Raw genomic sequence first — 69,992 nt, 5'->3', positions numbered from 1 at the left:
GTAGCCTTAAAGAAGATAGGGCACAGGAGCTGAATATATATACTAATATAATATATTATACAGAAGGACCACGGAGGTCTCAGCATGTCAAGCACTAATTATTCACACAGATTTTCGTGATTACAATTGAAAATATTCAAAATGTGTATTTGACCTGTAACATGCACTTTGTAACCAGGCTTTGTAATGATGTCTATAACGGTCTGGAAATCCCCTTGAGTCTGTTGTTCCATTGACTTTCCTCCTGTATAAGATGATCAAAGTATTTGTTTTCATTTTTGCAGAGATCAAGCATCCAGCTGTAACGTTGAGATCATGGATAGTGTTGTTTATTATGGGTACGTATATTAGACTCTACTGTACTGAAATTTCACACTGTCACCTGTACTAAATTAAACTATGTCATATGTCACAGGGAGTTTGGTTACACAATTAATTTTATCATGATTATTTCTCATTTCTGTCAATTAAACCTATTGAATTGAACTAGAATTTTAAGTGAATCTGGCTAATTAACCTGTTTGGTGAATTTACCATTACACTCAAATTTTGCGGTAGCCTCTCCTCAGCTCTTTCTGTTATGTAACTAAGCTTTAACCCTTTCCTGTCTACATCACAGGTCTGGAGGGCAGCAAGTGGAGTTGAGGAGTCTGTCCGATAGTCTGATTGTACCACTGAAGAGTGGACTCTCTTCCTTCATCACTGTCTCAGGGATCCTCCTCAGTATCAATGCAGACATGATCCTTCCTGGATCCCAGACCTTTGATGATATCAGACGACAGATAATAAACATGAAGCAGCAGATGGAAGAGTCAGAGCGCTTGGCCAAAACAAAGCTTCAACAAGTGGATAGGGAAACTGCGACTCTCACTGTACAGCATAGTCAGTTAGAGAAGGAGAAAAGACAGAAAAATAATGAATTGAATAATTTGAATACGCAGCTGTCATCACTCCAGTCCACTCTAAACAATTACAACCAAGCTTTAGAGGCAGCCAGGAGGAACCTGTGGTCAGCAGAAGACACCGTGAGGAGAATGAGAGAAAAGATGTATGACGCACAGGACATACGAGATGCAGGGATTGGTATTACCTTTATTCCAATTATAGGTTGGATTGCTGGTGAGTAAATACACCATGTTATTAGTTATTCTAAACATAATAAAAATGATCACTATATGTATCCCACTGAAATGAAAAAAACTTGTTTTCTGTCACAATATTTGTCATCGATGTGTTTCATCATTAATCTACTTTAATTTCAGGACCAATTATGATTGGTGTTGGTCAATCTGACATGGACCAAGCCTCTGAAGCTGTGGACGCAGCTCGTCGAGAAGTAAATAACTGGGTATCTTCCGTGAACTATTATTCTAATCAAGTGCAGCGCTACAATTCCTTGATCAGTGAAGCTCGTCGTGACATCTCAGCTGTGGACAATAAGATTCGTGAGACAGAAGCCAACCTTCGTGACATGTCTGTGAAGCGTAGGGTTGTTGCTGATATTCAGGATAAAATTAGACGAACGGTCACTCAGCTGGGGCTGCTGAGTGGGGTGGGGAGTGTGGCGGAGCTGCAGACCCAACGCCTGATCCTGCTGGAGCCTGTGATGAGGCTGTTGGAGGACATGACATCAAAACTGCGTCAGATCAGTGGAAATGAGCTGCTGTACAGGGAAGGTATACCGAGCCTGGTGGAGAACATGAAGAGGAACCACAGGAAACTTAAAGAACTTGCTGACAGCAGAAACAGTGCAGATATTAATGGTTACATATGATTTGCAATTCCATTGTGGTATATTATCCTCAACTCAGTTCAGTTCAATTCAAATTTGAAGAACATCAGCAACTCTATTTGTGAAGAGCGATAGTTTTTATTCTTACAGAATAAATACAAATAAATACAGATGTTAACGGAGAGAAAGGCACGCACATATACATTTATGAGCAGCATAGTAGTATATAAGGATGTTAGATTAGTTGCTTAGTAGTCCAATAGAGGAAGGTGATGATTCTCTGTCTTGTGGGATGTGTCATGTATTTTGCCTGTTGTGTGGAATGAGAAATGTCTGTGTTCCTTGTTATTCTCCCTTTCTCTGTGGGGGTTTGGTTTTTGGGAGTTATTTGATGCTTTGTTTTTCCTTTGTCTGAAGGTTAGAGGTTATGGAATATCTGGATAGTGGTACCTCTTTGTTGGTGAAGGTGGAGTGTTGAGGATAAAGCCAACAGAGGGGGTTTGGGTTAAGACAGGGAGAAAGATCTCACATTGGCACCAGAGGCTCTCCATGATTCTTCATTTTTGTCACATTGTCCTTTTTGCAATGAACTCCTTTTTGTATGCAAGTAAAGACATGTCAGCGGTGATCACTTATTTTTATCAACACATACAGTAAATATACCTATCTATCTATCTATCTATCTATCTATCTATCTATCTATCTATCTATCTATCCATCCATCCATCCATCCATCCATCTAGATAAAGAGACATGGCTGGGCACCACAGTGACTTTTTGTAACTGCAAATGTCTCTCTGTCACTCGCTCAGTTTGGTTTACAGTAATCAAAATTGTTCTACAAAAGTGTATGCTTGTGTAACCATCTGAAAAACTTGGTTGTACCAGTGTCAAAAGTGGGAGGAGACTTCAGCAGGTTCTGTGCTCTGTTCTTCTATTCAATCCAAACTTTGTTTTACTGTAATAGATTTTATATCATACTGTATGTGGTCTTGACCTCAACACTACTGTGAAATGAAAGTAGTGCGAGAGTGAAAGGAAAGACACTGATGTAATGAGGTTTTGTCTGTTCTCAAAATGAACAAACATCAGTCATCCATTACTGTAAGATGCCGACCTGAATGTTGTGTAGTTCAAGATAAAACTGGACGTGGTGCTGATGTTTTGACATGTGACCTTCTTAAAGTCTAAAATCTAATATCTTCTTCTTCTTCTTTTTTAATCAAAATCAATCTATCTTTGTATATGTATATGTCATTTACTTGGGAATAAATCTGTTATGTTGCCTTGATGTTTTCTGTTCTCTTTATGGGACAAGGTCTTGTAGTACTGAAAACTGACCACTAGATGGAGACATGGTGTTGGTTTGCAGCTCAGGAAACTCCTTCAACAAAGGAGCAGATGTGATGCATCACACGGCCATCAAATTCTATAATATTGCATAATAAATAAATAATTCAGTGGGGAAAAGGCTGTGAAAAGCTGTGACCACTCCAGGCTTTGTGTTATCATGACCCAAAACTGTGGTTCAGAAGAGGCTGTAGCAACTTTCAAAGAAACCAACTTTCATCATGATCAACACAAAAACCTGACACTCACCTATAGAATGAGCCATACTTTAGCTTTACAAAGGTTTAAGTCGCTCCACTGTCACGGCTCATCTATGTGCAGCAGTGGCACGGAATAAGGCGTTATCGATAAGGCAGCATCTACCTCTAACCGTGGCATTTTTATACCACAGTTTTTTTTTTAATCCCTATACACAAGAGGAATTTATTTATTTATCCAAAAACACATTAAAAAAAGGTACTTTTTAATATGAGGCAAAAAGGGCTCAAGCACCCCTTGGGCCTTATGTGTGCATGTGCACGTGCCTGAGAAACACACATTTCAGGACAGGACAGACATGTCCTGTGATTTTCAGCCTCCTAGAGGAGGTACAATACCTGACGGTAGCTGTCAGGACAGGGAAAGGCTGGTCCCTCCTGAGACCCAGAGGAAAAAAGGTTTTACTTTTTTTTTTTTTTTTTTTTTATGGTCCAAAGAAACATGTTGCAACAATTTTTTTTTCAATAAACTTTTTTATAAATTTTTTATTGACTGTCCCTTGTAGAGGACATCGGGACTTGCTTCATACAGAATGTAATGATGTAATTGTATGATACAGTGAATACATTTTTGAGTGGATTTGTTGAAAAAAATCTTTCCATTTCTTGAACATTAAAGTAAATGAAGACAGTTACATGAAGAAAACACATCTTATCTGTTTAGGAGTTAGGGAATCAGCACATTTCGATTTGTCAATGTGAAAAGATGAAAGATTAGCAACGAGCGATAAAGTGAGGTGAGACAGCCATATGCTTTTTTAACAATGTATTCTATGTGAAGTCCAAGATATTTGAATATATCAACTGTCAACAGGGGATCCATCAGAAAAATAAATATGAAAATCAACTGACTGGGATCGGAGATGACGTGTACTGAAAATCATACTGCATGACTTCTTTTTGTTCAGTACAAGTTTGTTCTTACAGAACCAGTCTTGAACCATATCAAAATCAGACTGTAAAGAGTTCTGGATTTGTGTTATATCAGATTTAGAGGTGTATATAACAGTGTCATCAGCATATAAGTGGGTATGACAATTTGAAATACTAAGCATTAAACCAGAGAAGAGCATTTCGATCGAGACCAATTGCAAACAGTTTATCAAGAAGCAAATAGTGGTCAACCAGATCAAAGGCCTTAGACAGATCAATGAAAATTGCACTAGTTAATTGACCCTTATCAAAAGAGGTAGGGGTGTGACGATACACTCAGCTCACAAGACGAGACGAGACACGAGATTGGGATCACGAGATCGAGACGAGACGAGATTTTAAGAAAACTACAATGACGAAATATGACTGGACCAACAGACTTTTATTTAACCGAGTTGCACATGCATTTTGAAATGTTTTATTCTAACTATTTACATGCATGATGTAAGCATGAGCTTTAAATAAATTTCTTCTTTCACAAATTGAAACTAAGACTAACATTTATAAAAGTTAAAATAAATTAAATAAAATTAAATATTGATTTCTTTTTTTCAAGTGCAAACAATATTATGTGCAGTGTTTCCTCTAGGATTTTTTTAAGTAGTGGCAGCGACCCCCCCCCTCCCCCCCAGTGCTATTTCACTACTACACTACACTACTATCTATATAGATTGTCCCGTCACATCTGACGTCAGATCAAAGCAGAGATCAAAGGCTGTCGGCACGCGTAATGGAAACTCCACCTGAATTAACACAGCAGAGACGAACTGGCACTGAAAAGCAGCTGCGGATGTCCCAAACAGGACTGAGGGTGGATGACTGCATTTTGCTGCAGTGTTGAGATACGCACTGTGCCGTTGTGATGATCCGCTTTATTTATTTATTTACTTATTAATTCATTAGCGGCGAGCGACTGCGTCGTCACGCGGCCGTAATGAAAAACAAAACACAAATCATCATCTCTCTAGCCCACCACAACAGCCTCGGTGTCAGATAGTTAGTATATAGCCTACTACAGTATACTCAGCATCTCTATCACAGAAAAAAAAGAGAGGAGGACAAAGAGAGAGAGAGGAGGACAGAGAGAGAGAGAGAGCGTCCTTTACGCTGATTTCATCCCGCATGGTGTTTGTTCATGTTGTGATTAGTGTACACCTCTCATCTTTCTTACACAGGGTGTGAATAAATATGAGTTTCTTTATTAGTTTATGAGTTGTTGTTTTTTACACTGGGCAGTGGTTCTCAGTGTATCAGATCAAACCTGATTAAGGATATTAGTATTAGTATTATTATATATATTAGTAAACTCATTATTCGGCCACTCTGAGCTCGGACCTCCGGACCAAAACAGCTGTTATCTCCTGGGAGAGGTTCGGCCTCTGGCGTCGCTGTCTCCTCCGTCCATGTCCAAGTATAAAATGACAAACTTGCAGTGCGCATCGCCCGCGGCGCAGTTAAAGGTGAGGAGAGGAGCTCATTTGATTGGTGAAGATCCGAATCGGCTGTGTTAATCCCACTTCTCCTCCTCCTGTCTCCCTCCCGCCCTGTCTCCTCCCCCTTTGCCGTTTGCGCCGGTAGGAGGGACGAGGGGAGGGCTTGCGCTGGCGTAAGTCGGACTGCGCTGCCCACCAAACTTGCGAAATGGACCTGGACAGGCCTCATTGGCCTGGCGAAGCTGCGCTGCACTTAGACTTCGCTCGGTCTAGGAAACTAGGGCCCAGAGAGTCGCGGCCGCCACAGAGTCGTTAATTAGCACTGGATGCGCTGGTTGATAAGTTTCATTTTTACTGAGGAGGAATGAAGAACTCAGCTGTGACTGAAAAGCACCTAAACCAAGTCGAGTAGAGTTATAACTGTGTAGTGGAAAGGGTTGCAAAGTAATGGTAACTGGTAGTGGAAACCCTGCTTTACATTTTTTAACATAAAAAAAAAAAAATCTCACGAGACAGATTTTTAACGCAACGAGAATTATCGTTGAGTTTAATCTCGCGAGATCTCGTGGGACGAGATCTCGTCACACCCCTAAAAAGAGGTGAACACATCATTTGTGAATTTCAACAAGGCTGTGGTAGTGGACAAATTTTTGTCTGAATCCTGATTGAAAAAGCGATAGAATATTGTATGAATTGAAGTACTGAGATAGCTGGTTAAAAATAAGCTTTTCAAACGTTGCGATTGAGCAAACAATAGAAATGGGGCGATAGTTATTCACATCGGATGGATCACCTCCTATGAAAATGGGAGTAACTGTAGCACATTTCCAGATTGAGGGAATTGAACAGGTGGACAGAGACAAATTAAACAGGTCAGCAAAGGGATACATCAGGACATGAGCGGCAAGTTTGATAAATTTAACTTTGAGGCCATCAGGGCCAGCAATAGTGTTATCCCTCAGTTGACGCAAAGCAAGAAAAACATCATTGGGCAAGATTTATTAAAGGAAAATGAATGGTCGGAGAAGGTACTGAGGGGCTGGCAGTCGCATAGTCATTATTAAATTGAATCTTGGATAAAGCATTTTTGTTATTTCTGTTAAGAATGAGATTCAGTCGTTTCCAGAACTGTCTTGGATTGTGAAAATTTTGTTACAGGCTTTCTTTGTAGTAATTAGACTTTGCGTTCCTGGTTTTGACTGTACATTCATTCCTTAGTGATCTGTAAGTGTCCAAGTAGCATCCCTAGATGCAGGATATATAGCCCATGCTTTATCCCGCTGCTTAAAAAGACTAAGGTGTTCAGAACTAATCCAAGGCAGGTGACTTCCTTTAACTCTGACAGTCTTCATCGGAGCATGTTTTCCAATAACGTTACATATTTCAGAGTAAAATAAGTTCCATGCATCCTCAACATTAGGAATTTGTCCTCATTAATATGTTTACATTGTCTGAAAGTAATACATTTGGGAGGAGAACGAGGAACCTTTATTTTCCAAACACAAAATATAATAGAATGATCACTTTAACAATCAGGCATGACTCCAGACTTAACTATTCTGTCAGGGTTAGAGACAAGGATCCAGTCAAGCACAGAAGAGGATCTATAGTCAACTCTAGTGGGTTCATTAATGAGCTGAGTGAGGTGTACACTATCAAACAAGTTTCTGTCCTTATGAGAAGAATGATGAAGCCAGTTACTGTTGAAGTCACCTAGAATAATTAGTTCATTATGCCTCCCAAGGGAATTAATAGTAGATAAAATGCACATGGTAGAATCAGAAGGGGCTGAGGGAAAATTATATTGATGAAAAGACATTCAAAGTTAACTGGCTCAACAGTAGGACTGATGAGGCAAGAAACTAAATTTGATGCAACATATAGCCACACCACCACCTCTGGTGGACAGCTCTAAATAACACAAAAATTTCAATTTCAGTTTCATTATCTGATGTTGTCATGAAGCCATGTCTCAGAAATAGTAATGATGTGTGGTTTATGAAGAGTAACCCAGGCTCTTAATAAATCAATTTTTGAGACAAGACTCAAATGTTAAGGTGGATAATCTTTAGTCCCTTCACTAAATCAATTGTGTATTATACGAAAGATGACAGTACAGATAAAAAAGTTTGAGTGGGGGGAGATAAATTGATGAGAGCAGGGAGCAAGAACAATAATAGACAAAACACACACTTACAGACATAGACACACAAGGGCACATACACATACAAACGCGCACACACAATGTAGCAACATGTATAGATCTTAAATCAAAGACTCAGATTGCAATATTATGCCAGTAAAAATAAGGAAGGGCCCTATTTAATTCAAAATATGCAGACAAAAAAATAAATAAATAGCCTAAATAAAGTAAATAAGTAGGCCTAATATGGCTTACATTTTAATATCATATAGATTATAATCATACAGCCACGAAGGAACAATGTGGAGCACCATAAACAAAAGGTTATACGTAAGGCCATATGGGCATCAAGAGGCAATAATAATGAAAAAAAGACAGCAGTCATAGCCTAGTTAATAGTTTTAGGCAAAAGTCTGTTTGCGACAGCATCACAACAGTATCCGCTGGAACCCAGTAACATGACGTCACTGGTGGAGCAGGATACGACAAACACACAGTGGGAACTCACACACAAGTAATATACTGATTGATTTTACAAGTGACAAAACGAAAGAGTAAGAAACAACAGAGCACCAAGGAAGAGTAATGACTCAACAATGTTGCGGTTATGTGGGGAGTTCCAAGGAAAGAACCGGTGCATATTCTCATTTGTCCAGGTCATAGTATTTCAAAGGAGGTTAAATCGAAAGCAACTGGACTTAGTTATTTGTCTAGGAAGACATTTCACCTCTCATCCAAGAGGCTTCAAAGCCGGTGCATATTCTCATTTGCCCAGGTCAGTTGCGTACATGAACTGATGAAGCCTCTTGGATGAGAGGTGAAACGTCTTCCTAGACAAATAACTAAGTCCAGTTGCTTTCGATTTAACCTCCTTTGAAATCCAAGGAAGGAAGTTGCCAATATTAGCAGAATGACTCACAGAGCTGTCATGGAGATGGAGCAGTGGAATCCATGGATCTACAGTATCCATGATGGAATCGCTGAAGAAAGAAGAATATATTGTCTAAATAATCCACATTCGAACATGGTGGCCTATATAACAACAACATGTTAATATTGGTTTGAAATAAGGAATGTGAATTTGAAGCCATAAGGCCTCTACACCATTCCTACTTAAATCATTTCTGATTTTAGCTGGAATGTGCTCTTTCAGAAAAAAAGCTGTGCCACCTCCAAATCTATCCCTATCCAGTCTAAATAAGTTGTACCCTTGTATAGAAACTACTAAATCTGCTATTGTGTTATCCAAATGGGTTTCAGAAATGGCCATTATGTGGATATCATTGTCATGCAATGCTGAGCTTAACTCATTAAGCTTGTTTTTCAAACTGCAGATGTTTAAGTGAGCAAATTTTAAACGTTTTTTGGGGGGGAGGGATCAGCACTTGTGTTGCTGTTTAAACCACCCCCCCTCACCCTTGGTGGGTGGATGACTAAATGGTCAAATTTAAGGTACACAATGTCCCCTCTGTCCCAAGCTTCTCTCAGTTTGGGCAGCAGCTCCTTTCTTTTCTGTCGAACTGCCTCGGAGAAGTCTTCGTTCAGGTAGACCCCTGGGGCGGTTCTCTTCAGCTCCTTCCTCCTAGACCAGACCAGTTCTCTGTCTTTGAAATTTAAAAACCAAGCCACTATGGGCCTCTGACGCTCACCTGTGGGGTCCCGCTTCCCTGTGCGATGGGCTCACTCGAAGACCATGGCCCCAGTGTCCAGCTTTACTGTAACTTCTCAGAGATCAGGCTACGGACTTTTCTCTCTGCATCAGCTGGTTTCTCGCCGTCCAATTCCCTGATAGATTAGATTATTCCTTCTCGACTGATTTTCCAGGTAGTCAGCCTTTTTTTTCCAGTGCCAACAAAGTGTCACAGATGGTGTGCATTCCATTTAGGGTGTTATGGTCACTCAAAACCTTGGAGGTTTTGACTTTCATCTCATCCACTGTGTGTAGTGGATGCTGTCTTTTTGCTCTTGAATGTTTCTATTCATTGAGTCCAGCCGCTCATTAGTGGAGTCCATGAGCATGCAAACAAACGTATTACGTAAATGTGCCCGCTTGTCTGTCCAGCATCTCTTAATAGCATATACTTGTCACTAGTTTGGCCACATTTTGATGTCTGGCCAAAAAGTACTCCAAGATGTTGCTCAAAAATGTTTCATCCACTCCCGGTCACTTCCCAATTTTTGGGAAGTGAGGACATTTTGGCCGGTCGTCACTTTTTCCAAGGGCTGTTACAGGGTTAAGACTTTAGATTATAATTAGGTTTAAGTTAGGTTAAGAGTAATGCTTAAAGTTAGGCATTTGTTTTGGATGGTTAAGGTTAGGGTAAGGGGCTAGGGAATACATTATGCCAATGAGTGTCCTCACAAAGATAACATTACAAGGGTGTGTGTGTGTGTGTGTGTGCGTGCGTGCGTGCGTGTGTGCGTGCATGCGAGTGAGAGAGAGAGAGAGGGAGAGAGAGAGAGAGAGAGAGAGAAAGAGAGAGAGAGATTAGTAAAATCGAAAGTCAAATTCTTTAACTTTTACAATTTTCCCAGAAACCACGTGATCACAGCCCAACCTCCTTGACCCAACTCCCAACCCCTCCTTCCCACGACTCTAAGTATAAAAGATGGGTCTAAGCTTCTTTTTTTGAGCACTGACAGGACAGCAGAGGCTCCCTGAAGAGGTAAGTGTGCAGACATATCTCAGATATCTGTAATCATGTTGTGAGCATGAAATCAGTGTAGTCATCATGCATGTTTACACATGAACTTTCTAGCCACTTGTTGACAGATTCACAGCCTACTTGGCTTACACTATCTATCCCGTTTTCCATTCCTTTTCCAAACAGTGTATTCAGCTTAACTAAATTTCCTTTTCAATCTGGCATTATGTGTCACCCAAAAAAAACTAACAAAAAAAAAACCCTCAAAGCTCCAGTTTTGTGTTTAATGTCGATGTGTTATTGTTTTAAGGTGATTTTATTGTATTAGATTAGAATATTTAACGGTATTTAAAGGTATACTGTTTTTATGGCGTTTTTTCCATGGATATTTTTGTCCTCCTCAGGTAAACATGTATGAGGGTTGGGCAGCCCCCAGGCAGGATTAAAAGCCTGATTAAAAAGGTGTGTCTTTGACCTTCCTTTAAAAATATCAACAGTCTCTGCAGTCCTGAGGCTCTCCGGCAGGTTGTTCCATGAGTGGGGACCATAGTGGCTAAATGCCGCCTCACCGTGGGTTTTAGTTCTGGGTTTTGGTATGGATAAAAGGCCGGTGCTGGAGGACCTCAGAGTCCGCAAGGGTTGATATGGTAAAAGCAGGTCAGATAAGTAAGAGAGCGCAAGGCCGTTAAGACATTTAAGAAACAGTAAAAGAAGCTTAAAATCGATTCTGAAGCAGACGGGGAGCCAATGCAGCGACTCTAAAACCGGTGTAATGTGCTCCCGCCCTCTTGTCCTCGTCAGCACGCATGCGGCTGAGTTATAGGCTATAGAAGGGAGGCCCCAAGAAAAAGAAGATATGGGCACAGGAGCTGAATATCAAATTACACAGAGGGACCACGGTGGTCTCAGCATGTCAAGCACTAATTATTCTCACTGATTTTTGTCATTACAATTGAAAATATTCAAATTGTGTATTTGACCTGTAACATGCACTTTGTAACCAGGCTTTGGAAATCCCCTTGAGTCTGTTGTTCCATTGACTTTCCTCCTGTATAAGATGATCAAAGTATTTGTTTTCATTTTGCAGAGACCAAGCATCCAGCTGTAACTTTGAGATCATGGATAGTGTTGTTTATTATGGGTACGTATATTAGACTCTACTGTACTGAAATTTCACCCTGTCACCTGTACTAAATTAAACCATGCCATTGCCTGCTGTATGTCACAGAGAGTTTTGTTGCACACAATTCATTTAAACATGATTATTTCTCATTTCTGTTAATTACACCTGGAATTTTAAGTGAATGTGGCAAATTAATCTGTTTACCATTACAATAAAATTTAGCGGTGGACTCTCCTCAGCTCTTTCTATTATGTAACTAAGCTTTAACCCTTTCCTGTCTACATCACAGGTCTGGAGGGCAGTATGTGGAGTATAGTCTGTCCAATAGTCTGATTGTACCACTGAAGAGTGGACTCTCTTCCTTCATCACTGTCTCAGGGATCCTCCTCAGTATCAATGCAGACATGATCCTTCCTGGATCCCAGACCTTTGATGATATCAGACGACAGATAATAAACATGAAGCAGCAGATGGAAATGTCAGAGCGCTTGGCCAAAACAAAGCTTGAACAAGTGGATAGGGAAACTGCGACTCTCACTGTACAGCATAGTCAGTTAGAGAAGGAGAAAAAACAGAAAAATAATAAGTTGAATAATTTGAATATACAGCTGTCATCACTCCAGTCCACTCTAAAGAATTACAACAAAGCTTTAGCTACAGCCAGGTGGAACCTGCGGTCAGCAGAAGACACCGTGAGGAGAATGAGAGCAAAGATGGATGAAGCACAGGAATTACGAGATGCAGGGATTGGTATTACCTTTATTCCAATTGTGGGTTGGATTGCTGGTGAGTAAATACACCATGTTATGAGTTATTTTTTAACACAATAAAATGATCACTATGTATCCCACTGAAATGAAAAAGGGGACTTGGCTGTATAGTTTTCTGTTACAATATTTGTCATTGATGTGTTTCATCATTAATCTACTTTAATTTCAGGGCCAATTATGATTGGTGTTGGTCAATCTGACATGGACCAGGCCTCTGAAGCTGTGGACGCAGCTCGTCGAGAAGTAAATAACTGGGTATATGACGTGAACCATTATTCTAACCAAATACAGCGCCACTATTCCTTGATCAGTCGAGCTCGTCGTGACATCTCAGCAATGGACAATAAGATTCGTGAGACAGAAGCCAACCTTCGTGACATGTCTGTGAAGCGTAGGGTTGTTGCTGATATTCAGGATAAAATTAGACAAACGGTCACTCAGCTGGGGCTGCTGAGTGGGGTGGGGAGTGTGGCGGAGCTGCAGACCCGACGCCTGATCCTGCTGGAGCCTGTGATGAGGCTGTTGGAGGACATGACATCAAAACTGCGTCAGATCAGTGGAAATGAGCTGCTGTACAGGGAAGGTATACCGAGCCTGGTGGAGAACATGAAGAGGAACCACAGGAAACTTAAAGAACTTGCTGACAGCAGAAACAGTGCAGATATTAATGGTTACATATGATTTGCAATTCCATTGTGGTATATTATCCTCAACTCAGCTCAGTTCAATTCAAATTTGAAGAACATCAGCAACTCTATTTGTGAAGAGCGATAGTTTTTATTCTTACAGAATAAATACAAATAAATACAGATGTTAACGGAGAGAAAGGCACGCACATATACATTTATGAGCAGCATAGTATATAAGGATGTTAGATTAGTTGCTTAGTAGTCCAATAGAGGAAGGTGATGATTCTCTGTCTTGTGGGATGTGTCATGTATTTTGCCTGTTGTGTGGAATGAGAAATGTCTGTGTTCCTTGTTATTCTCCCTTTCTCTGTGGGGGTTTGGTTTTTGGGAGTTATTTGATGCTTTGTTTTTCCTTTGTCTGAAGGTTAGAGGTTATGGAATATCTGGATAGTGGTACCTCTTTGTTGGTGAAGGTGGAGTGTTGAGGATAAAGCCAACAGAGGGGGTTTGGGTTAAGACAGGGAGAAAGATCTCACATTGGCACCAGAGGCTCTCCATGATTCTTCATTTTTGTCACATTGTCCTTTTTGCAATGAACTCCTTTTTGTGTGCAAGTAAAGACATGTCAGCGGTGATCACTTCTTTTCATCAACACATATACCACACTATCTATCTATCCATCCATCCATCCATCCATCTAGATAAAGAGACATGGCTGGGCACCACAGTGACTTTTTGTAACTGCAAATGTCTCTCTGTCACTCACTCAGTTTGGTTTACAGTAATCAAAATTGTTCTACAAAAGTGTATGCTTGTGTAACCATCTGAAAAACTTGGTTGTACCAGTGTCAAAAGTGGGAGGAGACTTCAGCAGGTTCTGTGCTCTGTTCTTCTATTCAATCCAAACTTTTGTTTTGTCTGTTCTCAAAATGAACAAACATCAGTCATCCATTACTGTAAGATGCCGACCTGAATGTTGTGTAGTTCAAGATAAAACTGGACGTGGTGCTGATGTTTTGACATGTGACCTTCTTAAAGTCTAAAATCTAATATCTTCTTCTTCTTCTTTTTTAATCAAAATCAATCTATCTTTGTATATGTATATGTCATTTACTTGGGAATAAATCTGTTATGTTGCCTTGATGTTTTCTGTTCTCTTTATGGGACAAGGTCTTGTAGTACTGAAATCTGACCACTAGATGGGGACATGGTGTTGGTTTGCAGCTCAGGAAACTCCTTCAACAAAGGAGCAGATGTGATGCATCACACGGCCATCAAATTCTATAATATTGCATAATAAATAAATAATTCAGTGGGGAAAAGGCTGTGAAAAGCTGTGACCACTCCAGGCTTTGTGTTATCATGACCCAAAACTGTGGTTCAGAAGAGGCTGTAGCAACTTTCAAAGAAACCAACTTTCATCATGATCAACACAAAAACCTGACACACTCACCTATAGAATGAGCCATACTTTAGCTTTACAAAGGTTTAAGTCGCTCCACTGTCACGGCTCATCTATGTGCAGCAGTGGCACGCAATAAGGCGTTATCGATAAGGCAGCACCTCACTCTACCTCTAACTGTGGCATTTACGGTGTGTTACAACTAACCCAGACTATATGGGGTGAATTGTGACATTTCACTCCTTGTGTTTGAGACTAATGCATTTTCTGTTCTGTGTCGCAGAGATAAAAGCTACACCATTTACTGTAATAGCATATACTTGTCACTAGTTTGGCCACATTTTGATGTCTGGCCAAAAAGTACTCCAAGATGTTACTCAAAAATGTTTCATCCACTCCCGGTCACTTCCCAATTTTTGGGAAGTGAGGACATTTTGGCCGGTCGTCACTTTTTCCAAGGGCTGTTACAGGGTTAAGACTTTAGGTTATAATTAGGTTAAGAGTAATGCTTAAAGTTAGGCATTTGTTTTGGATGGTTAAGGTTAGGGTAAGGGGCTAGGGAATACATTATGTCAATGAGTGTCCTCACAAAGATAACATTACAAGGGTGTGTGTGTGTGTGTGTGCGTGCGTGTGTGTGTGCGTGCGTGCGTGCGTGCGTGCGTGCGTGTGTGTGTGAGAGAGAGAGAGAGAGAGAGAGAGAGAGAGAGAGAGAGAGAGAAAGAGAGAGAGATTAGTAAAATCGAAAGTCAAACTCTTTAACTTTTACAATTTTCCCAGAAACCACGTGATCACAGCCCAACCTCCTTGACCCAACTCCCAACCCCTCCTTCCCACGACTCTAAGTATAAAAGATGGGTCTAAGCTTGTTTATATGAGCACTGACGGGACAGCAGAGGCTCCCTGAAGAGGTAAGTGTGCAGACATATCTCAGATATCTGTAATCATGTTGTGAGCATGAAATCAGTGTAGTCATCATGCATGTTTACACATGAACTTTCTAGCCACTTGTTGACAGATTCACAGCCTACTTGGCTTACACTATCTATCCCGTTTTCCATTCCTTTTCCAAACAGTGTATTCAGCTTAACTAAATTTCCTTTTCAATCTGGCATTATGTGTCACCCAAAAAAAACTAACAAAAAAAAAAACCTCAAAGCTCCGGTTTTGTGTTTAATGTCGATGTGTTATTGTTTGGTATTGTATTAGATTAGAATATTTAACGCTATTTAAAGGTATACTGTTTTTATGGCGTTATTTCCATGTAAATTTTTGTCCTCCTCGGGTAAACATGTATGAGGGTTGGGCAGCCCCCAGGCAGGATTAAAAGCCTGATTAAAAAGGTGTGTCTTTGACCTTCCTTTAAAAATATCAACAGTCTCTGCAGTCCTGAGACTCTCCGGCAGGCTGTTCCACGAGTGGGGACCATAGTGGCTAAATGCCGCCTCACCGTGGGTTTTAGTTCTGGGTTTTGGTATGGATAAAAGGCCGGTGCTGGAGGACCTCAGAGTCCGCAAGGGTTGATATGGTAAAAGCAGGTCAGATAAGTAAGAGAGCGCAAGGCCGTTAAGACATTTAAGAAACAGTAAAAGAAGCTTAAAATCGATCCTGAAGCAGACGGGGAGCCAATGCAGCGACTCTAAAACCGGTGTAATGTGCTCCCGCCCTCTTGTCCTCGTCAGCACGCATGCGGCTGAGTTATAGGCTATAGAAGGGAGGCCCCAAGAAAAAGAAGATATGGGCACAGGAGCTGAATATCAAATTACACAGAGGGACCACGGCGGTCTCAGCATGTCAAGCACTAATTATTATCACTGATTTTTGTCATTACAATTGAAAATATTCAAATTGTGTATTTGACCTGTAACATGCACTTTGTAACCAGGCTTTGGAAATCCCCTTGAGTCTGTTGTTCCATTGACTTTCCTCCTGTATAAGATGATCAAAGTATTTGTTTTCATTTTGCAGAGATCAAGCATCCAGCTGTAACGTTGAGATCATGGATAGTGTTGTTTATTATGGGTACGTATATTAGACTCTACTGTACTGAAATTTCACCCTGTCACCTGTACTAAATTAAACCATGCCATTGCCTGCTGTATGTCACAGAGTTCATTTAAACATGATTATTTCTCATTTCTGTTAATTAGACCTGGAATTTTAAGTGAATCTGGCAAATTAATCTGTTTACCATTACAATAAAATTTAGCAGTGGACTCTCCTCAGCTCTTTCTATTATGTAACTAAGCTTTAACCCTTTCCTGTCTGCATCACAGGCCTGGAGGGCAGCAAGTGGAGTTGAGTCTGTCCAATAGTCTGATGGTACCACTGAAGAGTGGACTCACTTCCTTCATCACTGTCTCGGGGATCCTCCTCAGTATCAATGCAGACATGGTCCTTCCTGGATCCCAGACCTTTGATGATATCAGACAACAGATTGAGAACATGAAGCAGCAGATGGAAGAGTCAGAGCAGATAGCCAAAAAAGAGCTTCAACAAGTGGATAGGGCAACTGCGACTCTCACTGTAGAGCATAGTCAGTTAGCACAGCAGAAAAGCCAGAAGACTGAAGAGTTGAATAAATTGAATATACAGCTGTCATCACTCCAGTCCACTCTAAACAGTCACAACCGAGCTTTAGCAACAGCCACGAGAAGCCTGCGGTCAGCAGAAAACACCCTGAGTGACATGAGAGCAAAGTGGGATGAAGCAGAGAGAACACGAAACACAGGGATTGGTATTACTTTTATTCCAATTGTGGGTTGGATTCTTGGTGAGTAAATGCACCATGTTATTAGTTATTTTATAACAATAAAATGATCACTGTATGTATCCCACTGAAATGAAAAAGGGCACTTGGCTCTATAGTTTTCTGTTACAATATTTGTCATCGATGTGTTTCATCATTAATCTACTTGAATTTCAGGACCAATTATGATTGTTAATGCTCAATCTGACATGGACCGGGCCTCTGAAGCTGCGGACGAAGCTCGTCGACAAGTAGATAACTGGACATCTGACGTGAACCATTATTCTAACCAAATACAGCGCCACAATTCCTGGATCAGTGAAGCTTGTCGTGACATCTCAGCAGCTGACAATAAGATTCGTGAGACAGAAGCCAAACTTCGTGACATGTCTGTGAAGCGTAGGGTTGTTGCTGATATTCAGGATAAAATTAGACGAACGGTCACTCAGCTGGGGCTGCTGAGTGGGGTGGGGAGTGTGGCGGAGCTGCAGACCCGACATCTGATCCTGCTGGATCCTGTGATGAGGCTGTTGGAGGACATGATATCAAAACTGCGTCAGATCAGTGGAAATGAGCTGCTGTACAGGGAAGGTATACCGCACCTGGTGGAGAACATGAAGAGGAACCACAGGAAACTTAAAGTACTTGCTGACAGCAGAAACAGTGCAGATATTGATGGTTGGAGATGATTTGCAATTCCATTGTGGTATATTATCCTCAATAGTGGGGCGGATTAGCTAAACAATCGTTCACTTTGTGATAAAAGCATGAAATTTGGTGGATGTGTTGGTGAATATGTTTCAAACAAATCTGGATATTGGGCCACCTCAAAAGCGCCCCCTAGTGGCCGTGGCAGCCATTTGTTATGCGAATAAATGAATGATGAATATAAACTGCCCTTTTAATAATACCAACTGGTGATGTATTGTATATTGTTGGAAAGCCTGATTAGTCACCTTTACAACGGGGTACAGCTTGTAAGGATTGTGCATTCATGGAATGAGCAACGGGGCTAAACGTGTGGGTAGCGCCCCCCAAAAATGTGCATCCCCTGTGGGGCGGATTAGCTCAATAAATCACAAGAATTGTTTATTTTGTGACAGAAGCACAACATTTGGTAGATGTGTTGCTGGATATGTTTAAAACATTTTTGGTTTTTAAGGACCCTTAAGATGTCTACTTAAGATTTTTGCTTGTTGCCCGGGTCATCTGATGTTCCATGGGGGTTTTTTGCCGGCCATTTTGAATTTATGTCTGCACGAATGGCGAAAATGCCAATTTTCATAACTCCTAAACCAGACATCATACAAAGACAAATGAACACACTTTTTCCAATAATTATGACACCATGAATCAAATGGAAAGGTCGCTGAGATGGTAAAACCATTCTTTATCAGAGAAAAATGAACTCTCCAGTAGTGTTTTTGTATAAATCAATTGGTCGATTATTGAGCTAATCCGCCCCACAGGGGATGCACATTTTTGGGGTGCGCTACCCACACGTTTAGCCCCGTTGCTCATTCCATGAATGCACGATCCTTACAAGCTGTACCTCGTTGTAAAGGTGACTAATCAGGCTTTCCAACAATATACAATACATCACCAGTTGGTATTATTAAAATGGCAGTTTATATTAATCATTCATTTATTCGCATAACAAATGGCTGCCACGGCCACTAGGGGGCGCTTTTGAGGTGGCCCAATATCCAGATTTGTCTGAGACATATTCACCAACACATCCACCAAATCTCATGCTTTTATCACAAAGTGAACGATTGGTGTAAAATATTGAGCTAATCTGCCCCACTACAACTCAGTTCAGTTCAATTCAAATTTGAAGAACATCAGCAACTCTATTTGTGAAGAGCGATAGTTTATATTCTTACAGAATAAATACAAATAAATACAGATTTTAAAGGCGCATATATACATTTATGAGCAGCATAGTATATAAGGATGTTAGATTACTTGCTTAGTAGTGCAATAGAGGAAGGTGATGATTCTCTGTCTTGTGGGATGTGTCATGTATTTTGCCTGTTGTGTGGAATGAGAAATGTCTGTGTTCCTTGTTATCCTCCCTTTCTCTGTGGGGGTTTGGTTTTTGGGGTAATTTGATGCTTTGTTTTTCCTTTGTCTGAAGGCAAGGCAAGGCAAGGCAAGGCAAGGCAATTTTATTTGTATAGCCCGTTTTTACAAACAGTTTGTCTCAAAGGGCTTTACATGGCATCGTAACAACATCCTCTGTCCTTAGACCCTCACATCGACTGAGGAAAAACTCCATGGAAACCCTTTTAACAGGGAAAAGGGCGGACAGACGTGCAATAGATGTTGTTACAGACAAGAAAACAGTTTACAGTTTGTCACAGAATGTGCGAAATATGGAAATGTTAGCAGGAGTTGATGAAGGCAGTCTCTGGTGAGGGGAGGGGGCGGGGGGGGCGGGGGGCAGGGAGAGCTGGCCAGCTCGATGGGAGGGCTGGGTGGCAGATTGGTCCATGGGAAGGAAGGGGAGGCCGGTCTAACAGCAGGGGAAGGGGAGGGAGGGGGGGGCGATGCAGGCGGCGGCTGGTGCAGAGAGATGGAGCTCCGGTGGATCTGAGGAAACACAGAGAGAGTGCGAGACACCAAGGCCAAACTACAAAGTACAGCAGAAAATGACAGTTCAAAAATATACTGAGGAGAGGAGAGGAGAGGAGAGGAGAGGAGAGGAGAGAAGAGAAGAGGAGGAGAGGGCTCTGTGTAACCAGATGTGTCCCCAGCAGTCTAAGCCTATAGCAGCGTAGCTATAAAATGGTTCAGAGCTACCTGAACCAGCCCTAACTAAAAGCTCTGTCATAAAGGAAGGTCTTAAGTCTAGACTTAAATGTAGTTAGAGTGTCTGCCTCTTTGACCCATGGAGAGAGCTGGTTCCACAGTAAAGGAGCCCGGTAACTGAAGGCTCTACCTCCCAGTCTGTTTTTAGAGATACTGGGAGTCACTAACAGACCTGCATTCTGGGAGCGGAGTGCTCTGGTAGGACAGTAAGGAATGATTAGTTCTTTCAGATAGGTTGGAGCTTTATCATTAAGAGCCTTATAAGTCAGCAGAAGGATTTTGAAGTCTATTCTAAATCCTACAGGAAGCCAGTGGAGAGAAGCTAAGGTGGGAGAGATGTGCTCTCTCTTCCTAACTCCTGTCAAAACCCTCGCTGCGGCATTCTGGACCAGCTGGAGACTCTTTAGAGAGTTTTTCGGACATCCTGACAGGAGAGAGTTGCAGTAGTCTAGCCTAGAAGTGATAAATGCATGTACTAGTTTCTCAGCATCACTCTGGGAGAGGATATTCCTAATCTTAGTGATACTGCGCAGATGGAAGAAGGCGGTCCTAGTCACGTGCTTTATGTGGGAGTTAAAGGAAAGGTCCTGGTCAAAAATGACTCCAAGGTTCCTCGCGGTTGTACTCGGGGTCAGGGTGATGCCATCTAGAGTAGCGATCTGATTGGAGAACGTGTCGGTGAAGGTGAAGGTTAGAGGTTATGGAATATCTGGATAGTGGTACCTCTTTGTTGGTGAAGGTGGAGTGTTGAGGATAAAGCCAACATAATAGAGAGGGGGTTTGGGTTAAGACAGGGAGAAAGATCTCACATTGGCACCAGAGGCTCTCCATGATTCTTCATTTTTGTCACATTGTCCTTTTTGTAATAAACTCCTTTTTGTATGCAAGCGGTGATCACTTCTTTTCATCAACACATATACCACTCTATCTATCTATCTATCTATCTATGAAAAGGTGGATACCACAGCTACTATTCTAAAACCTTATCACAGCACAGGCTATCACTCCGCGTCAGGCACGTACGGCTGGTATGAACATAGACTAAGGAGGCAGAGACAGTAAGTAAATTAAATATTTTATTGTGATAATAAATCAAGGATAAACCTTCGAAAGCTGGAGCCGTTAGAAAAAGGAGAAAGAACACAAGATGAGTAGGACAAAATAATTAATTAACAGAAATGTAAAAGTAATTTTATTAATGGAATAAATCTAAAAGGCCGGATAAACACACAATTAACTGTAACTGAAAACTAAAATCAGTGGGAGGCAGACTACTAGGTATGTGCCTATTCCCACTAGCCTGGGGTGTAATAACACAAAACACTACAAAAACATGCACTAAAGGTGCCCCAGTGTACGGTGGCCCTGAGGGGTCAGGACGCTGCAAACTCCACAACACAACACATTAAGGAAAAACACGCTTCAAATCCCACAACACAACACATTAAGAAAAACGCGCTGCAAACTCCACAACATAACGGAAGTGTTTCCAAGGGACACTTGAAAGTGATGCACAGCCGTCTCCACACCATGGATCTCCATGCTCCACACGTGCAGGCAGGGGGATCTCTCTACAGTAAACATGTTGTGGAGTTTGCAGCGCTTTTTCTTAATGTGTTGTGACTTTTGCAGTGCGTTTTTCTTAATGTGTTGTGTTGTGACTTTTTCCGTGTGTTTTTCTTAATGTGTTGTGTTGTGACTTTTGCAGCGCGTTTTTCTTAATGTGTTGTGTAGTTTGCAGTGTCATGACCCCTCAGGTACAACTATACCAGAAAAAGATTTTTACAGAATTTGCTACACTTGAAAAAAAAAAACAATGACAGATTTTATTGTGTTGGAATGAGCTGTTATAGTTCAGCTCAACCAACAACTCTATTCTCACTTACTGCTGTAATTTATTTGTAGCATTAATTTCATGAACAACCCATTTCATACAATTAAAATCATAAACAAAATGCATAACATGTGAAATTCATTTTCACTGTGTTTTGATGAGCTGTTACAGTTCAACAGCAGCCTCACCCCTTGGTCACACTGCACGCGGAAGCTGCGCGAGCGCAATGGGCGCGGTTTCTCGGGCGCTTGGGTGGTCGCACTGGGAGCGTACTTCTCCTCCTCTCTCCGCGCCGGTCAGAGATCGACTGCAGTCGTTCATACTCGTATTCACTCGGTTTTCCACACACACGTCATTTTAAACATGTGTGTGTGTGTCTCATGTGCAGACGCAACGGTCAAATATGTTTAGATGGACAAACAACAACTTTGTTAATCATCATTTAATTATTTTATTTTGAAAATTGACCGGATTCTCTCGCCTTTTCGGTGCCCGACTTCCTGTCTGGTACGATCTGGTCTATCCATCTTGACAGACGGCGCTCTCGGCGCGCGCAGCTCGCGTGAAAAATAGAAATTAACCGATCTGAAGCGCTCCAGGCGCGCGCACTGCGGTCCAGAGCGCGAGATGTGCGACCAGGCAGACCAGTTAACATGTGCGCCTATCTAAAACTGCCTCCGCTCCAGGGCGCTGCGCTTCGGTTCCGCGTCCAGTGCGACCAGGCTGTCACACCCAGTGCTGCTGCCTTCAGTAACAGTCCTGAGTTTACATAACACTCCTACGTCTCTTCTTGCCAGAAACATCAGAGAAGTGACGGCCACAAACACTTCAACTGTACGTTTACTCTCCTACATTGATTTTTGTGTACACATAAAGATCTTCCTGTTGACAAAATGTGTCATCACAAAACTGCAACTAAATGACTTAAGGTGTCTTAAGACTACCTACTGCCTTACATGTACTCCACACACACTACAAGAAAATGGTTTAACTTCTCTATGGACTTTCATGTGCTTCTCAAGACAGCAACTGAAAAGGTTTCCCTCCTTGATGGGATTTCATGTGTGCATCCATGTGCAGCCAAATTCTCCAGCTCCATAAATGTTTCCCCATAAACACCGCAACCAAATGGCTTCGCTTTTGAATGGACTCTTGAAAGGATTTACCCAGAAGAAAATCTTTTTCTTCTGGGTAAATCATTTCCCACATAGCACAACTAAATGGTTTCTTCCTGTGTGTGGAGTCTCAAGTGCATATTAAAACTCCCTCGATGTCTAAAATGTTTCCCACAGGTAGGACATTCAAATGGTTTCTCTCCTGTGTGGACTCTCATGTGCTCTGTAAGACTACATCTTTGCCTAAATGTTTTACCACACGTTGGACATTCAAATGGTTTCTCTCCTGTATGGACTTTCATGTGCTCTATAAGAATACACCTTTGCCTAAATGTGTTACCACAGGTTGGACATTCAAATGGTTTCTCTCCTGTATGGAGTCTCATGTGCTCTGTAAGACTACATCTATGACTAAATGTTTTACCACAGGTTGGACATTCAAATGGTTTCTCTCCTGTATGGACTCGTATGTGCTCTGTAAGACTACTTCTTTGCCTAAATGTTTTACCACAGATCGGACATTCAAATGGTTTCTCTCCTGTATGGACTTTCATGTGTTGTTTAAGATTCCCTCTTTGACTAAATTGTTTACCACAGGTAGCACAGTCAAATGGTTTCTCTCCTGTATGGATCCTCATGTGTATCTTCAAAGCCGTGGTTTTGCTAAATGTTTTCTCACACTCTGAGCAGCAGTGAGACTTCTTACTAGTGTTACATTCTTCATCACTTACATGAACAGCTTCACTGTTCAAACCTGACTCAGGTGCTCTGGTTTCACTCCAGAAATCATCACTGTCTTCAGTCTCTGAGACCTCATCATCTGTATCTGGTTGAAGATATTTATGTTGATCTGAGTTCCTGGCTGGTCCAGATCCTCCACGGTCGTGTCCATCGGCCTCCATCTGTTCAGCTGAGCTGCTGGATGGAGGCTCTGCCTCAGTTTGTCTGTGATGAGATTGTAGGGACTGAGGTTTCTCCTCCTCATCCTCACTCTTTATATAAACAGCAATGAGGGGGAACTCTTGAGTGGTCGATAGTTCCTCCTTTTCTTCTTTAACTTGTAGACTCCCTGGGTTCTCCTGATCCAGACTAGAGGTCAACTCAGGAGGATCCTCTGCTTCAATCTTCAACAGGTGCTGATCACCTGCAGAAACAATGAAACACATCATGAACAACAGTGTCTTCATACTGTCACTCATAACTGCAGTCTCTCTGAACCACAATGATCTTCTCAGTGGATGCTAGTCTGAGACGCTACTCTGAGCTCAAGGAATTTTGCTCCTGCTATGAGCCTCTGATTGGCTGGAAGTCTCTGAGCGATGGGTGCACCGAATGGCATTTTTTTTGGCCGAAGCCGAATACCGAATAAAATCAAAACGCTTGGCCGAATAACCGAATAATACCGAATACCAAAAGTGGTTTTAAAGTTTTTCTTTTTTTTTTTTAATAGGGCCTATTGGATAAATAAAATATTTTTAGACTTAATTTTCAAAGAAAGTAAATGTTTATTGACTATTCTGACAGTTTTTGAATATTCCAGTTGCCGTTGCTCATCAAAAAAGCACAAGTTAAATTAAGTTTTTCATTTATATCGGTCAATTGTGAGTGCTGAAAGATCTATGCAAGTACATTCCAAAAAAAACCCAAGTGTCTTTTAAAACAGTGGTTCCTAACATTTCTTGGTCAGATTTTTTTTTTTTAATTCATCAATTAGGCTACTTGACATTTCAGGCGACCTCATTTGAATTTCAGGTGACCCCACGTGGGGTCCCGACCCCAAGGTTGGGAAACACTGTTTTAAAAGACGGCGGCCACGGACGGAGTGGGCGACAGCTGGGATGAGGAACTTTAAACTGCTGCAGCCGTCTCTCCCTCTCGTACTCAGCATGCTGTTCAGGGTGTTTGGTTTGATTCATTAAAAGGTGCGTTCCTACAGGAACGATCCCCTCACTCAGCCTCTCAGTGGCCGTGTCTCCGCTAGGGATGGAGTGATTTTCGATCGGATCGTCTATCGGCGATCGAAGGGACGATCGTGATTTTTTTTTCAAATGGTGATCTTTAAGGCGATCTTTAATTAATTTACTGCCATAAGATGTTAAAGAAATAATCTCTAGAACCTGTGCTACTTGAAAAATATTTTGTGGAGCAACATGTCTGCATACAGAGCCCTTGGATCTGTGCAACAGAGGAGTGAATATTAAACTCTTAATTACACACCCTGTTGCATCTTTTTTTTTTCGGAGGTGCATGCCGCGGACGCAGGCTGTGCGGGGGGCGGGTCATTAAAAAAACTGATGATGAAGTCCAGAGTGTGTTATCAGGGGCGCGCTGATGTTGACGGGAAAGCCGGCGGAGGTGTGAGGGAACCGGGTGAGACGGCGGCTGGGAGCATCCGCAGAGCGGGGTTGGTTTCACTGAGAGCAGAGAGCAGACCGGGGAGGGGGAGAGGGAGAGGCGGCGGCCGCGGCGGCTGCACTCGCTGCGCTGTGACTCCCACTCCTCACGAGCTCCACACTGACAAGCTACCGGCAACACAGCGCCTCTGTCTGCCCTTTCAAAATAAAAAGCCGCTGTCTGACGTTTAATAGCGGCGGGGCGGGTTGTGAAAATAGATGCGGTGGTGCGGGGCGGGTCGAAATACTTCGGGACTCGCGGGTAGGAAAAAAATCCCGACCCGCGCGTCATGCATGCGCGCTTGTCTGTGTGTGTGGACGATATAGCAAGTTTTTTTTTTTTTTTTTTAAGATGACGTAATTGCCCCCCCCCCCCGCCCCCCCCGCGATTGGATCGCCTATCGGCGATCGACAGTGTCCACGATCGAATGATCTGAATATAGGGCCGATTTCCCATCCCTAGTCTCCGCTGCAGACAGGACGCACCGGGCTCTTGGAGCGACGTGCAACGGTGCGCGCGGTCGCTGTGCAGCTTACCCCCCACTGCTCAGCAGTAGGAGTCACTTACTAATAAAGCTGGGGTTTAAAGGGATAGTTCAACATTTTGGCAAATTGGCCCATTGCCATAATCGCTATAGTCATAGCAGTAGGTTTGTTACCTTTAATTGTCGGTGTAAGCTATTTTTAGAATGGCGGAACGGAGCAGCAGGCTGCTCAGGGCTATGCTATGGAGGCTAAGGGAATTTCTTGGTTTCCCTCATCAAATTCATCAAATACACAACCCAACAACTCCAAAAGGCTGTCGTGGACAAGTTGTGACCTGCACATTCACCACGCTATGAGATAATAACGGAACGTTATGAGTTGTTTTAGAGGTAAATTCATGCAAAACCGCTGATGCGTGTTGCGTTCAGGGACAGTTTTTCAGCAAGCAGTCTCTGTACTTACCTCTAAAACAACTCTGTCTCGTAACGTTCCGTTATTATTTCATAGCGTGGTGAATGTGCAGGTCACAACTTGTCCACGAAAGCGTTTTGGAGTTTTGGGATTTTGTATTTGATGAGTTTGATGAGGGAAACCAAAAAATTCCTTTAGCCTCCATAGCGTAGCTCTGAGCAGCCTGCTGCTCTGCTCCGCCGTTCTAAAAATAGCTTACACCGACAAATGAAGGTAACGAACCTACTGCTATGACTATAGCGATTATGGCAATTGGCCAATTTGCCAAAATATTGAACTGTCCCTTTAAGCTGCCGTTTCGATAGTCGCGCGATCGCGTATTTATCTGGGGTTTTTTTATTTTTTTTATTCGGCCTTGCTTTTCGCTCATTCCATCAAATACCGAATGTTGCTTTTTTTGCAATATTCGGCCGAATATATTCAGTTACTGAATATTCGGTGCATCCCTACTCTGAGTGACTTTTTACTTTTACTTGAGTGTTTTTTTACACCAGTAATTTCAATTTTACTCAGGTAAAATTTCATCAACTTAACAGTATTTCTACTTAAAGCAGAAGTAAGCGATCCGGTCGTTTTGGCTAACCTCTTGTCAGCCGATGGAGTTAGCAGCCCCCACCCTCATCATGGATCTATTGGTCCCCATCCCTACGTCACCACATTCACGCGCATCCCTTGGCTGCACACACAGCCCTTTATGCCGATCTCTCTCCTCATTGGATAAAGCTTGCAGGATACAAGGAAAGTTTTCTCCTCGGCTTACAGCAGAGCAGAGTGACTGACAGACCCGTGTTTCAGACCAAACACTCTATGTAAGTGAGAAAATAAAAGAAAAATTCCAAGGCACCTATAAAATGCCTTTATTAAATTATGGCATGGTCAACATGACAATTAAAAACTCCAACGCGTTTCGGCGTCTAGCCATTGTTCCTGTCCTACTCCATTTGACTCCCTGATGAAGGCTAGACGCCATGTTGACCATGCCATAATTTAATAAAGGCATTTTATAGGTAAGAGAGTGCCTTGGAATTTTTCTTTTGTTTTCTCACATCATTGATCCCTTTCCAAAGAGCACCTCTTTTTAAACAACGAGTCCACGAAGCGCTCCTTTGTTTGAAGATTTTTTGAACTCTATGTAAGTGATTGCCCTTGGAAGATATAATTATTTAAAGTCCCTGGAAAGTGACACTGGATTCGTTTTCTGAGTTAATCACATCCCAGACATATGTCCTATTAACCATCCTGCCAATTTTGGATGCTAGAAAAATTCGTTTAGTAGGTGAAATTAGGTTTTAAAATGACTAAATGAGGCAGTTCTCGCAGCTCTGGATGTCTGCTGCAGGCACCAAAGCCCCGCCCACTTGCTGAGCTTCGTCAAGTTTCAACTGTCAATCAAATGGCCTACTGCTAACTGTCACATCGTACCCGAGCAGCTACGGGCTTGAGCCTGAGTCTGAGTCCAGCTCTTATCTGAATGTCTCCGATACACACTGAGCAGTGAGGGAAATATGCTGGGGGCACACGGATCTCCGCTACCCTGATAGCGTTAGCGTTTAAATAAATGTTTTACAATGACCTGATAAGTCTGCATTACATTTTATTAAGACAGAGACCAAGCTAGTGGACTGGTAGCTCCGGCGGCGCTGGTAGCTCCAGGGGTAGTGGCAGCAGACGCTCCTTGGCATTCTTGAAGTATTTATAATATTACTGTGCACATGGGAGGAGTTATGAAAGTAGGGACGCCAGTGCGTCACGGCGCCCCCTGTAAGCCTGCCCTTAAAAACAAAGACCACTGAAGCAGAGTGAAACTGTGAAACCCTAACCTCTAAAATTAAGCACTGCACAAAAATTGGTCTTTTTGCATGTTTTTATCAATACATTTTGAACACTTTTAATATATTTTGAAACAAAACTCCAATTTCACTTTCCAGGGACTTTAAGACTTAGGCTATATTAACGCAAAAATTCCGCTTACTTCTGCTTTAAACAGTCAAAACATCCGGTTACAGTGACAGCGCTAGCTAGCTAGCACGTGCATAGGGCTGGGCGATAAAACAATCTCGATTTGGGATCACGATACATTTTTGATCAATTTCAATATCCGGCTATGGTCATATTTCCTCTATCACATGACAGTCAAAAGCACGACAGCAGCCTGTCACTCTGCCGTCCAGTAGTGGCCGTTGGACGCGAGGGTGCACCGTCCCCCCAGTCTTTTTTTTCTCTTTTTCTAAAGAGGAGCTAAGCAGGATTTCTCCCGTGGCTATGCTACGTTTTTTTTACCTTAATAAAAAAGCTCCAGAGTAATTGTGATAGTTAACTACATGACTTGTGACTTGTTACGAGTGAGAACGGAGGCTCTCTGTCTTCACCTGGTGCCTCACGGCTGAAAATCAACCTTGCAACATCAGTGTAGTTATTCGGTTGCCGCCCCGGTGTCCCAGCTCTCGTCTCTGCTGCACCGCAACACAAACGCGCTCCATAACCCACATTCTTTTATGACAGACACGTCGTAACATTGTAACGTTTTTCACTGCTCCCTGTATTGATTTTTCACTGGCTTCGTTGTAAACAAATCCACATGGCCAGGCGGAGGGGTATCAAAACAGCAGAAAAGTAATGGGTTTTTTTTCCTCAGAAATGATTATGGAAAGCTGCAGATAGAGCCATTAGAAATTAATGCAACTGATTTTTTTAAATGTATTTACAGGCTTTGTTAGTTTTAGGTTCAATATGTGCAAAAAGGTCATTTCAAAATTCAAAGTTCTCAATAAACAACCAGTCTGGCCCTTTCAACACTTTGGAGTGAATGATTGTGACAGTGGCATTAACATTACCTCTTGTTCAGTGACACTAAACTCTCGTGTGGCAGTGGATGGTATTTCAATGATGTCACAGATTTTGTATTTCAATGGCGTCCAGTCCACCCAGTAAAAAAATCCCCACTACACCAATGCTACCGTCTGATACTCTGCCTACTGTCGTGAGCATGTACTGCAGAGTTTGTTTGAGCTGCAGCAGCTGCAGATAAAGGGAGGAAGGATAAAGTGAAAGCTGTAAAAGAGGGAGGGAATGAGTGGAAGTGATGGTGAAGGTGTGGAGCGGTCAGTTTGTCTGTCTCGGGTCGTCATGTAAAGAAGCCTGGCAGTGTGGAGTCACAGAGACCTGATCATACCACGGCCACAAAGTGGAGGAGAAAACTCCGACTGTGAAAACACTGAGCTGCAGTAACACGTCTCACATGTCTGCTCATGTACGCCGTAAAGAGCATGCACTCGGAGTCGGCTCCTATGCAGGGTAACAGTGTGTGTGTGTGTGTGTGTGTGTGTCCGCGCCGCACACACACAGTTCTGCTCTAACTGGTGTTATTATCTGCGGCCTCGTGCCTACGACAGAATCACACCAGTGCTGATATTCAGTACAACAGCACTCCCTCTCATAGTCTACTTGCCATCCCATAGGGCCCCATTGTGAACCCGGAAATGTTGAGTACCCCAAAGTTTTATGTTAGAAATAGATAGTATGGGTCCCCAGTATTCAGAAACTGCCGGATGCTAACTTATATATATTGGGCAATTAGCATAACAGACATAATTAGCATAAATTAGCATAATTACCTATATGGGCAATATTTCAACAAAATTGACTTGGCTGATCTGGGCAATATTGGAGTGGTTTTAGGGGTTATTGATGATGCTGAATCCATTTCTGACATTTTCAAAATTCAAAATGGCTGTCTAAACCGGAAGTGACCAGATTTTAACCACCAGTGGGCCGATTTTGATGGATTTCAAATGGTCACTTCCGGTTTAGACAGCCATTTTGAATTTTGAAAATGTCAGAAATGGATTCAGCATCATCAATAACCCCTAAAACCACTCCAATATTGCCCAGATCAGCCAAGTCAATTTTGTTGAAATATTGCCCATATAGGCAATTATGCTCATTTGTGCTAATTATGCCAATTATGCTAATTGCCCAATATATATACGTTAGCATCCGGCAGTTTCTGAATACTGGGGACTCTACTATCTATTTCTAACATAAAACTTTGGGGTACTCAACATTTCCGGGTACTCATTGTTGGCAAGTAGACTATCATGTGATATTGCTTACGTATAGGTATTTAATTGTTTATTATTTGTGTTTTTGTTTCATTTTGGCATGTTGAGGGCACCTGAGATTATATAGGTAGACCAGCATACACCTGGGTGGGCAAATGGGTTTTTACCGGAGCATGAGAGGCACAGAGGAATTTTCTTTGTTCGCTCACTTTTCTGGTCAAATAAACCACATTTCTGCTGAAATGTGAAATGTGTTTGGACATCATGTTTTCCGCGTACACCACAACCCATGGTGCAGCAGTGGCCCTTTAAATTTCATGATTTGAAATTTGATTTGGAACTTCTCTTTGTTTTTTGACAAACGGCTACTACAATACCATTGTTACTCTTTTGTAGAACTTGTGGAGTGTGTCCAACATGTCCTGTTGTAAGGTTACCAGTGGTTAAATCCTGAATTGCAATACTCCAATCATAAAATTTACAACTATTCCTAAACTTTAAGTGTGTGTGATTAAGACACAATTCAACATCTGAACCTAAAGCACTGGTGTCTTACGTCTTTAAATTAACCACAGAGCAAAAGAACGTGTGGAGACAGTCAGGTAGTGAAGAGAGCAAATTCCATCTTGTCAGATCATTCCCATCCTCTTCACCAACACTTTCAGCTCCTCCCCTCCGGCACTCGCTTCAGTCTTCTTCCCTCAGTCAAAACCAACAGATAAACACTCATTCACCCCAAACAGCCATATTATAGCAACAGCTATAGCTAAGGAGGTAGCCACACAGCCAGTCGTAGGCTACTCTTGCACTTATTTATTGCCTTACTAGGTTTGTTAATGTATTTTTTAGATTTGATTTATTGTTGTTTCTTATCTGTCCTCTGTATAGATTTTATAGTGGCTTTGTTGTTTTTTATTTGCCATTATCATTGACAGCAGTGCTGTGTGCTTTGCTCTGTGCTTTTTACCTCTATATTCTCCTGTGGTGTGTCTTGTTTTCAATGTCTTCCAGCTGCTGCAACAATATTCGCCCGTTTCGGGACAATAAAGAATTTACTTCCTTACTTGAGAAAATAACCTTTAATCTGTTGATTTTGGTGATGGCTCCAAAAACAGTACTATGGGAATAAATTCAAATAAAAAAAGGTAAATTGTTAACTTGCTAGTCGATAATAGCTAAGTCAATTTAAGTCGCCTCAACTAAAAAGACCTAGATTTTGTAACTTCCTGTAGTACAATTGTTGATAGCGACATGAAAGTTAAAAGATAGGAATATAGTACAACATGTCCTCTTTCTATACAGACCACAACCTCGAGGTCCATGGATTTAAAACTGAATCACCAACCGGTTTTGTAGTGAACGAGCCGAGGCTGCAGGAGAACATCCAGCAGGTTCCTCTGCCGCTCGATCTCCTGTCTGAAGCCCGAAGCCTGCGCCTCGTACCCGGCTACGACTCTGTCCACGGCCGCTAAGATTTCCTGGGAGGCGGCGGTGAGTCTCTCGGTGACGAATCCTCTCAGAAACTCGACCTCAGACATTTTACTCAAACTCGCTGTTGTTCCTGGGAGGAGAAGCGAACCGTTTCCTGGCTGCTGCTAGACTCTCTTCCAGTCTGGGCACGTCACGTCACGTCGGCAACCAAGTGAACCGAAGGGAACGCCCACAAATACGTCACTTCCGGTAAGAGCCGGGGAGGATGCTGCATTCACGTGCAGTCGGACAGACGGCCGTCGGTAACAAACCAGATGTCATTTTAGTCACAGAAGTCAAGAGAAAGCCGGTAAAAACGTGGGTCAGGTAATCAAACAACGACATCGCCATGACAGCATATTGTCACGTGTATTGTTGTTTTGCCTCGTGCTGACTGACCACTTGTTCAGTCTTGTTTATGCCATTACGTGCAGCGGCTTTCTCCGTCTGCCCAATTTCACGTGAATGTAGCATGAAAAATACGATTGAGTTGCTTGCACAACCGCAACGCTACACATGACATGACAAAGTCTCTTTTATTTTGTATCCAGAGGCATTGAAAATCCTCACTATTTGTTCTGACAAACACAAATATACAAAGAATCACAGAAACAGGTTCATGTCCTTTTTCCAGTAATAAAAATGTGAAAATCTACTTTACAATATTTTTTGACAAGATTCATAAATAAAATTATATTGGAAAAGAATACACATGATAAACAGGAAATCTAACCTGGGACGTGATGTGTAAAAGGTTGGATTATGTGGATATTCTGTATAGGCCTACCTCCACTGACTTACCTTTGACCTCATGTGGAGATGCCATATTCATAAATTCTTTTTTCTCATTTCTTCTTTTCTATCCTCTTTCCTTTCCTTCTCCAACATGGGTCAGTAAACATGATTTATGGAACCCCTGGTGACATGTGCTGGCCCTTGTTTTTTCGTCTGGGTCTTCATTTCTAACTGTGTCGTCCTCAGACTAAATAGAGAGGGTCTGGTCTACGATGTTTTTGATATTTCTCCATATTGAAGTTTTTGATACTTTGCTGAATTCATATCAAAGTCATTGATACACTTGCACAGTTACAGATAAGTTAATGATACTTTGGTATGTTGATATCCAGTTTTGGTACTATGGTGCATTACTGATGCAGCTGTAGCCTACTGTCATCTTGTCATCTTGTCATACAGACATTAGTAGACATTAGTATAGTGCATTTGTTGTTTCTGCATGTATAGGGATAAAATATATGAGGGTTTGATTATCAATGCCGAACAAATAATGAAAAGACTTTCATCATCATCAGAATTTATTCAAACAAGTGACAACAGATAATCCAACAAGACATATCACACTCCAAATCCTCTAACTCCTCTTCCTCAGACTCTACAGCAGAGGTCTGATGCATCGTCACTGAAGAGTTTCACTGGTAGATTCAGGGATGACAGAGACCTTACACATCTGTTATCAACAAGTTTGTTCCTGCTTGATATATTTTTTTAAATGAGCTATAATACTGATTGATTCATAAATTCATAAATGCTTTTATGAGAACACATTTGCCAACACCAGAGGTCTTCAACAGGGGGTCCGTGACCCCTAGGAGGTCCACGGGGGTCGTAAAATATTTTTGGTTGATTAGAAAGTTGATATATTTTTTCATTTATGTATGAAATAAAAACAATCAATCAATCTGAATAGCTTTTCTGCATGATTATCATGCAGTTGACAGGTATTGTTGATATTGGCTTTGGTATCAGTCAACAAGGTCTGTCTATAAACGGTAGTGGCACGGCCACCCTGCTCACTGTACCTTAAAAGCATGAATATATGAACCTATTTGAGAAGCTTGACAGTTGACGGTCCTGTCACTATGCCTCCATTTGATCATGTGCCCTGGCTACTTGGCCACAGAAATATCCCTTTGGTCGAATGGTGAGCGCACATGACTCTTACCCGGGAGGTTAAGCTTCAAACCCCGCCCGGGCCCTCCTTGGTCCTGCCACATTACTATGTATGATAACAATTTTATACAATACATATAGTAGGGGGTCCCTGCTCCATCTCTCCATCAGTTTGGGGGTCCTTGGCCTTGGGGAGGTGGGCTGCTGCTGGTGGTGCTGTGGGGTGGCATTTTTTTACAATTATTATTTTTTTTTTTTTCAGTTTGGGAAAGTCTGAAAAACGGTGAAGACCTCTGGCTTTTGTAATTGTCAATACATTTCCAATCAAAACAGCTCACCCACCCCATCACTACAATCAGAATAACAGATATTAAACACACTCACTACACAGTTGAGCCTGAGAGGAATGGCCCAGTTTGAATGTTTTGTTTACAAACTGAAAAAAACAGAACTACAGACTACCTTTAAGCCATACATCGTGTCTAAAAGCAGAATAATACACCAACATATCAAAAGCTTTGCTTATACTTTTCTGAAATACTTGCACATTGTCTAAAATTAAGGTGGAGCAACTATCTGTGGTTAATGGGAAACAAACCTGCTTGCTAATAGCAGTAAATATGGTGCTTCTGATTATCAAATGATGATAAATGATTATTAAATGAGGATAAACCCACAAACTTGTATCTGACGTGAGAAACGAACTTAACTTTAATCAGATGTAATCTGCTTGTTCTTCCTCACTAAAGCCTCCCTGAACAATCTCTTTGATTCTCTCAGTCTCCTGTGGTTGAGCCGCCGGTAGAATGGCCTTCAATTCGCCCTCTATTTTTGCCATCCTGGCATCGGTTTTCCTCTGAAATTCATTCTTGTTTTTCAGGGCCAGCCTCAAAATCCCTCTCTGGGCATCTCGGCAGGATTCCTGCAGATTCATACGCTCACTAAGGAACTCTGGTTTGTCCTGATCCATGGCCATGAGCTTGCCCAGGCTGCTCACTTTGTCCATCAGGTACTTGCTGGAGACTTCAGTGTAGGTCGTTGAAATCATGTGGACCAGACTGGCAATGTTGGAGGCTTGAAAGGCCTGATTGTACAGGAGATCTTTGTTAAAGAGCTTGTCATTGTAAGTGAGTTGCTTTGTGTCCTCAGATGTTGTGACAAAGTTGTGCAGGGTCTTGCTGAGGTTAATTTTGACGATGTTGGAGACCATCTGGAAGAAGAGCACCATCTTCTCCCACTGCTCTTTGACTCTGCCCATGGCATCCAGACCCTTGACCAGCATCTTGATGGTGGTCTCAAAGTCAATCTCTTTGATTTTGCAGTTCTGCATTTCAACAAGAACCTCAGTCAGCTCCTTCTGGTTCTTCTCCATGTTCTCCACACTCTTTTCATATTGCTCCCGTGTTTGTTTGAGTTGTTCTCGGCTCTGCTCGATTTTGAAACGGGCATTATCTGCTGCTCTCTGGCTTGCTGATTTGCTGCCTGAGCTGTTGCTCTGTGCTTGATACATCATCGGTGGTTTTGGGGTAAAGGCTGGAGAGCTTAAAACTTTTTTGCTCTTCGAGTCAAAACCAAGGACTTCATTATTCAGTGCCTTAATCTTCTTGATCAGCTTTTTAGTTGTCGCCTCATCCCACTTCTGATCAGGGGAATACGTTGCCAGCTCTTCACATATGTCAAGCCCCCTTTGACAGATTGAGAGAACTTCCTCACTTGCTTTTCCCCGTGGCAGCTTCCCCACTTCTGTAAAGATCCTTATAAATTGACTCTCAGTCCATTTGGTCTTTGGACACTTTTTCTCCTGGTCATACAGGTTCTTCCAGTCTATTTTGTTTCCACTGACAAACTGTGTAAGAGTTCCCACAATATTCAGAATCTCCCCAGACTTAGTATAGACTTTCATTTGTGTGAACTCATCAACATTCTCCCCTGAGTGTTGTTGGGTTTTTCTTTTCTGACGGGGTTTGTGTAATTGTGTTATGCCGGAAATCAGTTTTGCTGGAGCATTCAGGACTCCTGTTACAGCAGTTGAGAGACCTTCAACAAAATCCATGCCAATCATCTCCCAGCCAGAGGGAAGAGACTTCATGGATTGTTTGAACGTTGCTTGTGCTTCGTCCAGCTCTTTCTCCATGGCCTTCATTGCTTTCTGGGAACGTTCATTCAGAAGTTGGGCAGTCTTCTCCCTTAATTTGGACTCTTCCAGTTTCATCTTGGCCTGTTCCAGCTCTTCTCCATAAAAGTGTTGAGCGTTGATACAGGCCTCCAGCAGCTCCTGGATTAAATTGATCACATCAGAATACTTGTTTTTTACACCGTCTGCCAGTGCCACACAGTCGTCTGCGATTTCACGAATGCTCTCCAGTTGATTTGGCAGGACCTTTTCGATAACTTTATCACTGCCGTTAAAAAGAGTGTTGACCGCTGCCTTCATGTAATCAGGAACTGTTCCTGTGTGAAGGCGGATTTGATCCATATTCACGTGGGCTTCATTGAATGCATGCCAGCCTGAGTTACAGATCTGCATGAGAGAGGCCCTGAAGGAGTCTGGGTATCTGATGTACTTGAAGCCATCTTTAGGGGCGTTCTTGTTGATGGAGAAATCTTTAACTGAGGAGATGAATACAAGCTCCCCCATAATGGCAACAGAGAGGGGAGCAGGAGTCAGATACTGCTCCCAGTTTGCATTGGGTTGCATCAGCATCATGGTGGTTTCTCGCATCTGAGCTGCAGTGGTGAGACTTTGAGTGGTCTTTGCAACTTGGTCAGCCATGTTTTCTGTTGAAAAGAGGAGAAACAGTAGTTGTTAGGTAATCTTTCACTCCATACACCGAAGTTATTCTGGGTTGCATGTTGGTGGAAAATAAGAAAAGAGCACATTTTTAACAATTTTGACATTTTTAAACTCGAGTGTTTGTAATATTCAGCACAGTTTGTCAGTTGATCAAGGCCACATGACCTTTTAAAATTGGGTCATCTCAGTCAAAATGTAGAGCACCAAATACCAAAACCAAATTAATCAATTTAGCAAGAAAAAATAATAGTTACATTAAATTCAATTCAGTATTATTTAAATGGTGCCAGATTCACCCAGGGCTGTGCTCCCATCCATCCCCCCTTCAACGCCATGGTGAAGTTTGCTGCTGACACTACAGTGGTGGGCCTCATTGCTGGCAACAATGATTAAGAGCTATGTAGGATACAGCTTGGGACTAATCATAATGTTAGATAAATGGCTTGTGGGAGAGTGGAGGCTCTCTGCCTTACACACCACTGCTGAAAACCAAACCTGCGATCAGACCCTCGGACCTGGTGTCACAGCTCTCGACTCTGTGGCACCACGAGTCCATGACACAAACGTGTCCCGTAAACCGTAATCTCATTGATGACAGATAAGACTACACAAATACACACATCGTAACATGTACAGTATATGAAAATCCATCGATCCACTGATTGATTAATAAAGGCTTAAGTGAAAACAAATGCACACAACCGAGGAGGGTGAGCAAAACAGTGGAGAAGTGACCAGACTTGTAGATTGGCTAAATGATGCAATTTATAAATCTACAAAAGTTGTATTTTTATCAACATTTCGTCCTAAATCACTCATAAGCTGTGTAATAAGCGGGATAATGTAGAGTTAGTCTGTTGTTATGGAGAAATAAAGACTGAGACATGCTTCATCATAGCCCATACAGTCTGTAGCTGTGCCTCGGTCCCCTATAGGTCCTCAAGATGGCGATAATTCTAGTGACGTTAAAGGTCACGCTAGGTTCGAAAATACCACAGGGCGAGATAATTTTTTTGTAAATGAAATTTACAAATGAAAACTTCACAAATTATCAGTGGAATAAAAGTCAATTGAAGGCACCAGCCATAAATCACGTAATCCCCCCTGACAATGTCCAGTCAGAGGCATTTTATACATTGTTTTATGCTGGCTTTTGTCTAGTCATTTTTTTTTCAGGAATAAAATATTATATCACAATTGTATGGTTTGCATGTGCAAACGTCAAACGTGCAGAGATGAGTACATAATGTGTGCGTGCAGATATGAGGGGCCGTACAAGCCATAATTCATTCTTTCACTCACACACACATACATTCTCTTTACACATACATATATTTTCACTCACACATACATACATTCTCCTTACACATACATATATTTTCACACACATACATACATTCTCCTTACACATACATATATTTTCACTCACACATACATACATTCTCCTTACACATACATATATTTTCACTCTCACACACATACATTCTCCTTACACATACACATACATATATTTTCACTCACACATACATATATTTTCACTCTCATATTTATACATTTTCATACTAGAAGTAATATATGTATGTAAAACGAAAATGTATGTATGTGAGAGTGAAAATATATGTATGTGAAAGGAGAATGTATGTATGTGTGAGTGAAAGTATAGTGGAAACGGAAGGAGTATAGTGGAAACGGAAGGCAGCATTTATCGTCTACATACTCCGGTACAGTAGGTGGCGGTATACTCCTAATAAGCAATGGTTGCAACCCGAAAGAAGAGGAAGATTCTTCACACATACATACATTCTCCTTTCACATACATATATTTTCACTCTCACATACATACATTTTCGTTTTACATACATATATTACTTCTAGTATGAAAATGTATAAATATGAGAGTGAAAATATATGTATGTGTGAGTGAAAATATATGTATGTGTAAGGAGAATGTATGTGTGTGAGAGTGAAAATATATGTATGTGTAAGGAGAATGTATGTATGTGTGTGAGAGTGAAAATATATGTAGGAGGAGAATGTATGTATGTGTGAGTGAAAATATATATATGTGTAAGGAGAATGTATGTGTGTGAGAGTGAAAATATATGTATGTGTAAGGAGAATGTATGTGTGTGTGAGCGAAAGAATGAATTATGGCTTGTTCGGCCCCTCATATGCAGGCACTCATGCTCATGCTTCATGCCACCCCACCATGAGTCAGTGCCCCCCTTGGGCCACCCCTATCAAAAATGTCTGGACAGCCCCTGCTCTGGCTACAGCAGAAATATGCAACAGGTCTTTTGGTTGCCGAGGCACACGCAGCCTACACGTGTATCAATCCTTGTAGATTAGGTCATCCCAAGGAGATCGTAAAATCACCGCTATGTCAACAACAACCAGTCAGATGGTCCTAAACCTGACAGGACGTCATGGATGAAGAAAAATAATATCTACTGGAGGTGGGAAACCGCAACATTTACAACACATTCATTCTATATACGGACCGTTATCATGTCAGCGCGCCGTGTGGTTCTCGAGGGGGGGGGGGTTGCTTTACCACGTCGCTGTGTGCAGTTTAATATAATACATCCATGGTGTGCAGCCAGTACAAAATGAGCCTGGTGACGCCCAGTAATCTGACACCAGACCCACTACGTTGCGCAGTGCTCTGTCTACTGAACTCTCCAGAGTTCACTGGAGTATTAGGCTATACGTGTAGCTGCATTACTCTCATCCATTTAAAACAATGGTGAAGTTAGTTCACCCAGATTTGTAGGCTAATAAATATGAAGTGATAAGAAGGAAAGACCACACTAATGAAGCACTGATCACGGGTGTAACAGACTAGAGCTGCTCCATTATTTTTGAACAACATTGATATTAAATACAAAAACACTCATATCATGTTTGTCCTGATTTAATACTATTGACTGATAACACAAAAATACAGTGTCCCTGTTCTCAGAAGTTTTAGTTTTATGAATATTGCATACATAGTTTTATTCCATACATATAGATTTGGCAGATTAAGTTGCGAAGAATGTAGCCCTACATTATAAAATCACTTACCTTTTCAGTTGTTGAATCTCTGGTTCAGTTGAGAAGTGTGGACTGAACTCCTCTCAAATCGCTTCCTTAAATGCAGATCTGAGAGAGCCCCTCCTCCCAGCACTCATCTCATCATCTCCTCCTCCTGTTTACTTTCCCTTTGTTCCATTATAGATGAAATCTAATCTATTCTTGTTTTCACAGACTCATAGTTCACATTTTGTGTCATCCATTTTCAGATTGTTTCAGACACACACTATTGCAGTTATTACAGTTAATTCTGACAAAGAAAAAATAGCTTTCACCAGCTGGAAACTCTCATACTTTCACTTTCACAATTGATAGTTGGAAGTCCCCTGTTTTCCCAGAAACCACATGATCACTGCCCCCACCCCTTTAGCCCAAGCCCTCTTGCCGACCACTATAAATATCTATAGAGGCATATATAAGGGTGAGTGTAAGCGTACAGTATCAGCACTGACAGGACAGTTGAGGCTCCATAAAAAGGTAATTGTGCAAACTATCTAGGACGTCTGCAGTTCATCTTATTGTGAGCATGAGGTCAGTGTAGTACAGTTCTTTTAAGTTATTTTATATTACAGTCAATTAGCATCCAAGACATATTGTTTTGTAGTTGTTGTTGTTGTTGTTGTTGCGGGGAAGCGGCCCTAGGAAGCCCCAAGAAAAAAAAAAACAGGGTAGGCTACAGGAGCTGAATATCAAATATAACTTTAGTAACTGCAGAGGTCTTGGCATGTCAAGCAATAACTATTCACACAGATATTTGTAATTATAATTGAAAACATTGAAATTATGTACAGTCTAAAACACAGTGCATGGAGTGCTGCTTGGGTGTAGCAAAAAGGGTTTCCCTCATTTCTCATTCCTTTTAATGACACATATTAAACCTCAGGTCGACTTTTAGACACTTTACACATCATAGAGGAAACATTTGGAAGCAAATAAACTGCTTTTTCTCCCTCGTTAGTCCTGGTGTCTGTGATCTGAGGATCAGTGTTAAAGTCCAAGTGATAGGCTAAATCTAGACGCATCTAAGTCATAAAAAACATGAGTAAAGTCCAATGAGGTAAAGATTACAGAAGGTGACAAAACACCTTGAGTTTCCTTGTTGGGTACAACATGTTCGTCAACTTAACATATGTGGCTGCAAAGGTGACATGTGTCCCACTGACCCCTGCAGGTTCAATCAGCAGGTTCTCTGAAAGACTAGATCCAAAATCCACTGTCCTCACGCCAAGTTTGAAGTCCTTCCATCAGGCCGTAGATTCAGAGTTCACCAAGTGCTACAGGACAGAAAACTCTGACATCACACAACTGTTACCTACCCACGCAGACACGGGGAGAACATGCAAACTCCACACAGAAAGGCCCTGGGCGGCCCGGGATTCGAACCCAGGACCTTTTTGCTGTGAGGCAACAGTGCTAACCACTGTGCCACCGTGCCGCCCTTTTGATGATATCAGACAACAGATTGAGAACATGAAGCAGCAGATGGAGGAAACAGAGCAGATAGCCAAAACAGAGCTCCAACAGGTGGATAGGGAAACTGAGACTCTCACTGCCGAGCAGAGTCAGTTAGCAGATCAGAAAAAAACAGAAAACTGAGGAGTTAAAGAACTTGAATACAGAGCTGTCGTCCCTCCAGTCCAATCTAAGCAGTTACAAAGAAGCTCTAGAGACAGAGGATAAAATTAGACGATTAAACAGTCACTCAGCTGGGGCTGCTGAGGTTTAAGAAACACTGTCTGATATTTTTCAAACACTTTCACTTTTACCACTGACAGTTGAAAAAAACATTTCCCCAGAAATCACATGATCACTGCCCCCACCCCTTTAGCCCAACCCCTCCTGCACCGCTGTAAATATAAGAGCCTGGTGTAAGCTTGTACAGTATTTATCAACACTGCCAGGACAGCTGAGGCTCCATAAAAGGTAATTGTGCAAACTATCTAGGACATCTGCAGTCTATGTTATTGTGAGCATGAGGTCAGTGAGTGCAGTACGTACAGTTCTTTGAAATCATTTTATATTACAGTCAATTAGCATCCAAGACATATGTTGTGTAGATGTTGTTGTTGTTGTTGTTGTTGTTTGCACGGGCAAGTTACTGTAAGAAAATATCATTTTCAATCTGCCTTTAAGTGTCACACTTGTGTCACACACACACACATAGAAAAGCAACAAACGGGCTGAAGTGGGGAAGCAGCCCTGTATAGGAGGGGGGCCCCAACAAAGAGAAAACTGGGTACAGGAGCTGAATATCAAATATTACACAGAGGTCTCTGCATCACACAGATTTCTGTAATTATACTTGAAAACGTTAATATATGTATTTGACCTGTAACCTGCACTTTCCAGGCTTTGTAATGATGTCTTCGTCTGGAAATCCTTAATACAAATCAGACAGACAAACACATTCCCTTCAGTCTTTAGTGTTTATTCTTCAGCAGGTCATCCTCCAACACCGTTCTGTCAACTTTCCGCCTGTATAAGTATTTGTTTTCATTTTGCAGAGACCAAGCATCCAGCTGTAACTTTGAGATCATGGATAGTGTTGTTTATTATGGGTACGTATTAGACTTTACTGTACTGAAATTTCACACTGTCACATGTACTATATTAAACCATGCCATTGCCTGCTGTATGTCACAGAGAGTTTGGTTACACAATTCATTTTATCATGATTATTACTCATTTCTGTTAATTAGACCTATTGAATTGAACTGGAATTTTAAGTGAATCTGGCTAATTAATCTGTTTGGTGAATATATCATTACATTAAAATTTAGTGGTGGACTCTCCTCAGCTCTTTCTGTTATGTAACTAAGCTTTAACCCTTTCCTGTCTACATCACAGGTCTGCAGGGCAGCAAGTGGAGTTGAGGAGTCTGTCCGATAGTCTGATTGTACCACTGAAGAGTGGACTCTCTTCCTTCATCACTGTGTCAGAGCTCCTTCTCAGTATTAAAGCAGACATGATCCTTCCTGAATCCCAGACCTTTGATGATATCAGACGACAGATCATGAACATGAAGCAGCAGATGGAAGAGTCAGAGCGCTTGGCAAAAACAAAGCTTGAACAAGTGGATAGGGCAACTGAGACTCTCACTGTAGAGCAGAGTCAGTTAGCACAGCAGAAAAGCCAGAAGACTGAAGAGTTGAATAATTTGAATATACAGCTGTCATCACTCCAGTCCACTCTAAACAGTTACAACCAAGCTTTAGATGCAGCCAGGAGAAACCTGCGGTCAGCAGAAAACACCCTGAGTGACATGACAGCAAAGAGGGATGAAGCACAGAGGATACGAGATGCAGGGATTGGGATCATGTTCATCCCAATTATTGGTACAATTGCAGGTAAGTGAATACATCATGTTATTAGTTATTTTTAACACAATAAAATGATCACTGTATGTATCCCACTGAAATGAAAAAGGGGACTGTATAGTTTTCTGTCACAATATTTGTCAGAAATGTGTTTCATCATTAATCTCCTTTAATTTCAGGAGCAGTTATGGTTGGTGTTGGTCAAACAGACCTTAACCAGTACTCTGATGCTGTGGACTCAGCTCGTCGGGAAGTAGGAAATTCTGAATCCTCGGTGAACTCATATTATAACGAAGTGCAGCGCTACAATTCCTTGATCAGTGAAGCTCATCGCAACATCTCAACAGTGGACAATAAGATTCGTGAGACAGAAGCCAAACTTCGTGACATGTCTGAGAAGCGTAGGGTTGTTGCTGATATTCAGGATAAAATGAGACAAGCGGTCACTCAGCTGGGGCTGCTGAGTGGGGTGGGGAGTGTTGTCGAGCAGCAAACCAGACTCCTGATCCTGCTGGAGCCTGTGATGAAGCTGATGGAGGACATGACATCAAAACTGGTTCAGATCAGTGGAAATGAGCTGCTGTACAGGGAAGGTATACCGAGCCTGGTGGAGAACATGAAGAGAAACCAAAGAAAACTCAAAGAACTTGCTGACAGCAATAACAGTGCAGATCATGATGAATTTTGATTACACATCTTGCTTTGACATAGTTATATCTATGTTGACCTGACTTAAGATACCATGTACTTTATTATTCAAGATAACATTTTATATTAACACTGATATTTGACAGTCATATTAGGTATTGTCAAGGAAGGTTGAGGTTCCTGGGCTCAGCCTTCAGAGGGAATGTGATTTTTGCTATTTTATATTATAACCAAAAGTGTGATTATAACCACAAGTGTGATTTGATCATTTTTGATACATTTGCTAAAGGGTATCCTGTGATTTTTGCTATTTTATATTATAACCAAAAGTGTGATTATAACCACAAGTGTGATTTGATCATTTTTGATACATTTGCTAAAGGGTATCCTGTGATTTTTGCTATTTTATGATATTATAATCAGAAAAGGTGTTTTTCGAGGGCTTAGAACCAAAAGGGCGTAAGTGACATTTGACAAACTTTACAGGAGAGGCAAAACAAAATTTTGACCAGACTTCAATCAACTGTATTCATTAACCTTAAACCACAACATTGCAACCACAGATGAATGAGTATTTATGTAATAAACTTATGACATATTAACACAATGAACATGTTCTTAAACATTTTAAAATCAAAAAAATATGTCAAAAACGTCACATACGCCTTTTTGGCACCAAACATTTCCAAGTCTTCTAGGACATATTGGGCGTATCTGCTGAACAATGCATTGAACTGATTGAATAATTAACACTTGAATAAGTAATTAATTGTCATGTAACTCATTCATTAATTATTTTAAAAGGGTCCTATGTTCCCCGCTGTTGCTGGTCGATGGACTCTCTCTACTTATCAGGACTCTATCCATCTATCTGGCCTGTCTAGCCTCTACCTGGTCTTTTTACTGTACTAAACTTAACCAACTCCTGTCTTTATTGCCTAAACCCAACCAATGGGACAATTACACTTCTCACTCAAAGTCACAACTCAACTTCTCACTCAAAAATAGGCAAAAATCTGCAAAGTCACAACTCCACTGCAGGTATGGGACAAAAAATGGCATGTTGCCCTGGTCTTTTGGGGGAAAAGCAGGGAACATAGGACCCTTTTTCTATGAAAGGGTTCTATGTTGCCCAGTCACACACATAACAGGTACATAGGAGCCGGGGAACATAGGGATGACTCCAGTAAGGCTCTCAAGGCATGATTCTGTCTTACTGTAATCACTCTTGTGAGGGCATACATTCAAAAACAACTCTGACTCATCTTTAACTTCTTTAATATAGGATTCATCAGTTTGTTTCATAATATTCATCAAAATCTTTTCTGCCTCAGACAGTTCCATGTCTGCAGTTTTCTCAGCCATTTTCAATGCTGTTTAAGGGCAACAACTACACTTACGCCCTTCTGGCTCTGAACCAACATGTGGGTCCGACATGTATTTAGATGTATTTTTCAGGGCCAGAAGGGTGTAAGTGCACTTACGCCCTTTTGGCTCCAAACATTACTCGCATTTTTGAGTTAGGTCTTTATTGTTTTGTTGCTTTATTCAATACAGTTTGATCTCAGATGGGTCCTTTTGGCATCATTGGATAGAGCTCATCAAGACCTTTCTTTTGATATATAGAACTCATTTTCGCCTAAAATGTCACTTACGCCCTTTTGGTTCTAACCCCTCGTTTTGCTTTATATGACTAGTGTTAAAGACAAGGAAAGATGGTCATATGGGATTTGCAATTGTATCTACTGGTAAGATCAGGATGAAAAAGTGATGTGCTTGATAACACAGATACTTGCTGTAACTTGTTGAAGAGGGAAGCAGGAATGCCTCTCCTACTTCCATATTCAACAAGTTACAGCAAGTATTTCATGAGTTCAGATTTCACCATGAATCTCAATACAGCGGAGAACACATCACTTTCTCATCCTCTTACCATCAGATACAAAGGTTAAGATATGAGGAACCTGTGACATGACCACAAGACAGGCTGAGGCAGGTCAAGGAGAGAAGGCCACAAGGTCAGTAAAAGTGGCAGAGATTTGAGTGGGGGAAGTACCGTTGAAGAATGATGGAGAAAGAAGGAGTGCGTGTCAGGACCGGGCGCAAGAACAAAGCTGGTCAGACCCTACTCCTGCGAGGACCCCGAGAACTGGTGCAGTTGTAGCCATTCAACTTGGAGAAAAAAAGGGAAAGACTTGCACTCACAGATTTGGTCTTGGGTGGTCCCCACACTCTCTGCCATCAGGGTTGGCCTAGCCTGGTGAAGAACCGCCTCAGAGTTAGCTCATTCCTCAATCTTCAGCCTGAACCATCTGGCAGCCTATTCATCAGAGGCAGGGTTGATTCATAGGGAGAAATTGATTTGATAATTGTGTTTTTATGCTCTGATCCCGCTTTGTCTCTGAATTTCTGCAATAAAAACTCAACCTAAAAGACAAGAGAAATGTTATCCTCATCTTTGAGTCTGAGGGTTTAGTTCAATTATTACTGGGATGCTGTCCATGATCGTAAAAAGCTAAGCATTAGCGCACACAACGTCTTTAAGGCTCTTAAGGGTTATTCTAGTTTTGTGTCCACTTGAGAATAGGTAAACAGGTCCCTAGGGTTGTTTTTCCAAACCCTTAAATTGAACCTAGCCAATAACAAGTGCCAAGATCAACAAGAGGAAAGCTGCCGTTAACGGGCGTGTCAGGTGACTATTCCTGGGTGGGTGGGCTGCTCTGCCAGGGGTGGTGGGTTAGGGAAGCGGGATAGACATCTGGATGAAGGTAGTTAGAAGCTAGGCGAGTTTTCTTGTCACCAGCTTAAACTTTCTCTAGAGTTTCTACTCAGGTCAATGCCCGTTAACCTCAGAACTGACCCTTTAAACAGAGAGCTGGTCCAGTAAAGAGCCTTACAACAAACTAAATACCGGGATCTAACAGTGTGCATAAACATTTAAGTCTTTAATGCAAAACAGATGACTGTCATGACCATAAATGCTCATAAGTTACTTTTTAAAAAAATGCTTTTAACTGCACAGATTTTTCACAATATACAAATAGGTTAAATAATTGCCACTACTACTCAATAAAACATTTAAACCAGTATTGACAACTGGCTTTTCTGTATGTAATAGTTAACTAGGGTTTTTGTTTAATATCATTTAGAATATGAATTCCTCACAACTTTATCTCTATAACAATATAGAATGCTTAAATATATGGCTCTCAATGAAATATTTACAATGAATGCAAAGTTTGTTTTTGCTCTCCTGTAAAATTTGGAAAATGTCACTTATGCCCCTCGTGCTCCAAACCCCTCGCAGTGTGGCCTGTTCTCTTTAAGGGACAAAGCCTTGTAGTTCCAACATCTGAACACTAGATGGAGACGCGATTCGTTTTCGTCTCAAGAAATCCTTCAACAATCTAAACATACATGACCTAATAACGTGTTTGGTTGTTTTCTGTTGTTTGGTTCTTTGGCATGGTATACTAATATCTAATTCCCACTTACTGTTGGTCTGAGGAGATGAGGGGTTGGGGGGGTGAGATTGTTTGTTTATTAGTTCTTTTCAGTTTTGTTTTTTTTTGTTTTTAATTTGCCGGTTTGTTAATTTTGGTTGTTTGTTTTTCTTTTATTGTTACATATTTATGTTGTGCGTTCTATGTACACAAAAAATGAAATTATGTTTATGGTGTGTAATTGTCAAAGCTGAATGACATCACATGTGTAGCCATTCTGTAATATTATGTTCACAGTAATAATAACACAGGTCAAAAAAACGTATAAAGCTCACTTAGGAGAGCAGGCACCCGATAGGTAGTCTGTTTGATTTTGTATCCAAGGGAAACTCTGCAGCATAGAAAATCCACACTGTGTCAGGGGCTTAAGGGGCGCACTATAGCTCAGTGGGTTGAGCAGAGGCCACGTATGCAGAGACGAGACTACAGTCCTTGCTGCAGCCAGCCCCAGTTCAAATTCCAAATCTTTGCTGCATGTGATCTGCCTCCCCATTTCCTGTCTCTCTCAACTATCCTACCGATTAACATGCAAAAAGCTAAAAAATATACTTTAAAAAAAAGGAAGAAAATCCTCTCTATTTGTTCTGACAAAGACAAAGATACGAAGAATCGGCTTTAAATTTAGTTTTAATTCATTTCAACAAAACTAAACAGTTCATACTTTATCAAAAGCTGATTTAAAAAGAAAACAGGTAAACACTGTATGCACACACAAGATGGGGAACAGGTGAGCTGATGAGGAGCAGGTGAGTCAGACAATAAGACGTTTTAGGGATCACGACATCTTCTGGAAGACAAACACCAGATAGATACCTGGACAGAACAGAAAGGGCAGGTGTAAGTTTGGGGTAATTATCATCACTTTAGTCAAGGATTGTTTTATTTATTTACTGATTCACCAATCACATTGTTAAGCAGTTGAAGTTAATGATGAAACTTACTGGTAGCTTCCCACTCCGATCTGCTTAGAGTGCCCTGCACGAAAACAAACAAGTGGTGCTGTTAGATAAAACTGGACCAAACCAGACAGAACCAGACTGAAGTCTTATATACTGTCCGCTCACTCACCAGTGGTAGTCTGACTCCGGCTTTGCTGCTGTGCTCTTTAGCGTGGCCGTACTCTCCTCTGCTGTCTGTAACCTGTCGACCTCCGTCCTCACTGGGAAACGGCTGAAAATAACAACTCAGCTTGTTACCGACATGTTCAGTGCACAGGAACATCGGCGTATGGACGTTTAACTAAGACTAAATGTAGCTCTAAAATCCGTGTTATGGAACCTCAACTCAAGAGTTTATGAACCTGCGGTGAGCTGTTGGTGAAAATGCTGCAATAAGATCTGATCTGGGTCAGGTTAATCAACTCTGAGTATGAGGAACACAAAAAGCCACAACAGACACAACAGAGCCTCGGTTCAATGGTCCGACAGATAAAGAATGAAAACAAAATCAGTTTTAATCCAGTGAAGCTAGAGAGATTCATGTGTGAAAGACAGCCTAAGCGGAAGCAGGGAGTAACGGTCGCCATGGGACCTCAATTCGGAAAAAATCTCCATGTAAGTGAACGGGAGTCAAAATTTTATTTCGTGATCCGATTGAATTGTGCCATGAGAAAAAAATATGACCTCTACCTGTTTAAAACATCACGTTTCATGCCGAGAAATCTGCAGTTTGTTGTAAAACTATTTGTAAAATAAAAATCTGAAGAATCCGTAACCAGAAAGACTTCAGGTCGCGTAGGTGACGTCACACACCAAATGCCGCCCTTTCCCGTGTCCGTTGGTGACGTATTTTTTGTGGGACACCAGATCTGTAGTCCGTAGAGCGGTCTTCACACAAAATACATTCTGCCGTTGCCGTTTTACGACAAACTGCTGATATTTTGGCTTGAAATGCGACATTTGAAGTAGGTTAAGGTCATATTTTTTTCTCATGACACAATTTAATCGGATCACGAAATAAAATTTTGACTCCCATTCACTTACATACACATTTTTTCCAAATTGAGGTCCCATGGCGAGCTTCACTTCCGCTTCGGCTCTCTATAGCCATGAACCTTTATCTCTGAAACAAAAAATATAACAGAGTATTATATAGTCTATAAGATGAGACTGAAAGAAAACCTGCCACAGAACAGAAAAGCCAAAGCCAAAGTCAATATTTATAACTGATCGTTGACTGATAACTAATAATTGTACCTCCTCAGACTATGTTTATCATTGAACACCGATTGATAATAAATTGACAGTCACCTCCAGAGCCATCATCTTCATCATGAGGCTGCGATGATGATCCTTCTTCAGTTTCTCCTCAGAGAACTCAGAGAATCTCTGCTTCAGCACCAGACGCATGTTGTAACGTTTCGCCATGCTGTCGCAGAGACAGGAAAGAGTAGAGCCACAGTAGAGTCAGTGAAAGACGTCAAATATTAGGAATTTATAGAAGTCAAATATTGTCTGCACTAAAAAATCTAATCTTACTGTTCAAAAAGAGGAAAGTAGACGAGGAACTCTGGAACGTCGACCACTTCCTCAAGGCTGAAGTGATACTGACACCCAAACAGAGGATAGGAACCTTTGGACTGAAAGGAAACTTTGAAAACCTCGTTACCAAACGACAGAGAGTCCGACGCCTCCAAACGTTTCCTGTAAAGAACGATAAAAAAGGACAGAAGAGGTGTTATTGTGACAAAATACCACAAATCTGCTGTGAGGTCAAACATGGATTAGAGAACATCATATAAATGTGTTGCGTCTTTTATTTATAGATCTTAATACATTCAACTTTTGTTTTCTTACACGAGTTCGAAGGCGTCTGGTGTCGTTCCAATGAAGTAACCTCCGGGTTTCAGACGCTCGCAGGCGTTTTTCAGCATCATGTTCGCCTTCTGTTCACTCTCAAATGAGTAATGATAAACAAACTGACAACTGCAGATGTCAAACTTCAGCTCAGGCTGATCCAGCTTCTCTGACAGAGCCTCCTGCACACACACATCACAGCATACAGTTACAGGTACATCTCTGCAAGTGACACAAAAGAAAACTTCTGATAATCCAGACAAGTCAAAGCAAGGCAATTTTATTTGGATAGCCAATTTTTACAAACAGTTGTCTCAATCCGTGTATCATTCGTTCTTTCCCTTTTCAATGAGCAATCAAAATTTAAAAAATTCAAATGCGACTTTTTTTTTTCTGATCCAACACAAAAAAAAAGAAGCCCTTTCCTGCACGTCATTCCCCCTCTCTCTGCCTCCCCAGTTCCTGTCTCTCGCAACCATTCTATCTAAAAAGGCATGAAAAGCCAAAAAATAAATACTTTAAAAAATAAATACAAAATGGAAAAACTGGCCAGAGGACTGAATTTGATCTTAATAATTAAGAGACCTTGGGGAGTTTGTATTTGGTTATGAAAGAGTCTCATATTTATGTGGCTGAATCTACGTTACCACTTGTTAATGGGTCCATTTTCAATATCTTTTTGTCTTTATAGTTATTTTGATATTATTATTTAGTGGTCGGCTCGCCCAGCATTTCCTGCTTTCGGTTTCGCAGACGCTGCCCAGCGGGTCATGGGCATAACGCCGCCGAATCGCCGTTTATGGTTGGAACTACGACGGTATCTGATCGTCTTCGAACCTCCAAATTCGTTCTTGATCAATGAAAACATTCTTGGCAAATGTTTCCACTTTCGTCTGTCTAGCGCCAGTCCAAGAATTTCACCGTGCGTGCGGAGGCTCATGGGAAATGTAGTGTGAAAACATTTCGCTTTCCGAAACTCCTCGTAGTCCCTTTAATTGTTCGGGTTTACGTGACCCGGAGGTTTGGTAACGAGTGTTAGCAAAGATACATTTGCTTGTTAGCCGCCACGATGGGTCCGAACCACGATCCATTAATCAGCTATATCACTGTGTATTATTTAGTATTGTTTAGAGGAACCAAACGTGTGACTCTGAAGAAGGAAGATATGACAACTGAAAAGATCAGCAGGATTTTCCAGGTAAATATTTTCATTGAGTCACTGATGTTGTGCACAGACAAGGAAAACAGTTTACGTACAACATGAATTATGGGAAAACATATTCAGGCATTGTTGTTCTACTCTGGTTTGTGGAAACTGATCTGTGTGTTGTAAATCTTACCTTGGAGCAGTCTGCTGTGATGAACTGAGCGCTGAAGATCTTCTCGTTTGAGTGACTTTTCCTCCTCATCTCTTCGTAACGACTCTGACACTGCTCCACAGATACCGCTGCTATGTCTGAAACAAACACGTCACTGACTGTTAATCGTATGTACAACAAGACCCCGTTAGCTGGTAATTATCAACGTTACATTTTATTAGGCTCTCTACAGAGATATGATTAGTTTGTTCCAGTGTCAGGGATTCATTATTTCATTTTTATTTGTTCCATGCGTGGACATTTTCAATTCATACATTACTGACATAAAGATGATAGATTATGGTTGAGCTGTGAGTAGGAGCCTCTAAATGCTCCTGCAGGTAAATCCACACTGTCTGAGTCACTGCCCCCCCCCAAAAACACACATCTACCCCTTTCCCACTGGCCAAAAAACCCGTTTAAACCCGCTAACAATCGGCTTTTGGTGGCAGTGGGAAAGGCGCACCGACCTGGGTTAAAATCAGCTCCAATCGGCTTGCAGTGGGAACGCCAAACCCGCTAATTTGCGTGATGACGTAATTTACGGACGTCCGTCATACGGCCGCGGCAGAGTTGCTGTCCTCCACGGTCCTGGTGCTCCGCAGGTCAGCCAGCAGGTCTGCCTCGGCCGACAGACCTCACATTCCGCGGCAGGCGGCTGTGGCATGACGCTGTTTCTTGCACCGCGGATGAGAGCGGGTCGACTGGTTTATGCTCTGTCTGATCTCCCAGCGGGGGGTCAATGGGTCAATGGTCAATGGGAAAGGGGCCAAATGCCGATTGTTAGCGGGTCGACCCGCTAATTTTAGTGGGAAAACAGCTATAGACACACTCTCTCCTGATCAGAGGAACAGACATAATAACCAGTTGATTACCTGCACAGACCAGGTGATCGATCCCGCCTCGCCTCCACTTCAGCAGGTCTCCTCCTTTCCCACAGCCAAGGTCCAACACAGATATTTCTCGAGTCCCTGCATCTCGCACCTTCTCAAGGATCTCACCTGTCAATCAACAATCAAATAAACAGCCTATCAACTTACTTCCTTTTTTTTTTTATGTATCTTTAATTAACCAGGAAGTCCCATGGGCTTTTCAATGTGTACGTCAATCCATAACTTCCTTGACGGTGAACAGAATTCTCTGAGCCGAGGAAGATGTGTTGATTGATAATATCTGGTGCTGCACAGTGTGGACGGATGAACTGATTGACAGTTCTGATTATTATTTATCAGTTACCTATCAAGACGCTCTTCAGCCAGTTGTTGAAGTTCCTCATGAAGAAGATTCGACTCCGGCTTCGAGCGGCCAGACCGACTTCCTGCAGGCTGTTGTAGTGACTGGCCACCTTCACACTGTGATCCAACACCTGACGGATCAATAACACACACCATTAGTAATCACTGCCAATTGCCAAAAAATCAATAGTAAGTCAGAGTATAGGTTGATCAGTCGGTACCTGTCTCTTGGTGGGTGAGGTCTCCTCCTCCTCCTGCTCTTCCTCATGTCTTCTCTTCATCCCTGCCTTCTTTCCGTCTCCTCCTCCTCCTCCTCCTCCTCCTCCTGCACTCACTCCGTCCTCCTCCTCTCTGTCACTCTGTCGCTCTCTTCCCTCTTTCACCGTTTCTGGCCTGAGGGACTGAAGCTCCATCGTTCAGTCTGAAAACACAAAATCACAAGGCGCATCGGAGGAGGAGTCTTGGGATTAGTGGTCGATCGATTAATGGGCCATTTGATTAATGACATTTTTATTTATACCGGCAATCGTTAAAATGCTATCCACAAATCAACAGGCAACAGGGTTAATGTGATCAATTCAAGCTCAACATAGTGAACTTTAGTTGAAGTTGAAGTCACTCTTAATAGCAACTAAAAACAAAGAGATGCTGCAACCTTTGCACAATATTATGATAATATTGTTCACTTCCTTTTTATTATTTACACAAGCCTACAACATTTTTTGTTCTCTCAAGTGCACTGAAGCTTTATTTATCTCTCATTTCTACGTTTTTTAGTTGTAAATATAACTACGCACATGTTTTATCTAAAATGAAGCACTGTAAACAGACAGACAGAGTTAACAGATGTAATGTAACATGATAGGTTACGTTTTATATAACTGAAAACTGAAAAATCCATATTGGACGATCATTACCCAGGAGTCTCCATGAACTATGCATGTGAAACATTTTTCAACATCTGCATTTAGCCCTTGAACAACCGGTCTGTCTGTCTTCACCTGTTACAGCAATTCACAATCACTGTTGTCCTATCGATTTGACCCAATACAACACTTCAATTACTTTTACTGCTGCAGAAAATATGTATGTTCACCAAAGTCTTCTTCTGTGTTAAAGATAAGTTTTCTATCTACAAGAAAATTCAGTTTCTTGTGGCCTTCACATTGACAAGCAGAACCGATTATTGACTCTGAAGTTAAGATGATGAAGATCTGTCTCATTACTGTCACGCTGAGCTCAATAGGAAGTTCACACCTGAGTGTAACAGGATCAGACACATGTAACTAGTCCTACCGGTCTGTTGCTGGCTTTTTTTTTTCGTTTCAATCCTTCAGTTAATTAAAACCTTCACTGAGCTGCTCCGATGTTTCCGCTGCAAACTGTTGTTAGCTGTTAGCATGCTAACACCGAGCATGACCACAGTTACACAAAACACCGGTGTTTTCTCCACGGACGAGACTAACCACGGCCGGACGGAAACACGGGCCGTGTTTAAACCGGTCCGCTGACGACAGACGAACAGTGAAACTCTCCACAAACGCTCACATTTGTGTCAAAGCCGAAGAAAACAACCAACTTACGAGTTCTCCAGACAGGGCGCGTGCGCTCTGAACAGCTTCCGGCTGTGCATACGTCATATTTCTGCGTCACATCAGAGACGCAGCGATTTAAACAAATGCTGGGATTAAGTCTGATTAGTATGATAATTGCTACTACACAACATAATTTTCATGAACTGTTCGACTAATATTATTGATAATTGTATGAGTCACTGTATTCATTAGTAATTTATCATCTGATATATATATATATAAGGTCATGATATAATTTAATCATAGATTATCTTTTCTCTATTGGGGGTTGGTTAGTTCAGACCATTGTCCAAATAATGTTGTGTTATGTTTGTGTTTTTTGTATATTTTTACTATCCTAATACAATTTTATTATTTTAGTGGAGGGATTTTGTGAATCATTTAATACAACCATGTATAGCTAAGTGTCCTCCATTAATAGCCTAGTGATTTTACCTTACTACTGTAAAGTTAATTTATTCCAGTAGCCTTATCTTCTGATGAAAATGTATTTTATGTGTTTACACTGTTATATTTGTTTGTTTTGTTTTGATTTTACAGCGTCATAGTAGTAGTAGCCATACACAGTGTAGTGACAGTAAAGCTCCAGCGAGCGGTGCTGTAAATCTGCCAATACCCTTAACCCTAACCCAACATCAGGATTTTCAAATAACCCTGTCAAAAAGAGTGATCAATAAAACCTCGAACTTTGGGTTTGTGTTTTATTGTTTCTCTGTCTCAGCAAAGTTTACCTGTCAAATTTAAGTTTGTCTTTGATACCAGTTGATTAAAGTAACATTTAATCAAATTATTATTTTTTATTTTTTTTTTAATTGAAAACTATATTACTGTTAAATGTTTCAGGGATCAGTTGATTGAGAAGTTCCATGTCTGACCACAGCAGCATTGCTGACAGGCCAAGATTGACAGTGTACTGCAGTACACATGTAAACAGGTGAGATTTTAAAGAAAATGTGGGAGCAACCATAGCAGGTTTTTCCATGTTGAATGGTGTTTAGGTTATCTGTCATATATTTACATGAGTTAGTTGTAATCTGCAATCAGACAGGTAATAAGAATCAAAAAAGACCTCGTACAATCTTAAGTTTTTAACTAAACAATTAATTAAAAATAAAACCAAGAGAATCAACCTCACTATAAAATTAAACTGATGAAGTTTCCCGCTCACCTGGAGTCATCTCACTTAAACTGAAGCTTCATCAGCATTCAGGCAGTTAAACTGAAACTGTGTCACCCTCAGACTAAATGTGTCTGATCCTTGTGACCATATGAGTGTTCGGTTGATGTTGGTGTTTTGGACTGGGGGTTGATTCATCCTGGATGAGTTGATGCCGACAGACACAGTGTGCTCCAGTTTCATATCAACCGACCCTGGATCAGTTTCATACAATGATCCTGTCTGGTATGTCTGTAATTCATCCTGCTGATGGAGATCTGAGAGATAAAACTTATTACTTTGCTGGCAGACACTCCGGCTCAACACTGTCCGGTCCAGCCAGAACTTTACCGGCTAGACTTAAAGATCAATTCACCTCACAGGAATCCAGACCACTGATAGCAGTCTGAGTTATTCACTTTAATGAAAAGGAAACATCTCAGGGGCCACGTCCTCAGAAGGTCATCTGTCTGCTCGGGTGACACATCAGGTACAGTAAACATCCAGCTCAACCTTGAAGTCGTTTTACCTTTAACCTCCTGATTCAGGGGAAAACAACAGATCAGTGGAGACAGATGAGGAAAAAATGCACTGTTAAGGGGTTATTATTATATTATTATTTATAAAGATTATTACTGAATCATCAATAGAATTAATAAGTAGATAGCCTATCACTTTACTGTGACACACAATAGAGAGAAGGCAACAGGTGGAGTTGGATGAAACGTCCACAGGAACAGGTGACAGCGTTAGATTTTAATTCTGATTTCTAACTCCATTCCCCGAAGATGAGATGATGAATGACATATTCGTTCACTTTTCTTTTCTACTGTGTCTACGTTCTGTATTTACTGTGTGATTGTATCTACTTTAACATTAACTGTGTCTTCTTCCTGTGTCTAATGCTCCAACTTCCTGTGTTGACTATCCACTGTCCCTCCTCCCTGTTTGTCTTTTGTATGTAGCTACTCTCTGTAGCTATTTACTGGACTGTAGCCTACCTTCTTCCTGCGTCTGCACTGTAGCCTATCTATTCTCCATGTCTACTCTATCTCCTGCATCATCTGTATCTATTTTCAGTGTCTATTGTATCTGTGTCTACTTTATCTGCTTCCCATCTCTATTGATTCTACTTCCTGTCTCTACTCTAGCCTATCTTCTGTGTCTTTGGTATCTACCTCGTGTCTACTGTATCTACATCCTGTATCTACTGTACCTCTCTTCTGCATCTTTTCTATCTACTACTTCCTGTGTCTATTGTATCTACCTCCTACTGTACCTACCTCTTGTTTCTACTGTATCTACTTCCTATCTCTACTGTAGGGTAGACCGAGTACGTTTGAGACACTTTTTGATTTTCCATTTTTGATATTGCAAAAAAAAACTATACACTGAAAATAAGTGATTTTTCATACGCTGTTTAATTTGTTTGTATACTAAGTTATTATTGAAGAATATAATTTATTATGTTTATTTTTTCCACTATCAGGTCATAAACATGAGGTGCATTTTTACCATGGTCCCATCTCAACCATACCCCATACGTGTACAGTTGAGACGGTACCTTGGTACAGTTGAGACACCATTGAAAACCACTGATGATGACTGAACATCAATTGTAAATGCAATAAACTTTTTAAAAAATGACAATTTGACAAGATATTTCAAAATGAATGTATTCCTCTTCATCAAAATTAAAATGGAATGGAATATTATTGTATTGTTAATATAAATATTATTATATCACATAAAATTATAATATTAATAGTATATATTAATATAACACTGTTCAGGTATCACAAATATTCGTTTTTTTCCCATTTTCTTTGTGTTTTTGGTCTTATTATGACTTTTAACATGTTATCCTACCCTACACTGCACAATTTAACAGTGATGTGATGTAATAGAACTCTATCAGGGTACAGTTGAGACATTGTGTCTCAACTGCACCTCGCTGACCACTTTGTGTATTTCTCTAGATTGTGCAGTGACCTAACATGCTACGATAGCATGAAATACGTATGTGAGTTTTTAGGGCACAAAATAACGTTTGCAATGATGTAAGTTATGTTTGATGGTCACAAAAGGATAATAAGCTATTCGTTGTGGAAGGGACATGGTAAAGTGAAATTCTTACCCTAGTAAAAAGACTTTTGCTGATATCTTTGGACTGGAGATGCTAAAACTCTTCAAATTTCCCACAACCAAAGAGGATGCTAATATGCATTTGCTGAGTAAAAATGGTGGCTCAGCCTTGCAGCGCTGGCAAGATATTACAGTAAGGGTGTTTCAACTGTACACATGTCTCAACCATACTCGCTCCACCCTATCTATCTTCTGTGTCTTTTCTATCTACGTCCGTTATCTACTGTATCTACCTTAACTATGTATATACTAAATCTACCTCCTGTGTCTACTGTATCTACTCCCTGTATCTGCTGCTACCTCTATTCTGCATCTTTTCTATCTACTTCCTGTGTCTACATACTGTCTCTACTGTATCTATCTTCTGCGTCTTTTCTATCTACGTCCGTTATCTACTGTATCTACCTTAACTATCCCCTGTATCTACTAAATCTACCTCCTGTTTCTACAGCACCTATCTCCTGTGTCTACTGTATCTACTTCCTGTCTCTACTGTATACTTCCTGTATCTACTGTACCTATCTTCTTTTCTATCTACGTCCATTATCTACTGTATCTACCTGTATCTACTAAATCTACCTCTTGTGTCTACTGTATCTACTTCCTGTATCTACTGTACCTATCTTCTTTTCTATCTACGTCCATTATCTACTGTATCTACCTTAACTATCCCCTGTATCTACTGTACCCACCTCCTGTGTCTACTGTATCTACTTCCTGTTTCTACTGTATCAACATACTGCCTCTACTTTATCTACTGTATCTACCTTAACTATCCCCTGTATCTACTGTACCCACCTCCTGTGTCGACTGTATCTACTTCCTGTCTCTACTGTACCTACCTTCTGCATCTTTTCTATCTACTTCCGGTGTCTACTGTATCGACTTTATCTACCTCCTGTGTCTATTGTATTTTTCTTCTGTGTCCACTGTAGGCTACTACTGTATCTACTTCCTGTGTCTATTGTGCTACTGTATCTAGCCTACTTCTATCAACACCAACCAGAATTACATTACATGTATAAAACCTGTTTTAAGATTAAATGTTTACGTATTCAAAGATGTACTGTTGCTTTACAGTCGACCTCAGTTTCAGGTCCGTCCTTCCTCCTGTGGGACAAGCCTCGGACAAACAGTGGATGGAGAGATGGATGGATGAAAAGGTGGATGGACTGATCAATGGATGGAAGCTTTATAAACATGTAAATCTGACCTTACAGTGTTTCAAAGCTGCAGCGTGGGCTGAATGAAGCAGCGCTGCTTTAAAAAGCTTCTTCAGCCGTTCAGTCCACTCTCCGTTTACACAGAAAGACGTTTGCAGACAGAAGAGGCTTTGATACTCAAATACCACACAGCCCCCCCAACCCTCCACTGTCCCCCACCACCATTATCACTGTGTCTGTGTGTGTGTGGGTATGTACGGAGGTGGAGGTGGTGGTGGGGATCTCCGGGGACAGAAGCCATTCTACCTGCTTTCATTAAAACAGCACACACACACACACACAACACACTCAGAGTACCATACACTTTTTGTACCTACTGTTAGTTAGTACGACCGCCTGTGTGTGTGTGTGTGTGTGTGTGTGTGTGTGTGTGTGTGTGTGTGTGTGTGTGTGTGTGTGTGTGTGTGTGTGTGTGTGTGTGTGTGTGTGTCGATATAATTACTTCTTCTTTGATACTACTGACACTGTTCTTCTGTTAACAGAAAACAATCATATACCAAGAGGGTTATTAAGTTGTAGGCCACGTTGTTTAACCATAGCAACAGTTCACACACATCGTTTTTTATTGACATATTGGGGGTTTGGAAAATACTGTATCTAATAGGTTTAGAGAAAAATCTGATCATAAACAACCAATCTTGTTCATGAACTGAACAGAAATGGATGACCCCACTTCACTTATTTGGAGTGACAAGACAAACCAATTGGTAAAACGTGACAGGCTCCACCCACTGGTCCTCACCATGGTGTGGACAGATGGATCATGACAACTGCTTATTAACAGGTGAAGCCAAAACATTGTGATTTATTCATTTGGATACCTGACGGTTCTCTAATCGGACGCTCCCATAGATTTTACTCATCAGCTAAATATATAGTCTTCAACAACGATGACATCTCTTACTGTATGTTTGACTGTTGATTTTAAACAAGGACTTTACACACATACCAAGTGATGAATTTAAAAACAGATGTTGCAACCCAGTCCTGGTCTGGTCCTGATAGTGGTCCTGGTCTATAGTGGTTCACGTTTGTAGGGTCTCAGGTCTGTAGTGGATCTGGTTCCAGGTAAAGCGTCATTGTTCCGCTCTGATTGTTCTCCAACTTCTATCAGGTGGATCTGAGTCTGGTGAAACATGACCTGCTGCTAATGTTCAGACTCAATGTGTGTGTTTGTTAAAAGGGGATTCCCTGAACTGTGCGGACGTCAGGAAACTCCACAAACATTAAAGGAGTGTGTGTGTGCTGAATTCTCTGTTGTTGTGAGGACCACTCTTGAGTTTTACACTTAGGTGTACAATTAAAATCATTGAGGTAAGTAAGAGAGCATTTGATAATGAGACGGCATCCATGTGAAGAGCTTTCATCAACTTAGGTCCAGATGAAGACAAGGTGGTAGGAAAAGGTCCCTTGGAATCACTGGAACTGATGGTACCTTTGGACAAATGGTACTGGACATCATGGAGTTTATGATGGTGATGGAAACTGGTGATCGACTGCACATGAGAACATGTGAAAGACAGATGATGCATGGTTGAATTGTTGGAACACTGGGATTGATGTAAATGAATAAAAGCGGAACCACCAGTTGCTCCATGGTCATCTCGAACCAGACGTGTTGACGGAGTTACTGTGGACTTGAAGCTTCCGGTCAATGCTTCCAGACCAATGGTTGAACATAAAAGAGCAGTTACCTTGTTAGCAGAACACTAAACTGCACTCACAGTGACATTAAAGGGATAGCTCAACATTTTGGCAGATTGGCCCATTGCCATAATCCCTATAGTCTTAGCAGTAGGTTTGTTACCTTTAATTGTCGGTGCAGGCTATTTTTAGAATGACGGAGTAGAGCCGCGAGCTGCTCAGAGCTACGCGACGGAGGCTAATGGGATTTCTTGCTTTCCCTCATCAAACTCATCAAATACACAATCCAACAACTCCAAAAAGCTGTCGTGGACATTCACCACGCTATGAGATAATAACGGAACGTCACGAGACAGAGTTGTTTTCGAGGTAAATGCAGAGACTGCTTGTTGAAAAACTGCCCCTGACAGGAACGTGTATCAGGTGTTTTGCATGAATTTCCCTCTAAAACAACTCTGTCTCGTAATGTTCCGTTATTATCTCATAGCGTGGTGAATGTGCAGGTCACAACTTGTCCACCAGAGCGTTTTCAAGTTTTTGGATTGTGTATTTGATGAGGAAACCAAGATTTGGAAACCAAGATTTGATGAGGAAACCAAGAAATCCCATTAGCCTCCGTAGCGTAGCTCTGAGCAGCTCACGGCTCTGATCCGCTGATCTAAAAATAGCTTGCACCGACAATTAAAGGTAATGATCCTACTCCTATAACTATAGGGATTATGGCAATGGGCCAGTGTGCCAAAATGTTGAACTATCCCTTTAAGCACAATGACATCCTGATCACACATTAGTTCACTAGTCTATAAATTACCTGTGTGATTTTTCAAAATCAAGAGATTTCAGCTAAATGCTTCTATAAAACTAAAACATTTGTATCAAGTAAAAACATTTCTAATGTGGATAAATTTGTATGAAATAGAGGAAATTCTAAGAACAGTCTATAATATTTATGAAATTAAGACATTTCCATCACGTCAACATATTTCTGTGATATCTATCTATCTATCTCTGTGATATTTCTACAGAGTGAAGACATTTCTATGAAATTAATATCTATAGTGTGGGGAAACTTCTACAAAGTGAAGCCTTTTGTATTGGCCCACAAATATTTCTTTGAAATGAGGACATTTCTGTGACATTAAGGTGTTTCTATGATGTCGAGATGTGTCTGTAGGTCAAAGAGATTTCAATTTGGGGTCCTCGCAAATACAGAACTTCTAACTTGTGTGGGAGTCTTCTTCAATCCCTCTTTGAGATCATTAACAAAGAAATCTGAAACTTACACACACGCACACACACACGCACACACACCCTCTCTCTGGTCCGTCCTCTGTGCAGGTGACATTTGGGCAGATATATAAACAGCCGCCAGAAACTCTGAGCAGAAGATTCCTGCAGTGCGACGCTGAAGTACTGACGCACTCACCTGTCTGCCTCCCTGACCAATCACCTGCTCTGATTGATAATCTGTCTACCTGTCGCAGTGATCAGGGACCTGTCTGACCTCACATCATCATGTTCACCAGGTACGTCCATCTCCTCTGCTTATTTCAAACTATGATGGTATTAAAGTAGCATACAGACCAAACCTGTGGTCCTGCAATGCAATGCACCACAGATGTGCTGAGAGAGAAAAAACTGAAGCAGAAAAAGAAAGTGAGCAAATATCTGTGTTTTTATGTGATTTAATCTGGTTTCAGTGGTTTAGTCATTTTGATCATGTGTTTTTTCATGACTTTGTATGTTCACTGTGTTAACGTGTGCAGGTTCATTGTGTGAATGAGGATGTGTTAAGTGTGTGCATATGTTTTGGCTCTGAGCCTGTAAATAGAAGTTTTCCTTGATCTTTCCTGTTGCGCCACCTTCTGGACAAAACTTGGCACTTCGAGCTCTCGACTAGTTGAAGCTATGTTCAGTGTGTTGGAGGTACGGTAGCCTTGTGAGGACAGAAAGGCTCTCAGACTGAAGATTGTGTTTGTCTTGCAGGAATGTCGTTCTTGTGTTCTCTCTGTTCGTCCTGCTGGTGGAAGGAGACCTTGATTCAAATGGTCAGATCTAAAATCATCTTGTATATTTCTGCTCTAAAACCTGATTATGTTATCACAGGCACCATGATTACACTCTTTTGTGTTTGCAGATGCTGGAATACAAGCCACATCAACAGGTAAGCTTTGGTTCGTGATATATTGGTTCTGTCGATCCACCCACCTGTCTCTCTCTCTCTCTCTCACCTGTGCCATCTGTCTCATCTGTTTGTCCGTCAGATAAAGATTCAACATCTGATGAGGCTCCAACAGGTCAGTCATAGATTCAGATGTGAATATTCTTAATAACATGAACCACAAAATCATCATCTTCATTCAGACTTTCAAATAGTTTCTGTTGAGTCATTGTTGGTGCTCCTTAAATGATGATAGGAGTACATTTTAAGCTTGAATTTAGACAGAACTTCCAATTCGCATTTCAATGCTATGTAGATGACACCGAAGTTTATCTGTAGTTTCCACTAAGTGATTGTTTCTTTGTATTTTCTGACATCCATCAACTAAAACCTTCAAAGACTGAACTCCTTCTCTTCATCCCTGCCAATCAGTCTCATCATAAATCACCTGTTCATCTCTTACTCCACCCAAGGTTATGACAAAGCTGGGTGTCATGTTTGATGACACATGTTTCATGCGACTTCTCATTAAATAACATCAGTAAAATCTGGTCTGACATGACTCTACCACCAGGCTACATGTAAAACCCCTACAGACAGTCCAGACTGCAGCAGCCTGTCTGGTCCACCCACGTAATATTAATGTCAATGATACTGCCTTCTGGGCCTGCTCCCATCTACTTGAACTCGATCACACAGCCTCATTCTCCTTCTTAACCACTGTGTTCCTCCAAGTAAATATCATCTGGTAGCCTATCACCATCCCTGCATAGGAGACAATCTCAGTCCAGACCGTTATGGTCTATAGCTCCTCAATAACAGAGCAGGCTGCCAGGTTCAAGTCCAACCCATCGCCTCTCTCCCCTACAGTACTTTCCCCTACCTTCAACACTGCAGCACTCCCCAAACCGTCAAAGACTGTGAAATAAACCAATCAGTGATGCACCAGATGAAGACTAAAATGTGTGAACTGCAACAGCACACTGGAGACAAACAAAATTTCATAATACAGTCAATTATCTATTCTACACCATCTCCGATCTTGACTCCGAACAAGTGTGATAGTGGTCTAGCTGTTGTTCTAAGTTGTTGTTGTTGTTTCAGAGAGTATGAACGCGGTCTCTCCTGATCAGCCTGGTAAGACTGCGTCAATCACAGTATTGTCTCTTGTTCTTGCTACACGGTTAAGTAAAGTGACACCAGTGTCCTCTGTTTTCAGATGAACCCCACTATCATGGTGGACAAGCTTCAGGTAGGAGGAACCCCACCGCCAACTGAACATGGCATTTATCTGTTATGTGTAGTTTCCTGATTCACCACAGCATCTATTGTCATGTTCACTTGCTCACCTATTAACCCACTGACATGTTCACCTGTTCACCTGCAGACACCAGCAGCTCCAGTTCAGAGACCCCTGATGGTAAAAAATATATTTACGTACATCAATGACCTGTAGATTCATTCATTCATTGATTCACTGATTCATTCATTCATTCATTTATTTATTCTTTCATTCATTCTCATCTATTAATTTTTTGTAGCTTCAGCTGCCAATCAAGAAACAGCACCTAGTACGTACTACGTGTTTTATTTCACCTTAGAAGATCTGATTGATTGATTGATTGATTGATTGATTGATTGATTGATTGATTGATTGATTGATTGATTGATTGATTGATTGATTGATTGATTGATTGATTGATTGATTGATTGATTGATTGACTGATTGATTGATTGATTGCAGAACCTGCTGCATCTGCTGCCAACAGTGTGGAGGAGGAAGATGGTGAGACAACAAATAGCCTGTCATATAAATAAAGTGCATATTGTTTTGTTTAAGAAAAAGATCTGAAATTAACAAATGATTTGACATTTGAATGACAACATATAATATTAAAAATTGGAACCAAAACAGTGAAGTCAATACAGTTGAGAAGTAAGTAGTACTCTTACAGAGGTGAAGTTTAACTGATGCAAGAATTTATTTGCAGGACTGGATGGTTCATAATGTTTTAAAAGTGTTTCACAGTGAAGAGTACTATACAGTGCCAGTATTTTTTATAATGCATAGTGTTTTAGACCTAAGAGCATTATCAGTGCAGGGTATTTTACAGTTCAGATTAGTGTTACAGTGCAGAGTATTTTTTACAGTGTAGAACTATCTATAGCAAAGAGCATTTTCAGTTTTGTTTATTTTACAGGGCACAATGTTTTACAGTGTACCGAGTATTTTACAGTGCAGAAAGTTTTACGTAGCTAAAGTATCTTTACAGTGTGATGTCATTTTTCAGTTCTTGTTATTTTGTGTCAAATCGTCCTGCAGAGGATGAGAGCTCTGACTCTGGAGAAGGAGGAAAGAAGAAGTTCAGCTCTCGCTCAGCCAAACCTCCGAGCCCCGTCCAGTCTCAACAAATCCCCCCTCGCATCCAGCAGAGCCCCGTCCTTCCCCCAATAATCCCCGCCCATGTTGTTGAAATCCCCGCCCTCCTACCTCAACCGATCATCCCTCAGCCGAAAGCTCTGGTGAGAAGCCGGACATCCAAGAGACGATCCAGGACCAACCGCCGGCAGATATAAGACGACACACACATAATAACACACCCACTCACAGTAAAACAAGCACACACACACTGTAACATACAGACTTTAAACACATTAACACACACAGCGATACACACACACACACACACACACACACACACACACACACGGTAACACACAAACATTATCTAGGTATAAGATCATGTAATCTAAGTGAACACATTTACCCATAAAAAAAAAACAAGAACAAGTGAACACACATGTGAAAACACACACAACAGGTTCATGTTCATTCTCACTCTGAAAAATGAAAACAAATTCAACCCTGCAGACACGCCAAGCCATCTGATTGGTTATCTGATTGGTTATCTGATTGGTTGTCTGATTGTTGAGACACTTACACCGGTGACAGAAGAAAATCAACCACATGTTCAGGAGATTAATTTAAATTTGTGATTCATCTCTGAATGTTTGTGGTTGAAACACGGTTTTCAGATTTCTCCATTTCCAGTTTCTCCTCAGTTTGTCATCAGGGTCTTCCCTGCATGATTTCGGCCCCTGGGCTCTTTCAGACCTCAGAGTATTAAATCTGTTAATCTGTTTCATGTGTTTTTACTTTCCTTCATTTGCCAGTTTGTTCCTTTTGTTGTATTTTAATAAAGTTAAACTGAAAAGAAAATCACACTGTTAAATCTGAAGAACTTTATTAACAGTGATTCATCTCAGGTTCTTCACCTTTGAACCAACCAGAACACACCTGACAGGCTGTAAATACATTATGACAAACTTAATCATAAAACACAACAGGGGCCTCTGAGGACATTTGATTATTGATCAGTCAGGCCCAGCATTATAACAAGAATAACAGTTATGATAATTATTTTACCAATAAATAGGACTTTATCAGAGGATGCTGTTTAGCCGGCTGGTAATGTGTAGGGCCACTGGAGCCCAGCAGAGGGTGCTAATGTTACACATAACAAACCAGTCAAACGGGAAATGAATGACAGTAAAAGAGTCAAACACGAATAAAACAGTAATTCATTTCGCTTAAAGATAACTTAAAGAATCAATTCTGAACATATTGTTATGTGTGATATTGGGGAAATGGTGTTAACCATTTTTATTGTAATTGTGTAATTAAAAAGTAAAAACAGCAGAAGAGCCATTCATCATATCACAGACCTGATTCTTGCTGTGGAATTGATTCCTCATCCTCATCCACTAAGCATCAGCTGTGTTTTAGTGCCAAGGCTCTGCTGCAAGTTGTTATCCTGTCTGTTTCTTATCATCAATATTCATCTTCCGTACCAAATTCTGATCATTCAATCATCCTAAAGTTTTGAGAGGCAAAGGCAAATTATATATCAAAACGTGTGGCTTTTTGTGTGACAAATTATGACATTTCCAATTATTGAGAGGGGGTGAAAGAACAGAAAAAATATTTCACTTCTTTAAACATCCACTGCTTCGGCATGCTTTCACCTAGAGACTCCATTTAAACTTCAAAATGTAGACAAAAGTCTAGTCTATGAATGTGGTTTTCCACATTTTGATTGGTTTTATTGTTTTTGACCAATTACTGTTTAACAATCGTGACAATTGTTGGAGAAATTATTTTGAAATTATAATGAGTGTGTATAGAACGCAATGTTGAGGCTGAAGTGGGTGACGTCATGGGATAGAGTGTAGTAGAGTGTTTGATTTTTTCTCTTTACACAATGCCCCCGACCACAAATTACACTCCATACACATCATTTTTACCATACACAACTTATTGTTAGCTTCATCAGTAGCTTGTTTTAAATCCCTACTCAAAACGCACTTCTATCTAAAGGCCTTCCCTGATTTTATTTGATGTCACTTAATTTGTCTTTGTTGTCATTTTAATTGTTTTTACTGGAAAGCACTTTGTAACATTTGTTTTGAAAAGTGCTATATAAATAAAGTTTATTATTATTATTATTATTGTCCTCCACACAACGTGCTCCAATAAGCAGAGACACCCATAGAATTCGAACTATGAACCTCTGAGTGAGACCAGTCCCGTCCAGCTGCCCATTAACTCCAATACAAAAGCCAATCGCCAGAGAAACGCAGAAGCGCCTCGTTCTTTTAGCTCACAAGGGTTTCCACAATATTAACTCTAGAAACACCAAAAACATGTCAACGTCTTCGGGAAGGCCTCTGGACGCTCACGGTCTGCTTCTAGTTCTGATAGGAGCTACCATTTAGTCACAATAAGCCCAAATATAATACCCTCCACCTAAGATCTGTCTGTCGTCGTGTTAACCCCTCCAGTTACTGTGGCAACCTCTGAGTCTCAGACCAGAGCCACAGCTGAGACCAATTCATGAATTAGGGACTCCTCTCATATATCTGCAGTTTATCAACTATTTCATTGATATTTCTGACCCAGTCAGTGCGTCTACATGACACTTGAGAAAATCAAATAATTGCCTTAATCCGACTGGATAATAACTGGACAACTGAAGTGCGTGTAAACGCGTTAGTCCGACTAATATCGGCGTTCTCCAACACGATTAAGACACCCAGATAATGCGATTGGAATTCGATTTTCTCTGGCATGTAAACGCTTTAATCGGACTGAAACTGGACAACGCATGTGCGTATGCTCCACAACAGTAGAGACGTCACAAAGTGGAGCAGAGAAGCCGCCCGAACCTGGCCAAGTAAAGAAAAAAAAACGACGTCAGACTCAGCGCCGATTCAGTGCATTTTGTGCAACCAGCGAGGGGTTGTGTTTTATTTTTAAAAAAGAGAGAGAGAGAAAGGAAGCCCGTGGACCATCATTTGTATCCTATTCTCAGTCCGAACCCGGCCCAGCGCGTCTGGTATAGTTGAAAATGTATTAAGCTTATTATGTTGTTTATATTTAGTTTTTTCTCAGTGACAGAAAAGTCAAAAGGACAGGTGGTATGAACCCAGGAGGCGGACATATTCAATTTTCCCTGTTGCATGTAAACTGGGACAAGGACAGAAGTCCAGTTAGATGCCAAAATCGAATTTTGAGCATCGCTCTATTAAGCTGTGCATGTAAACGAACTGATTCACACACACACACACACACATGAACGGTGGTGCTAGCCTGCAGTCATTTTATAATTATAAGTTAAACACCCAAACACACCCCATGACAGGCAGCAATAATGTCCTCCTCTCACAGTGAATGAGGACATCTATAGCCTACTGTATTGTTCCTGTGTGTTGTGACCTATGACTAAGTAAAACTTGTTTACCTGTCTGTAAGGAGATAGATGGGTTACTCTCAAAATTTCTGCAAGTAAATGTTCTAGTTCATTTGCATGACTTTATTATGTTATAGTTTTTCCCTCCTTTTCTTTCTCCCTTTGTTTGCCTCTGTGAAGAGGTAGTGGAGAAGAAGACCTGATGATAAGACCTGATATTTCATTGCACAGGCTGTTTCTGTGTGCACATGCTGACTCGTGCGATATACGATATTGAGTAGCCCAACCTGTGTTTTTTTTACATGATGTCATAAACTGGTGTCTTGTTAATTAAGTTTATCTGAACTTTAATTGAACATACAGAAAAAGTTCGGCGTTAGGCTGAGACTGTATTTGTCTTTGGAAACAGCTGCTGTTGTTGTTAAACTAATTCATCAAACTGCAGTGAATACACACACCTCATTAGAGGCTGTTAGCATGCTAACACACACGCACCCAGTAACACTGGCAGATTTACTTCAGTCTTTTTGTTCTGTGTTTTCTGTCCTCAGTCGACCTTCCAGCTCATTCTGTTAAAACTGATCTGGGTTCAGGGTTTCACTTTGTTTCTCCGTGTTTTCATTTTCCAGACGGGCGGTGAATCAGTCTCATCAACAGTCAGTCAGTATCACTGTTTCATCAACAACAGTCAGAAAGGTCAACATCAAAGTCTCGTCGGCTACGTTTACACGGAAACCGTCTGAACAGAAAAGTTGCGTTCTCACTTTTTATTTTGCGTTTAGATTTTTAGGGCATTTTTGGGGTGGAAATCTGCGTGCATATGGTCAGAGGTGGCAAGTAACGAAGTACAAATACTTCGTTACTGTACTTAAGTAGATTTTTCAGGTATCTGTACTTTACTTGAGTATTTATTTTTCTGACGACTTTTTACTTTTACTCCCTACATTTATACGCAAAAATATGTACTTTCTACTCCTTACATTGTAAAAACAGGCTCGTTACTTTTTTTTTGACACGACGTAAAAGCACCGGTAAAAGACGTGACGAACTAGAGAGGGAAAGAGGGAGAAGAAGAGGGAGGAGGGAGGGGGGGCGGTAGAGAGAGAACCGAGTTACCAACTTGTAGCAGGGACATGGAGGCAGCAGCATGGAGGAAGGAAGCGATGGTGGTCGGACTATCCGACGGGGGGGTTGAACACTGTACAATCTGCGCAATATAGCGCATTTATCGTTTACGAGCGGCAAAGCGCAACCTGTCCATGCGCCCGTGTCTGTGTGTACGTGTGCGCGCGTGTGTGCGCGTACGTGTACGTGTGGTGCGAGAGAGACGGCAGGTGGACTGACTGGCAGAGATGAGAGGTGATGAAACGCTGTTTAAAAATTCTTATTGTTATTATTTTGTGAGAGTCTGTGGCGGCCCAAACGTTGGGAAACACTGCCTCTGGTCAGTTCAATCTTGATAATTCTGTCTGAACTTTTTTTGTTTAACAAAATTATCAAATGATGTAGGTTTCATTAACGGCCTGTACTTTCTTACTTTTACTTAAAGCAGAAGTAAGCGATATTTTTGTGTTAATATAAGTCTTAAATAGTTGTATCTTCCGACAGCAATCACTTATATAGAGTGTTTGGTCTGAAACACGGGTCTGTCAGTCACTCTGCTCTGCTCTGAGCCGAGGAGAAAACTTTTCTCGTATCCTACAAGTTTTAGCCAATGAGGAGAGAGAACGGCATAAAGGGGCAGTCCTCTCTGTGTGTGCAGCCAAGGGATGCGCCTGAATGTGGTGACGTAGGGACGAGGACCAATAGATCCATGACGAGGGCGGGGGCTGCTAACTCCATCTGCTGACAAGACGTTATGGTGCGTTCAAGGCA

General features: G+C 41.2%; 8 protein-coding genes across 11 annotated transcripts in view; 5 read left to right on the top strand and 3 right to left on the bottom strand.

Annotated features, from left to right (window-relative positions):
• Positions 1–1,114, top strand: part of LOC146978369 (uncharacterized) — a 62,336-nt gene extending 61,222 nt beyond the window's left edge. For both annotated transcript variants that reach the window (XR_015037084.1, XR_015037083.1), the window contains exons 2-3: positions 285–338; positions 620–1,114. The gene's annotated coding sequence lies outside the window, so the exon portion shown is untranslated. The remainder of the gene's footprint in view (positions 1–284; positions 339–619) is intronic.
• Positions 1,115–11,582: 10,468 nt separating this feature from the next.
• On the top strand, positions 11,583–13,119 carry LOC146978368 (uncharacterized). Its single transcript, XM_085791041.1, has 3 exons — positions 11,583–11,634; positions 11,906–12,402; positions 12,556–13,119. Exons 1-3 carry the CDS (start codon positions 11,612–11,614, stop codon positions 13,065–13,067), a joined length of 1,032 nt encoding a protein of 343 aa, XP_085647167.1. The 5' UTR covers positions 11,583–11,611; the 3' UTR covers positions 13,068–13,119.
• A 3,266-nt stretch (positions 13,120–16,385) lies between these two features.
• On the top strand, positions 16,386–17,894 carry LOC146978367 (uncharacterized). Its single transcript, XM_085791042.1, has 3 exons — positions 16,386–16,439; positions 16,694–17,190; positions 17,344–17,894. The coding sequence occupies exons 1-3, from the start codon at positions 16,417–16,419 to the stop codon at positions 17,853–17,855; spliced, it is 1,032 nt and encodes a 343-aa protein (XP_085647168.1). The 5' UTR covers positions 16,386–16,416; the 3' UTR covers positions 17,856–17,894.
• A 4,651-nt stretch (positions 17,895–22,545) lies between these two features.
• LOC146978366 (uncharacterized) lies at positions 22,546–31,942 on the bottom strand. Its single transcript, XM_085791033.1, has 2 exons — positions 31,686–31,942; positions 22,546–24,073 (listed from the first exon to the last, which is right to left on the bottom strand). Exons 1-2 carry the CDS (start codon positions 31,876–31,878, stop codon positions 23,031–23,033), a joined length of 1,236 nt encoding a protein of 411 aa, XP_085647159.1. The 5' UTR covers positions 31,879–31,942; the 3' UTR covers positions 22,546–23,030.
• Positions 31,943–33,113: 1,171 nt separating this feature from the next.
• LOC146978365 (uncharacterized) lies at positions 33,114–39,723 on the bottom strand. 3 transcript variants are annotated; one of them, XR_015037071.1, is made up of 3 exons: positions 39,014–39,047; positions 33,370–36,496; positions 33,140–33,213 (listed from the first exon to the last, which is right to left on the bottom strand). XR_015037071.1 is itself a non-coding variant. In XM_085791021.1 (2 exons), exon 2 carries the CDS (start codon positions 36,489–36,491, stop codon positions 34,434–34,436), a length of 2,058 nt encoding a protein of 685 aa, XP_085647147.1. In that variant the 5' UTR covers positions 36,492–36,496; positions 39,579–39,723; the 3' UTR covers positions 33,114–34,433. The 3 variants fall into 3 exon arrangements, 2 of the variants coding, with proteins under 2 accessions (XP_085647147.1, XP_085647146.1); XM_085791021.1 differs by lacking the exon at positions 39,014–39,047 and adding an exon at positions 39,579–39,723 and having other exon boundaries at positions 33,114–36,496; XM_085791020.1 differs by having other exon boundaries at positions 33,114–36,496.
• Positions 39,724–41,973: 2,250 nt separating this feature from the next.
• On the top strand, positions 41,974–43,657 carry LOC146978364 (uncharacterized). The gene is made up of 3 exons (XM_085791040.1): positions 41,974–42,145; positions 42,435–42,934; positions 43,084–43,657. Exons 1-3 carry the CDS (start codon positions 42,123–42,125, stop codon positions 43,590–43,592), a joined length of 1,032 nt encoding a protein of 343 aa, XP_085647166.1. The 5' UTR covers positions 41,974–42,122; the 3' UTR covers positions 43,593–43,657.
• A 4,011-nt stretch (positions 43,658–47,668) lies between these two features.
• On the bottom strand, positions 47,669–54,088 carry rnmt (RNA (guanine-7-) methyltransferase). The gene is made up of 11 exons (XM_085791038.1): positions 54,027–54,088; positions 52,665–52,864; positions 52,445–52,574; positions 52,084–52,209; positions 51,191–51,306; positions 49,851–50,032; positions 49,533–49,697; positions 49,305–49,422; positions 48,124–48,225; positions 47,997–48,030; positions 47,669–47,868 (listed from the first exon to the last, which is right to left on the bottom strand). The coding sequence occupies exons 2-11, from the start codon at positions 52,854–52,856 to the stop codon at positions 47,831–47,833; spliced, it is 1,203 nt and encodes a 400-aa protein (XP_085647164.1). The 5' UTR covers positions 52,857–52,864; positions 54,027–54,088; the 3' UTR covers positions 47,669–47,830.
• Positions 54,089–61,620: 7,532 nt separating this feature from the next.
• On the top strand, positions 61,621–64,960 carry LOC146978362 (uncharacterized). Its single transcript, XM_085791056.1, has 10 exons — positions 61,621–61,732; positions 62,193–62,254; positions 62,344–62,370; positions 62,471–62,503; positions 63,472–63,504; positions 63,587–63,619; positions 63,755–63,787; positions 63,909–63,938; positions 64,112–64,153; positions 64,691–64,960. Exons 1-10 carry the CDS (start codon positions 61,722–61,724, stop codon positions 64,942–64,944), a joined length of 558 nt encoding a protein of 185 aa, XP_085647182.1. The 5' UTR covers positions 61,621–61,721; the 3' UTR covers positions 64,945–64,960.
• The last annotated feature ends 5,032 nt before the right edge of the window (positions 64,961–69,992 follow it).

The sequence above is a fragment of the Trachurus japonicus genome, chromosome 11, assembly GCF_045865225.1.
Source record: "Trachurus japonicus isolate A0001 chromosome 11, Traja_1.0".
NCBI classification, from domain to species: domain Eukaryota; kingdom Metazoa; phylum Chordata; class Actinopteri; order Carangiformes; family Carangidae; genus Trachurus; species Trachurus japonicus.
This window is presented reverse-complemented; position numbering and strand designations above follow the sequence as displayed.

What these genes read in the sequence shown, in the direction of transcription:
- LOC146978368 (XM_085791041.1), top strand. Translation starts at nt 11,612, where the DNA reads ATGGATAGTGTTGTTTATTATGG. An exon ending in GATAGTGTTGTTTATTATGG is followed by an intron (nt 11,635 to 11,905) that starts GTACGTATATTA and finishes TCTACATCACAG; the next exon opens with GTCTGGAGGGCAGTATGTGG. An exon ending in AATTGTGGGTTGGATTGCTG is followed by an intron (nt 12,403 to 12,555) that starts GTGAGTAAATAC and finishes CTTTAATTTCAG; the next exon opens with GGCCAATTATGATTGGTGTT.
- LOC146978367 (XM_085791042.1), top strand. Translation starts at nt 16,417, where the DNA reads ATGGATAGTGTTGTTTATTATGG. An exon ending in GATAGTGTTGTTTATTATGG is followed by an intron (nt 16,440 to 16,693) that starts GTACGTATATTA and finishes TCTGCATCACAG; the next exon opens with GCCTGGAGGGCAGCAAGTGG. An exon ending in AATTGTGGGTTGGATTCTTG is followed by an intron (nt 17,191 to 17,343) that starts GTGAGTAAATGC and finishes CTTGAATTTCAG; the next exon opens with GACCAATTATGATTGTTAAT.
- LOC146978366 (XM_085791033.1), bottom strand. Translation starts at nt 31,878, where the DNA reads ATGTCTGAGGTCGAGTTTCTGAGAGGATTCGTCACCGAGAGACTCACC. An exon ending in GCTCGTTCACTACAAAACCG is followed by an intron (nt 24,074 to 31,685) that starts GTTGGTGATTCA and finishes TTGTTTCTGCAG; the next exon opens with GTGATCAGCACCTGTTGAAG.
- LOC146978365 (XM_085791021.1), bottom strand. Translation starts at nt 36,491, where the DNA reads ATGGCTGACCAAGTTGCAAAGACCACTCAAAGTCTCACCACTGCAGCT.
- LOC146978364 (XM_085791040.1), top strand. Translation starts at nt 42,123, where the DNA reads ATGGATAGTGTTGTTTATTATGG. An exon ending in GATAGTGTTGTTTATTATGG is followed by an intron (nt 42,146 to 42,434) that starts GTACGTATTAGA and finishes TCTACATCACAG; the next exon opens with GTCTGCAGGGCAGCAAGTGG. An exon ending in AATTATTGGTACAATTGCAG is followed by an intron (nt 42,935 to 43,083) that starts GTAAGTGAATAC and finishes CTTTAATTTCAG; the next exon opens with GAGCAGTTATGGTTGGTGTT.
- rnmt (XM_085791038.1), bottom strand. Translation starts at nt 52,856, where the DNA reads ATGGAGCTTCAGTCCCTCAGGCCAGAAACGGTGAAAGAGGGAAGAGAG. An exon ending in CGATCACCTGGTCTGTGCAG is followed by an intron (nt 51,307 to 52,083) that starts GTAATCAACTGG and finishes TGTTTGTTTCAG; the next exon opens with ACATAGCAGCGGTATCTGTG. An exon ending in CCGGAGTCAGACTACCACTG is followed by an intron (nt 48,031 to 48,123) that starts GTGAGTGAGCGG and finishes GTTTTCGTGCAG; the next exon opens with GGCACTCTAAGCAGATCGGA.
- LOC146978362 (XM_085791056.1), top strand. An exon ending in AATACAAGCCACATCAACAG is followed by an intron (nt 62,371 to 62,470) that starts GTAAGCTTTGGT and finishes TTTGTCCGTCAG; the next exon opens with ATAAAGATTCAACATCTGAT. An exon ending in ATCTGATGAGGCTCCAACAG is followed by an intron (nt 62,504 to 63,471) that starts GTCAGTCATAGA and finishes TTGTTGTTTCAG; the next exon opens with AGAGTATGAACGCGGTCTCT.